Genomic DNA, 72089 nt, shown 5'->3' on the forward strand with positions numbered 1-72089 from the left:
AATAACAGATACAATATTCATCATAAAACATTTAGTTAATGTTTCTTTAGTTAATAACACAAACAAAACTGCATTTATACTTCTAAGTTATTATATAAGCCTATTTATATATATAATTAGTGTGTGTAGTAAACTAAATTTTGCATACAACACTTTACTTGTAAAGTACATAAAGTGTTAATTTTGAAATTAAAAAACACTAAAGAAATTACATTTCCTACAGTATAGAATCTGAAAAGATAATTAAATAACTTTCTGTACAGTTGGTAAAGTTATAATTTGAAAACATTTCACTTATGAAAGCACACTAAGTTCTTAGTTGAAGATATGACACATTAAAGTAAAATCAAATAACTTGCACCAAGCAACAAATGTGATGGAATAAATAAATATTATAATTTTATGTTAAGATAATTTTTGATAATTTTGTATTTTTCACACATACAAGAATAACATTGTTTTGTAAGCATCAACTCTATGCAATAGCATCATTGCTTATACTGTGAATAAAACAACCATCAGTAACTGTCCAAAATCATGCTAATATTACAAATTTTCAACACTACTGTAATGTATTATGGGTAAAAACTATAGCAGTATGAAATACCATATTAGAAATGAATAGAGCAAGCTTTATTTTTCAGTCAATTACAAGTTTAGATATTCTGAGGTATTTATAAGACTTATTTTTAACTGCTTATGGGGCACAAATGTTTTTTATTGTTTTGTTTGTTTGTTTTTTAATTTTGTGCAAAGCTACAGAAGAGCTATCTATGCTAGCCATCCTAATTTAGCAGTGTAAAACTAAAGAAAATACAGCTAGTCATCACCACCAACTCCTAGGCTACTCTTTTACCAATGAATAGTAAGATTGACTGTCACATTATAAATGTCCCCATGGCTGAAAGGGCAAGCATATTTGGCAAATTCTTTTGGTACTTAATATTTCCATATTTGGGATTAAGTAACCAAAGAAATTTTTAATGGAAACCATTAATAAAATCACTACGTATATGTAGCTAAGCCTGCCACACAAGTTTTTTTTTCCCTTTACAGATATTAAAATAAAAAATAATAATCTGGTTTCTAAGTACATTCATTTCTTTCCAAATATTTATTGGATTTTCATTTGAGACTGTTTTCTTGGGTTAGATAAAGTGATTTTTGTAACTGAAGAAAACCCAAAACAAGTATATGAGCAAACTATCTTCCATTATGATACACTTTTGGAACATTAAATTCATATACATTTGACCACCTGCTCAAATGATTTTTAATCGTCCCAACATTTAACTTAATATAGAACTACCAAAAGATTTTAAAAGTATTTTTCTAAATTATTTATACCCCTAAATGATCATGAGTTCAGATCCTGCTAGTTACAGTATCACTAATAACACAAGTCTCAAAAATATTTAAACAATAATACAGTGGATATTACAATTAATTTACAATTTATACTTCATGTATGAAATTAGTGACTTTTATCTAACGCTTTGGGCCAGTACAGTGAGGATTATAACAAGCAAAACCATTAGGTTACGACAACGTGATGCAGTAAGTGAACTGTCATTAGTACTGAACAGTATGGAAAAAGTCAGCAATTTGATGATCAAACTTACCCTTATTCCTGTAATTAATTAATATTCATTTATTGATATTTTATTATTCTTTATTTGAATTTCTTTTTATATGTTTGGACTGAAGAAAGTGTACAAAGTTTTTAAAATTATTTTAAACACCTTGTGGTTGAAAAAAGTTGTTTTGTGTGAGAATTTTGCTTTATATTAATTATATTTAAGATAATTTAAAATCAGTTTATAAACTGTGACACTCAGACCATCAAAAAGAGCTGTAGCTAAAACATCAAGCAGAATAAAAAATATTTATATGAAGTTGTCTGTAGCCCTTCTTGAAAACATCACTGTTAAAAACAGCTATGGTAAATAAACTAATGAACTGGCATGTATATTTTCCAGACATATTAGTTCACCCTTTTCATGGTATATACCCACTTGTTCAATCATTAACACAACTTCACTTATTAGACTCACATAAAAATAATGTGCAACCATCACAAGACAAAGTTTTCATCATTTATTAAAAAGAACATGAAGCTTGGACAAACGAGTTTCTTTTATCACCTTATTTTGAAAATACTGTATAAAACAAAAATATTAATTATCTCATCTAATGCTAAGATATTGCATATTATTAGACAACTCTTGAGCCTACATTTAAAAAACTAGGTTAATGGGGTCTAACACAACACTACTTCCATGAAAAACAATCAGAGAAACTACACCTTGTCATACCATTGTATGTTATATTTCTCTAAGTTTATTCTCATTGGCAATTTCTTTAGAAATTAATTACTACAATTTCATAAACTTTGACAATCCAGAATTACATTTCATATAACATAAATATACTAAAAGATAATACAGAATATACTGTACTAAACGTCTAAACATTTCTGATGCCAATCATTTTCCTTTTTTGAAATAATAAAAGCTTGGCTGTTTGGAAATTCATGAACCATTTTAATTATTATTCCTTCTTCACTTTAAACTGAGGCAGCTTCTGGCAACATATACTGATGATTTGAATTTATTTCAAAACACGTTTTTCCTCACAGTTAACTTTGGATAGTTATAACTTGTATACAAGTTTAGCAATTCATTTGAGAACTGAATTCTCACATTTAAAATCATGTTTTAAACATTAATAATTGGTTTTAATATGTTATAATATTGAAATCATAAATACTCTTTACAATATTAACAAACAAATGATATTCAAATAATACATCTTGTTTCAAAAACTTCAAAACTTGTACTCTCAGTAACTGAAAGTCTGGTACTAAGAATTTAAATGTGGAAAGAATCAAGTACAATAAAATAACACTATACATATTTAAACTGATTCTTAAATGATAAATTGAAAAGACAAAATTACATGCATTACAAAAAATAGATACAAATTACAACCTTGACCATTTAAGACATATTTGTCGGCTTTGTTAACTTGTATACACACGTGGTTAACAACTTTAAATAAAATGAACAATTATGAAAAACACCAAATTTTACCAATCTCAGTATCTAGAATCTGTCAATTTTAGTATAATTATGAATGTTAGTAGTGTTAGTTTAGTGTTAATGTTCACAAAGTACTCCAAAAACATTTTTATTTCTTCTTGTGTGGAATATACACACAAAGTTTTGAAAACAGTATTAAGTAACCTGCAGAATTTATCAAAAATATTCCAACACTTCCACTTCCCAATTAAACTACACATTAACACACTACTACATTTTACCCTTTAACCTACACATAAACATCACAAGTTTCTGTTATTAACATGTCTGGTTTTTAAATAAAAGGAATGCAAAAGTTAAATAGTTGAAAAGAGAAAAGAAACAGTATTTAATGAAATGTCTTCAAACCTTTTGGTGGTGTTTTAGTATTATAATTGCATAGCACCAAACCTTCAATTAAAAGAGACCAACCATTATATAAGAAGTACATTTTTCACAATTACTATGAACTACTATTCCAAAGCTTATGACAATACCTAAGGGAAGACTTTATAAAAGATAAGTGAAGTGAAATGTTAATGCTTAACAAGAATTATTAGTAACAGAATTCAGAACTTGGTGAAAAATATCACATGGATTTCAATTTACTATATAATCTACAAGAATGTGTTGTACATGAAAAATTACAATTTACTGATATGTCTAAATTAATTTTTAATAAACTTTTATCATAGCCACAAATACATTAACTACTATAAATATCAAACAACAGGGTTTGTAAATACCACTTACATTCTTGTTTCTTTTTACAATAAAAATAGGCTCTTGAATAATTTTTGTTTACATTTGGAATAAGAAAGTTACCTAAGTATATTTTTAACAATAAGTCTAATTAGTCATTAAATGTTAAAACATCAAAGTGCACTCAAAATTTGAATTATTTGCTGATGACTACTTTAATAGTTAAAAAAAATATTCTAAAAATAAGCATCCTATCAGAATTATTGTAACTTGAATAACTTGATTTCATTACATGTATCTGAATAAAAGTACCAATGCTCAACATTAACAAGTTAATATTCTATTACTTCAGAACTTTTTTACTAAATCTCAGCAATAACACTTCAAATTAACTTTTAATTACATCTTTAAGAAGTTTTCTCATTTGCTTTAACATTCAGCAGAATAAACAAAACAAAATTCAGTCTCTGATAAAGATTATATTCAGAAAAAAGTAAGCACTTTACAAGAAAATAATTTTATTTTTGATATGTGATTAACAAAGCCACTTTTTCTAAAATATATTTTATGCTATTTTTCAATTACAATTATTTTCCAACTATAGGTTCAGTTTTGAAAAAAAACTTAATTTTTGATTTTTCATTACTTATTAAATTATGCAAAAATGAACTAGAGTTACTCTCACATTTTAGAAACGATGTTAAGTTTTGGGCCCAATGTATCAGATCAAGATCATCATAATGAAATATAGAAAGAGGCAATATTTCAACTGAATGAAAATTCCTAAAACAGTAGCAAGTGTTACACATAATAAAAAGAAAAAAATGATCCAATTTTTTCATAACTTTATTGTGACATCTACACACAAAACTTGAGTAAATGGTTTCATCCCAGTTGAGTCTCATGATAAAAATATATGCTAATTAATATTAAAAAATGGTGTACTTATTGTTAGACCTAATACTTTTCTTGAAGAAAATCTTGGAAAATTCAGCTACCTGAACAAGGTATTGGTAGGATAATGTGGTATGAGCATTTCATTAAGAGAGTTTTATTATACAACTGTGACTACAAATAGTTACAAGAAAACAGAACATTTCTTGCAATTTACTTCAATATTACAATATTCAATATCACTAAAATTACAGATTTCAGGTCAGGCACAACATTCAATAATGAATAAAACATAACTTTGAGATCCAAAGAACATCTACTATGCTCCTTTTAAATTACATGAGAACTTTGCAAAACACAAAGAATTAGGTGTCTATTATGTACACTTTCTATGTGAATCAACCCACAGTTATAAAACTGAGTTTAACTAAGAGGCAACTATAAAATTTTATACAGTTCTGTCACTTTTTTATTCATCAGTCAAAAATATTATTTCAAATGCTTAAATAGTTTATGTATGTACATTTTCTTAAAACTATACAGATGTACAATTTTATAATGTGTGACTGTTGGTAAAGAAGTAAATACAAGAAACATGAAAGATTTAAACTATAGTTACATTTATTAAAAAAATAAAATTAAATGTACTTGGATGCTATCTTGAGTGTCTAAATGTTAGACATTAGAGTGAACCATACATTACCTTAATAATGATTGACTTAAAAATATTATAATAACTACTTTAGAAAAGTTGTAATTACCTTACATGAGATATACAACTTCACTGATGTAAATCAAATAACAGTAAAAAAAATTATAATGGTGGCTTTTAAAGGTTACTTAATACACATATACACTGTATTCCAAAACCAAAGAAACAAGATTTAAAACCAAGAATACTTCCAATTTCAATATTTAGTGACAACTAGGTGCTTGTTCTTCCAAAATATACTTTGAAGTTATCACATCTATTGGAATCCATTATGAACTGTATAAACTATTTTCTTCTCTTCCAAAACTTTATAAGCTACATAAGTACAAATAAAAATAAAAAGTTAAAAGTAAGATTCACAACAATAGTGTGACATTGAATACGAGACAGTTACTTACTGTATACTGCTTCATAAAAGTTTTATTAGCAGTATATCAAAGTCTCAGTAATACAAAAACTATTAATCCAAAAACAATTGCTTTAAAACAGAAAAAAAGTCATTGAGAAAAGTCATTACGAAATCAATCAAACCATCAACAATAATGTGACATATAAAAGTATTCTATTCATGGACTATCAGAAATGATTAAAGGTCTGATTCCTATAAATCAGAATAAGCAGTTTTTAATTTTTATGGTGTGTTTGTTTAGTTTGTAAAGAGTATACCATGTAAATATTTCTTTTTCAGTTATGTCAAATACATTTGTTATATTAACTGCCTAAAATAAAAGAATATTAAGTTTTGCTGTTATTCAATACAAATTTTTTAATTTCCAATTTGTTTAAGAAGCAAAGTACAAAGATTCGGTTGGCAATTTTTTCAACATTTTTGTCCCATGATTAAAAATAAACTTCAGAGTTTACTTCTGTCAAAATACTTTTTTTCAAAAACTAGGACAAAATTGGTACATACAATATACAAAATATTGTAAATTAACAAATAAACAAAACAAAGAATATAAAAGGTTGTGTTTTAACTCAATTTTAACTAGAAATAGCCAAAGCTGTTGTGGAAAGCTACATAAGGGTTATGCACAGATAGCCATCCCTAATTTTTAACTGATAAACAAGAAGTGACAACTTTTGTGTTTCTCTTACCTAACAAAGTAATTGAATTTAATGCATTCTTATAATGCATCTACAATCTTCAAAGTGGAAAGGGTTAAAATGGGTTAAAAACTATGAATCCCTAAAGTTACAATCCATGTACATTAACCACTAGGCTGAGGTTTTACAATTACTTTTTTGTACTTCCCTGTTTTTTAGGTTGTACAATACCTAAAACCAAACCTAACTAAATTTAGTATAGCAGATACTTTAACTACATTAATTTTTAAACAGTTTGAAAATAATATCACAGCACTTGTCTTAACATGTGGTTGGTCAAGTAAAAGGTTGGTTTGAATTCTAATGGAGTTGGCAGTTTTAAAAGTTATTTTTAATATTAGAATACATTTATTAACCATTAAAGAGACAACAAAACTATTTTAATGTTATATGCTTTTAAACAAGTGAGGAAAATTTCCATTCATCTAAAAGAACATACTGCTGTGTTACTATACTCGCTACAGCAATACAGTGAAATAAGTTTCACTCATGATTTGGCAGGTACATTATAGAAGCTGTACATTTAATCCCTTCACAAAAAGTGCAATACTATTTATCTGCACGTGAAAGGGGTTATCTGTATATGAAAAATCTGTATTAATATTTGATCTTTGAATTTGTGTTTGCTATTTAATAAAACAAATTAACTTAAATATGTACAAATAACAAGTGATGCCCAAAGTTCAGTGTGACACATGATGCATTATATTTGTCACATCAAGTTATTTCCAAACTTATGTGGCACGTATATGTTACACTGTATTATGTCCATCTTAGCTGTGTGGCAAACACACACTACACAGAAATATTCCTATGCTTATTTACAGTTAATATTTTTTTATGCAGCTACTAGGTTTTCTTGTGTGGTAAAATGGATATCTTTCTAAAGTCAGGCTTATTATAAATCATTTTCTGTTTGTAGTATTTAATTATAAAACATACTAGGCTAAACAACTGTTCAGCTCCTTAAGTTTATTACATTAAACATACTACTTAAGGCATAGAATAAGATACCAGATTAACAACTGTGCAAGAAAAATTATTTATGTACACTTTTGTAATAGTACGCTTGTGGTTACTTGTACTCGAGTTTTCAAATTCCTAGTTGATGAAAACAGTCAGACATGTAGATATGCCTGCCATATGCAGATGATTTGTGCATATAAAATTAGTTTGAGTGCAAAAATAAGAAAGTCACATGACAACCACAGTAAATATAAAGTTACAATGAAACAGCATGTATAAGAAATACATTTTGATGTTGTTTTATCAAATAGTAGGTAGTGTGATGCTACTAAAAATTAATAGCTTTTAAGAGGAATGTTTAACAGCCTTTTCTACTACAAAACACTAATCTAATCAGATTGAGGCAAGACCAGATGTATCCTACTCAATGGCATTGGAAAAGAAAGTAATATAAATCAACTTGGGATTTCAGGACCATCCAGAAAAATATCTGCAACAAGTCATACACCATCCATGGTAAGCAAAATGCAGTCTTGTATAACATGGCCAAAGCAACTACATGCAACACAGTCAAAAAGAATCTCCATCTGGAAAAGTGACAACTCATGTGCACACAAGCTGCTTTCCTGACTTAATCTGTTTATGTCATTGGAAGAGGAAATGAGTATTCACATTGTTATGTACAAAAACACAAGATCATGTTGCTGATGGTTTTAAGTGAGGCTGGACAGATAAAATAGAAAATGTCTTTCCTTGTATCCATTTTGGATTATGGAAAAAAGTACAGATTTATATCACAGCTGCAGGAGTATTGTCAAGATACATAATTATCAGACAGAATGTAATCAGACATACTATGGTGGTATGTTGAGGCCCTAAAATCATTTTAATATAATATATTCAGCCTCTTTGTGTGTATATATACATTTTTAGCATTTACATCCACACACACACACACACACTTGTAGTTTTTGTGCACAGCTAGCAATGATCCGCAATAGAGAAATTATATATTTAAAAATGGCTGGTATGGGTAGGGTGCTTCCTCTACCCATACCAGCTGTTTATAAATATATAACAGTTAGCAATGATCCAGTTCTCAAATTTAGTTGTTTTTTTTATTATTCTAGCATAAAAGAAAATGTTTGGTTAGCAATGAGAAACAAAATATGTATCACTGGGGAGGCCAGTCCAAGTAGCTGAAACTTTTAAGTAATTGTTCTATGTATTTGAGAACATATAATGTATTAATTTACATGTGGTAATTATTTACGAGTGTATATCAGGAATTATGAGGATTTGATAAACTTTCTAAAAAGTTACATATGCTATATTCCTTGAAAAAGTTCTTAATTCTGAGCTCATATGCTGTCACCTCATTGAGCTGACAAATGAGGCAACCACACAAAGTCCCAACTATGGAAAGGAAATATAAAAAAATATGAAAAGCTATATCTCAAGAGCTGACAGGTCTGAAAGAATAAATAAATTGAGGTATTACTTTTGTCATGCAAATCTAAATATGCTCAGTAAGAAATAAATCAAGTAATTTCTACCATAGATAAAAATCTCAGTGCATCAACATTTACTGTTAAAAAATGTTTTGTTTGTTGAACAATTGTGTGATTGTTACAAGAGTGGTAAATAATTTTGAATGGCTGATAAAATTATGGAAGTTTGTAAATCACAAAGTAAACCAGTCTGTGGAAATTACAATGAATTTTTTTTTTCCAGATTGCTGCACGAGGAACACGAAAAGTAAAAAGAATTTACTTATTAAAATGCACAAAACAAAGATGATGTTAAACACTGTAAAGGAAGGGAACAACAGTTCAAATCAAAAGAATATTAGTTTGTTTATTTTAGATATCCATTCAAAGCTATCTGTGCTATACACCACTAATTTTCGAATTGACAGATTAGCAAGGAAGACAGTTACTGTAGTCAACAGTTTGTTTGTTTCATTTTTTTTTTTAAATTTTGTGCAAAGCTACATGAGGGCCATCTGCACTAACCGTCCCTAATTTAGCAGTGTAAGTCTAGAGGGAAAACAGCTAGTCATCCCCACCCACTATCAACTCTCCGGCTACTCTTTTACCAATGAATAGTGGGATTAACCATCACATTATAACACCTCCATGGTTAAAAGGGCGAGCATGTTTGGTGCAATGGGAATTAAAACTCGTGACTCTCTGATTGAGTCTAGTGCCTTAACCACCTGGCCATGCTGGGTCTGAAGCCAACAGAATTCATTGTCAACTCTTGAATAGTGGGATTTGGCTGTCACTATTTTATGCACTATTTTTTACAATAATTAAATGCAAACCATGGACTCTCAAATTCACAATCCTACATAATAACCACTAGGTCTAGTCTAGCCAAAAGAATAATAGTTAGCATGTTAGACAATGAATCTGAGGATCCATGGTGTGCATCATAAAAATTCACACAAATATACCATTTGAAGGTGTTTTTTTCACACAGATGAGCTATAGTTAGAAAAAATTTTAATAAAAGCTTAAATCATTTATGCATGCTAAAAATATTTAGTATTTAGCACAATAAATAATTTAAAACAAATTGGTATACTTTAGAAACAATTTCAAAACCTGCTTACCTGCAGCTTCTTCGGATTCTAATGTTGGCCAGTGGGGTGGTCTTTCTTTACTTAGTTCAAATAAAGGTATTTTCTCATTGACTATCAAAAACTGTTAGAAAAGGAATTATAAGAACAGTCTTCCTTGGATGGTGTTCAAGTACACTCATACACATTCTTTTGTGAATCATGTTTAAGTAAATTAAGTTTTTTATACATGCATTTGTAATAAGTGTGGCTCATTTACATAAGCAAGTGGAATGCAAAAGAACATGAAAATAAACTAAAGTTATAAAAATTAAAATTAGTTTTTATACTGTTTATGTTAACTATGCTTTAAAAGGTCAACTTAAGTGCTGTGATTATGTTCTATTATTCAACACTATGTCCCTTATATGTTAAGATTTTGTAATAAATGGCAGGGCTAATCATAGCCCAAACATCTTGATTTTCTAATACTGTATGTAAATTTTGGCTACCAAGACCATATTAAAGCAGAACAAAGGCCCAAAGGTTTATTGGAGTTGCATCTTAGGATGTGATAGGCATGTGTTGAAGAATATTACTGTAATTTCAATTTCTTTGACCATCTTTCCCCAAGAAACAGCACTATTTTCAAGGCGTAGCTGGAACATGTTAACTTGTAGCTTATAAGCCTTAATCAGCCTCAAATCCTTAATTATTATCTTGTCAACAGTACTAAGATATGCATGTATCATGATAGCTTTTTTTGTGTGTCAAAGCATTATTCTCTTTTGTAGCAATTGCCTTCATTTCATGTATGAAGACACTGCTGTTAATTATGTGTTTTGGAATATGTTGGTGTCTTAAAGGCTATTAGCAAGTTTTTCCACTTTCAAGGAGATCACTGAAGCTTTAAGCCTTTGAAATATCATGTGCTTTGCCTCTACATTATTTGAAAAGCTCACTGTATGAATTCTTATCTTTATAAAGACCTTATATAATCCTCCAGCAACAAGTCTTATACGTGGCAGCATTTCACTGTCGATTGGTAACAAATTCACCTTGAACACATTATCAACTATATGTTTTGTGAAAGATACATGTTTTATTTCTTGAGTACAACAGTTTCACCTGTAAAGGCATTGTCAGGTACACACAGAGACAGTCTGTAAAATATGTAACCTAAACCATGTGCTGAAAACTGATCAGAAACCAATAATAGATTTCTCTTCACTCAATTCTAAACATTGTCATACTTTATTCTAGTTTGTAAACTAAATTCTATTCATACTGATTTTTGTCACCATGGATAAAATTAATATTATTGTGATTTCCGTGTACGAGTTTAAGCTTGGTTACAATACGAAGACAGCAGTTTGTAATATCATTAAAGCATATGGTGACAGCACAGCATTGGTTTAGAAGATTTCACTCTGGTGTGATAAGTTTTTTAAATGAGCCTTGAGGCCACTCTCAGACAGCTATTAAGAAGGAAGAATTTGAGGTTGTAGTTGAATCAGATATCTACCAAACTGTAAGAGAACTTGCTGACAAATGTAACATTCATTATTAAACAGTTTCCTGACATCTTAAAGCTCAATAAATGGGTACCTCAGGAATTGATTGAAAACCATCAAATAACAAGTTAAAATTGGTTCCTCAATCCTTATTTGCAAAAAAATAACAACACCCGTTTCTCCATAGAATTGTCACCTGTGATGAAAACTGAATTCTTGACAACGATCAACGATAATTCAAACAGTGGCTTGCTATGAAGAAGCACCAAAACCAGCTATTCACCCTAACAAGTTTATGATCAGTGTGTGATGACTGTCAGCAACTGTGATCCATTATTCATTCTTAAACAATGGAGAAACAATCACAGTAGAGACATGTTACTGTGAACTTGGAATTATGCTTCAGAAGTTGTCACGAAAACATCCTGCAATAGTCAACCACAGCGGACCCGTACTGTTTCATGACAATGCTTGACCTCGTCTCACATGTCACTGTCTAAAACCTAGACAAAATTTTGATATGAAACATTAACTCATCCACCATATTTACCAAATATTTCCAACACAGATTATCTCTTTTTCAAAAGATTTGGAAATTTTTTAAAAAGGAAAACGTTTACAAACCAAACATCAACTAAAGTATCTTTGAAGACTATTGTATTAAAGGATGTCCAACTCTTTAAAGATGGCATTTATAAACTTATAACTTGCTGGCAAAGTTGTATTGAATCTAAAGGAGCTTATTTTGATTAAATAATTTAAAAGACAATAAGATGTACTTGCTTCACATTTTCCTTTAAGAATGTGACATTTCATATGCAACAGCAGTTTTTATCAACTGCTAGTTGCATTGTAAATTACATAAAATAATCAAAGTTAATCTCAAATATGACTATCTATTGTATATGTTCTAGTTTAACACAGAGTAGCTGGATTACACATCTAACTTGATTCAATAACCATCCAAAAATGGTCAAGTGAAACACACAAAACACTAAAGGTGTACAATTCTTTTAGAATTTAAACTTTTAATCACATTAGTCCTATTAGAAGATTCTCAACTTTTAAACACATTTTTATTACACAAGTTTTGATTCCAAAAAATATTAACCTTTTGAAATAAAATATTCTTTTCAGAAGGTACTTTAATAATATTTGTACAATTACATATGTGCCACAGAATGAGTAACATCCAATATTAATTTTTCCAAGTCACTCAAATAGCATGTAAATTAGTTTTTGCAGTAGCATTTGTATAGATAAATATTTAAATCTGAAAATGACAGGAAAACAAAAATCAAATTCATAGAAAGTTATGATAAAAAAAAGGCAAAGTTGGAGTCAGTACTTACCTTATAAACATGATTACACCACAAATCAAAATCTGCTTCATTTCGAAAGTAGAAACACTAAATTCAGAACAAAATATATTGCACAATATTATATTGCAAGACTAAACTTATGGGTGATTATTTTTACAGAAAATTATAGTAGAATATCTTTAGATAAATGTAACTAAATACAAAAAATTATTTCATTAAAGAATCAAGAATAGGATACTTTAAGAGAAATAATATGTGTATATATATATATTAGAATTTTTAAATAAGAGAATCAGCAACACAGGATCACACACACCAAAGTTTGAGCACTTTCAGATAGTTCACTATTCTTTTTCATGAGAATAAAACAAAATGGAGAAAACTATTCAAAAACATTCAAGTAGTAAGTCTTTCTTTTTGTAATCTGTATTAGCATCTCAACCATTCTTATACCATATCTATTTATTTAGTTGTTTCTCAACTTAAATAAAAGGAAAAAACTATTTTAATGATTTTGTCCAAGAAAGAATTTACAAACTAAAAAATACAAGCCGTACAACTAAAGTTAACAACTAATGAAATTAACATATTAAAAAAATTAAAGAAAACTAAAAAAGAGTAAATGTTGGGATATCTAATATCAATCCTTCAATGTAAACACAATGATTTTCAAATGATTTCCAAAACACAAGACATTTGATTGGTTCACTATTCTTCTATAGGAGAATAAACAGTTATGTTTAGAGACTGTAATAAAATATATAGACATGAATGTCGATGTTACATAAAATGGATGTCCAATACAAGTTAGCCTTGAGAACTAGCAAATCACAATCTAGAGTCGTTGGTGACAGATTTAGCTTATGCCAAAAAGGTACGTATAGAACAAAGATATAAATGTGATAACAGTTATAAGAAATGTTAACCTCTTAGAGTTGCATGCATTTCCTTGCAATTCCTATTATAAACCACTACAATGGTTCATGATTAAAATAAAATTGGTATGAAAATGTAGTTAATACAAGTTTTAATTTTATAAGGAAATATTTAAAATAATCCTCAGTTTCCCCAAGTAAGAAAATTATGACATTTGGTTCTGTCAGTCTTCTTTTTTGATTTATTTACCAAGAAATGTGGAATTCATACTATAAATATTACTCACGCAAAGCATAATTTTTATAGACTTCAATCTTGTTTGTTTAGAGAGCTATAAACATCCTCTCTTTCATAAATAGCCAAGTTTCTTTTACATTATATGTTATCTTTAACCAATAGAAAACCAAACTTCTGATCTATTAAATAACATATTACACTATGTTGTTTCCTTTACAGAAAATTGTCTATTTCATCATCCAGTTTTAACTTCTTCTCACGGGAATCACCCAAATAAGCTTAGATGGATTTTTAATGGCTCCTATGCACAGTCAGAAAGCCAAATAAATAATATGGCATTGTTTGCTTTTTACAAGTTATTACTGGGCACAGTATTTTATTACATAAATTACGTAATGTAGTAGAACCATTAGTATAAAAAAGTAGGTTTATGTTTCATCAACAGTAAACAGCAAGATAAGACCAACATATAGAGAATTGATGCTTTTAAAAAATGTTTTTCATTTAAGAAGTATGAGATAAAGTATTTGAAAAACAAAACATACCAATGCAATGGAAGGATTCAATTCAGTGAAGTTCATCCTACTAGCATAGCAACAGTGGTAGCTGTCATCGTCAGGAAAATCAGCATTAAGAACAGTTGTTGGTTGGGTCGTGTGGGGGTCAAGAAACACTAATTCATCTCCTATGTAATAAACATCTTCATAAGGAATAAGCAAAATAAACAGTTAAGAACAACACTGATACAGTCAGCTTAAATAGTTGATTAGGTGGTTTATGAAAAGCTACATAAAAGCTATATTGCCCCTACTAGAGGAGAATCAACTAATTGACAGAAATCACCATTATGTCTTGAGTTATTCTGCTTAGAAAATAAGACCAGACTCCTACTTTTATAATTCACACACAATCCCAAAGCACAAAGAATGATTTTACATAGTGTGATGCAAACCATGGACTCTTGATTTATAGTATGGTACACTAATCACTAGGTCAAGCCCAGCAATTGAGATTTAATCCTTTTAAGAATTTATTAATGTGTAGCTTAGATGGAGATAAGAATAAGACAGCTGATGTAACTGAACCTTTCACTAAACAAGAACAATCAGAAAAAATTAAATGTACTTGCAGACACTTGCACACTGATTTGGGATGAGCATAAATATTATAATAAAAATAACTAAGTATTATTATCAGGCGAGATATCTAAGCTGTTTACAAATTACACTAAATCATACAAAACAGAAAAATATCAAGTCTAATATTTCTGGTAAAAAATTGTTGAAACAGAGTTTCAAGTATTACCTTTCTTAATTTGGAAATTTCACATATGCAGCTGTTCAATAGACACTTTAAAAGTGCTCTGATCTTTAAAAAGGGTTAAATTCCTTTTTTCTTTTATTTCTTTCTGATGTTATTTTATTACAATGGCCCATTAGTACTCTATATTCCATACTTTAAAACTACAAGGTTGTAAACTTACCTGCTGATAAAAAACAAAACAACAGTTTCAATGAGTTAACACAAATATAGTACACAGTTCAAATTCTTTGTATAAAACAAATAATTTACTACCTTTAAGTGATATATATATATATATATATATATTTCATACACTATTAACACATTTATTATTGCAGTTTTGGTAACTTCAAATAAAAAATGTTTAGCCAAAGAAGCAGAAGGTCTTTTTGTTCTAAAGTGCAATTAAATGTACATCTATACAACTGTACTTTTTATATGCTGGCAATGAATATTGTGTCAAATAGTCTCTTAGATTAAATTATTTTTCCCTATATGGAGCAGATTCTAATAACAATGTGATAGTAACAGTTTATATATTGTGAGTGGAGACATTTTTAGAAAGAATTCTTTCACTTCTGCCCTAACATGAACATTTCTTTCAAAATCCATTTGTGCTTATGAAGACTTCATATATGCTTTAAAATCTAAAGTAAAAAATCTATTTAGTGCAATGGAAATTTTCATATCTACATGAAAGAAAGAAAGAAAAATCCATTGTTGTTCACTTAGGCTTAAATTTTAAATTATTAGGTGATAACATGATATATATTATTAATTTTACAAGCAATTACCAAAAATATGCTGGTAAAATATTGTAAGGCCATTGACATTCATCTACAGTTACCTTAAAAATACTTGTAAAAATGGAATGATTCCTATTTAACTGATAGTTTAAGATGCAAATCTGTGATATGAAGAATTTTATTAATGCAATCAGTGAAAATATACTAAAGTTTTAAGTTAAAACAACTCTATTTTTGTATATAAATAAAGTAGTCTTACCTGTAAGTACTAAAATCAGCATCACACTAAAGTCATAACAATAGAATAACTATAAGTCTGGATAGTAGAAAATGTTCTGCATCTCACTATAAATGAACATCACTTACCTACAATGCCAATAAAGTAAAGAGCATGGTTGGGACGTCCTCCTATTATTCCTACAGATTGCCTCAGTTTAAACGTAGTCTGTACGGAGATACAAAGTAACATTTCATGTTACCATGGAATTATCTGTAGTTTCTTAATTTACTTCAATAATCATTGTGAAAGACTAACACAAAAAATTCAAAATAATTTTCATCTTTGATCTACTAGTGCAGATAACATAGCATATTAAACTGAAAACAATTAAGATAGATACAATTTTTATACATTAATTATACTATAATAAATTCACATACGAAAATTATCAATCATTATGTGACAAATTATGACACTAACTTTCTCTAATGTAGTAAACTTTAGAATGAACTTCTGGTTCCCCTTTATATAACAAAGTGAATCTTAGCTAAAATATACAATTCACCACAAAGAAATACAAATTAAACAAGTAGAAAATGCTAAATATAACAAATAACATGCATAATTACTTTTAAACCTCTTATGTACATATGGTTGATCTCAGTTAGTCCTAGTCTAAGGGGTATGAATAAAAGTAGAGGTCTCCACAGTGAAGATGAGTTAGCACAAGAAGACTGAACTTGTTCGTTAGATAACCGAGAGCCAAGTGTTGGATGCTGAAAATAAATACCCTTTTCTTGGTTTATCTTACTGTTAATTCCCCCTCTATTTCTCATGGAAGTTGAGCTAAGATTATTGCAGGGTTTGTTCATTTGTTGACTTGAAGTTGGTCTTCTGCACAATTTTCCTAGAAAGAAATGTTGGTAAACATTCATTTTCATTTTTTATAATGCAAAGAATAGTTTTATGGAATCATTTATATCTAATAGACTTCCGCTACTTCTGTTAATCTTGCACTTCATACCAACTTAACATGGCTTAAATGCAACAGAAAGAAATATACACGATTAATGTTGGTTGAATAGAACATCATATTATCATGATCAGAACAAAATAAAAATCAATTTCATGTAGGTAAAGTTAATAATAAAACTTAAAGAAAATATTTGAATTTATTTATTTCATATATTTCTTCACGAACAAATTAATCTTGAAGCATTTTTAGACAGTTACTTTAATTTTTGTATTTAGCTTAAGATGGTAAAAATTTCAAGGCAACCCTTTCACAAAATGACAAGTAATTTTAAGCTTGGTAGGTAATTCTGTTCATGCAAATAGTTACACCTTGTAATTCATAAAAATAAAATTAATGAACTCAAGAGAACTGATTGCACCATCAAAAACTAAACATCACGCTTAGGGTTGTCTCACACAATCAGTATTTTACCATCTCTTCAACACTACAGTGAAACCTAATGGCTGTACGTCATTATCTGGAGCTCTCAGTATGGACATTTTACTTAATGGAGACAAATAATAGTTAATGTATGAATAAATTAATGTTAAAATACCAAATTACAATACCTGAAATAATTATTTACCAGAGTTGCCATATCTAGCTGAACTTTAAGTAGATATATAAAGGTTATAAAATAATAAAACCTATTGATTAGGAGAAGCTATGTTGCTACCAATTATTTATTCAATAAGATATCAAAAAAATATTTTTAAACTCAAATAAGTATCAGATCTTTGTATTTTAACTTAGTTTTCCACAGAAATGTGGTGAAAATGTCATCTGCTTAATTACAAACATAATGTAAATGTGTGAATAATGTAAGTTGTTTAACACTAAAAATGTCATTTTCAGGTTGTTTTTAAGCTGAACATCTATTATGATGGTTGTTAAATGATTTAATATAAAACTAACAACAGTTGGAACACAGCTTCATTTCTCTAAGATTCTTTTAACATAAGTGTGAACATGTAAAGATGTTAGATGTTAATGCAAGTAGTAATTATTTGATCTTCTGATACAAGAACCAATAAATAAGTTAATATTTTCCTATTCTGAAAATGTATTTCACATAGATACTCCTATATACACAAACTAATGCTATCTTTCTTGTAAATTTGCCTATGAGATTTGCATGCTAGGCTTCTGCTAGCCATTAGCCACATTGCCACTGGGGAAAAGAAACAGTCTGTGGCTAAAAAATCTAGTGTTGGTTTTGCCATAGTGCAAAAGATAATTTTTCGGTCTTGGATGGTTTTCCTTTATTTATTCTGCTCATGTTTCAGTCTTGAACAGCTTTCATGGTTTTTATTACCATCCCTGTCATTAATGATGACAAATGACCAGAGATGCCTCCCAGCAAGTTGAAGAAACAAGAAACTTCTTTAAAAGCTGCCATTGACTGTAATCTATATTTTCTTTATATATGTATTTTTATGATTTCAGGGATATGACAACTAGCAAATTAAATTAAAAAAATTATTACTCAGCTGTGCTAATGATTTCTTTTATTTTCATTTCTTATGCTACATGTTTGATTCTGCCCGTGGTACACAAATAGTAATCAGAGAAAACCTGACTTTCGTCAAACCAACATATGGTCTGTATCAAAGTGGAAATCCCAAGTTTCATTTGACATGTGTTTGACAGATCATGACAACTCCTAGATCAAATAAAAAATATGTCTAAACAGTTAGATATAAAGTTTTTTCAAAAGAAAGTCGAAACAACAACATCAACTGATGGTGGGAAATCCACTTCCAAAAGAAAAGACAGCACTGAAGAAACTGAAGCTTCCAGCAGTGATCAGACTGTCCGTGCGAAAAAAAAATTTAAAAGTTGTTAAAGAAACTTTGTTTTCACAGTTTTCTTGGCTGGAACATGTTTCCCAACAAAATACATTTCATTGCAAATTACGCAGGGACAACAAAAAGACAAATATTTATGCTACCACTAGGAAAACTGCTGCTAAGCCTAAAAAAAGATGACTTGGTGAAGCATGCATGGTCAGAAGATCATCACAGTGCAGTAGCATCACAAGCTTTGAAGAAGGACATGTCAATTGCTGCTGTGAATGTGTATGTGGGGTGTAAAGGTGGCATTCAGGTACAGATGGCCATATTACTTGTACAAGCAAAGGAAGCCATCCCAACTGTGAAGTATCATTCCTTCCTTTCACTACAAGTATTCAATGTAAGAATATTCTTCATTCTAGTATTAATAAGATACTTTGTTTTCTACAGTATGTTCTTAAAACAAAAGGCAATTTGACAATTTTCTAAAAGTGAAACATTTTAAAAATATCAAAAATTAAGTAGCTAGCCAACTCTTCCAAATATCTTTGTTTATTACTTTAATTGGTGGTCTTATTTAAAAACACAAATTGTTATATATTTGTTTTAACAGGGAGTTACCTCTCTGAAGAAACTACAGACTCAGTCATAAAGTGTAACAGAGAGCTTCATATACACCTACAGTCAAGTTTCTGGATGAAATGTACAGTGCCCTAAATCATGTAGTTCAGGATAAAATGCAGGCAGACTTTTGGGCTTCAACTTTCCCCTTTTTTGCTCTTGAAGCAGATGAAGCAACTGATGCAGGAAACGCCTCTATACTGATAATTTATATCAGGTATCTTTCATCATTAGGTGAGGTTATAAGTCGGTTCCTTGCCGTGTGTGAGCTGACTAACACTGGGGCTGATTCTATCTACAACACAATGCGCTCAGTCATGGCAGATCTAGGATTGTCTGATATTGACTTGGTTGGATGGTGCAAATGTCATGATGGGAAAATAACAGGTGTTGCTACACAATTTAAGGAGGAATGCCCCTGGATAATAACAAGTCATTGTTCGGCACACAGATTACAGTTGGCAGCTGAAAAGGCAGCAAACCAGGTGCCATACCTTGTGAAGTACATTTTAGTTTTGAACCAGTTTACAAAAAGCCTGAAATATTCTCCAAAGTTTTGTCAGGTTCTGGAAGAGAGCAAAGTATTGCATGGAGAGAAAAGCAACAAAATCAAGCAAGTGTTCTTCACATGATGGCTCTCTTTTAATGATTCTGACCAAGCACTAGTCAACTGTATTGCATCTGTGATAAGCTGCCTTCGGGTCGTAGCAATGGAATATGGTACTCCAGGCCAACCCTTGCTACATGGTCTAGTCCATCAAATGTCATGTTACAGCTTTGTCATGATGACACATTTTTTGGCTGACGCTGTTGGCATTCTTGGACTTTTGTCAAGATCTCTACAGAGAGCTGATTTATCTTATGATCAGGCTAAAGCAATTATTGATGGGTCAATTCTGTCAATTCATTTACTGGTACACGTCCCTGGTCCTTACACACAGACTGCACTGAAGGAACTCCTACAAGCTCCTGATGCCAGTGGTTACACTTCTTACAGAGGCCATGACAGATATTGATAAACAACATGAAAAGTACAGATCAGCTGCTGGGTCATTTGTTGAAGAGATGGTCACAAGACTACAAGTAGCATTCCCAGACACTAACACCATGTCATTTTTTTCAATATTTAGCCCATATCACAGCAGAGCAGTATCTGATGACGATGATCTGAAGAAACTCATCCAGCACTTCTCTCCTTTCGTCAATGAGGATGAGGCACTGACTGAATGGCTGCTACTAAGGAACATAATTGAACAGGATGCTGACAAAAACAGAAACATGAAGAGCTTCTACAAGGAATACATCCACCAGACCCATCAAACTTTTCCAAATCTGTCTCAGCTTGCAGCAATTGAATTAATAATTCCAGTTACATCTGTTGACTGTGAGCAGAGAATTAGCAGGTACAACAGCATCTAAACAGATGCCAGGAGCAGTCTGTCTGTGGCCAAGACAGAAATGTTACTGAACTTATCCATGCAGTCCAAACCTTTAAATCATTTTAACTTTGACTCTGCAATCACATACTGGGTCACTCACAAAGACAGACGTGGGTACCATTCCCTGTTGAAGAAATGTGCTTCGGAACCTCAGGTGTCAACTTCTACCACATCTTCTGTTGAGAATGATTTGGCTGAAGAGCTGCCATTGGATATATCTACTTACTAGTCATGCTACCGTATTCTATTTTAAGTCATTTTTTTTTGTTTCTGTGTTATTTTGTTTGCTTTGTTTTTTTTTGGCAGGGAAAATTGCTGGGGAATAAAAAAAATAATATAAAACTTAATGTCTTGTAGATTTTCACATAATTACAACTATTTTTTACTGGATGAAATTTATGCACATTAAAAGTCATGCACCACAGTTTTTGGTGACCTAAAATTGTGGCTAAACAACTGTCACTATGGCTAAAAGAAAATTACTATGTTTAGCCACAGTGGCTAAGAGAGTTATTTTTCTAGTGGAAGCCCAGGCATACCACTAATTTTGAAGTGACATCCACCTAAATTCATGTTTGATGTGAACAGTGTTAGTGCACAATAATGTTATCATCTGACATGAGTTGTCTGGTTGGCAATTCTTGCCACTAAACAACTAGGCTATCTGTGACAAACAACTGCTTCTTGTTGTTTGTTATTAAGCACAGAGCTACACAAAGGGTTGTGTGTGTGTTCTGGCTACCACAGGTATCAAAACCCAATTTCTAGTGGTACAAGTCTGCAGACTATTCCATTGTGCCACTGGTGAACCCAAACAACTGGTAAAAACAAAAGTAAAATGCTATAAAATGTATAAATAAATTGGGTTAAAAATTCATTACCTAAAAGTCAGATAAAAAGACAAATAAATTAGAAAAATGTTTTTTGTTTTTTAAGTTATAAACACAATTAAGTTGGACAGTGTCACCATCACCAATGACACTGTCCAGCATCAGAAGTAAACCCATAAAGAAGACATGTCTAAAATCATACTGCTGCTCATAATTTTAATGATGGCATGACACTGAAACATTGGATATTGTGACTTGAGTGTCACAAAGGATACACATTGGTAGATCAGACACAAACAAACGAGAACAACAAAAAACTGTGACCAACGTGTAGCCCACACAAGACAACTTCCTCTTTCCAATCCATATGGAAACAAGATGGCCAAAGAGCAACAGAAGGTTCACTCAAAGACAACTGCCAACTGGTACAAAGCCGAGTCTTAAATATTGGACCTCAGTCCATGTATGAAACAGGCTGTGACAGCGCCCAAGCATGTGGACTTAGCTGAGGTGTCAATGAGCTCATTCCTACAAATACAGACAAGGCTAGCTATCCAAAAAAAATTGTATGTTAGTGGTAGATGAAAATAATTGGGCCAGTTGTTGCTGTTTAATATCAACAAGAATAGCATAAAATCTACTGTGATTCCTGAGCCAGAGTCACTGCAAATAGTAAAATCATTGTACAGCATAGCTTCTATGTGATCCAGGGCAAGGTAGATGGCATACACCTTGTCTGATTTTGTACCATTTGTATAAACAGGAATAGAAGAATAGTCCAAAAGATGCTCACAGCAAATAAAATACAGTACCTTCCAATCAGGAATATCTACCATCCTCAGATGACTCAAAGAAAGGTCACAGATGTGGATGGTAATAAACCATGGTGGAATAATGTTGATCAATGGAGATAGCAACATCGTCCAATGACATGCCCAATTCAACCAACTATCCCTGCATACAAAAGTCAAGAGGAAGGATGACAGACTGTCTATTCAGAAAGAGCAAATGATGAATGTTAAGAAGAGGTTTGTAGGACTTGTAGGTGTAGCAACTATAGACTGAAGAAGTGAGGAAAGCCCCAGATGGTGAATGGTGTACAGAATCTTTATAGATGAGGTCCTGACAGAATCATAAACCCACAGTCCATTTTGGATCAAATTAGAGCATAATGGACCTTGAATATAGAACACTGATTCACTCACCAAGAGGTGAAAGAGAGGACATAAAAAGATGTTAAGTGCCCTCATACACTTGATACATAAATGTTTGATGTGAAAGTAAGCTTACGGTCAAAGATAAACCCCAAGAATTTTGCCTTAAGGACCATGGGAAGAACAACATCACCGAGATGGAGCTCAATGTCAGAGCTGCATTTTTATGTAGTCATAAGCCTTCTCAAGATCGAAGAAGACAGAAACAAGATGTTCTCTCATTGTTGAAGGCTTCTGTGATAATTATCGTATCAAGTCAAATCAAATGGTCCATGATGGAATGCTGTCAATGAAACCTACACTGGGTGGCCAAGAGAAGGTTGTTTGATTGAAAGAGCCAAACAAGATGAGAATTAACAATCATATCTAAGATCTTACAGAAACAGATTATCAAAGCTGCTGGATTATAATTAAAAGGAATTTTGAGATACTTCACAGGCTTTGAAAAACATAGGACAATAACTTTGCACCAAACATCAGAAAAAATGTTGTTCCAGAACTGGTAAAAAAAAAACTCAGAAGAAGAGAAAGAGAGAAAGATGGTGTAGAATCTCATAGTAAAAATTGTCAGATCTGATTCATGTACTGCCAACAGAAAAAACAGAGGAATAGATGGAAGTGCTGGAAAAATAAGTTTTTGATGAGAGTATTGGAAATACTTTATACAGTAACTTCCTAATCATACAACTTGAACTTGTGGTAGAAGAGATGCTAGTGGTAAACTTAATCCAAGTTTCCTTTTGGCTTTAACATCTGATTTGCAAACATGGACAGGGGCCTGCTGGAAAGCAATGTGGTTAGAAAGAGTGGGAATATCTGTAAATAAGTATCTTAAGTCCATTTCTAAGCCTTCTATGCCTGCTGGCAGGCTAGAAACCACTATGGATGAGAATACAGAGAGAAATGTGTCAAAGTTTTAGCTACAGAATGAACATTGCTTGAATGATGAATCAGTTTATACAAGGTGGAGTCAGTTGGTCTGGTACAACTTCCACTGCAGCATTTGGGTTGGGTTGCATTGACCATAGCTAAGTTCCCTCAAAACTATAGGAAAATGATCACTGCCTCATGGATTACAATAGCCCTCCAAGAAAAATGATGGAGAACAAATAGATCAATAGCAGTAAGATACTAACTATGTGTCTAAAAATATGTACAAGAACAGCATTGAAGACAGGTCATAATCTGAAAACATGTACTCCACAAAACAATTCCTCCCATCAATATCGGCACACCATCAGAGGGGATTGCATCCTTTAATATATCCCAAGATAAATAATAAAAAGGGATGCAGCAAATGTTTGAGGAGAATATCAAGGTCTGACTAATCACAAGTCTCCCCAGGATAGGGGTAAAGACAATAAACAATGAAGGTATGACCCAAGGAGATACAGATGGTTACAGCCTCTAAGGATGTATCAAATGGAACAGACAAGGTGTGCATGTGTTGGTTGACCAGCAGTGCCACCCCACCATGGACTTATCCAAACAACCTGTCATAATCATATAAAGAAAACTGTTGAAAGGTGGCAGTATCAGTAGACTTCAGGAAAGTTTCCTATAAGAAGAGACAGAGGTAAAAATTAACCAAAGCCTTAATGCCATTTAAATTAGAATGAAAACCTTGACAATCTAACTATATTAAAAGGAGACTTTTTTTTTTTTTTTACTTAGGTGGAGGAGAACTGGTCAAAGAACCTTTCTGTTTAAACCACACCATTTTTCTTTAATAGAAGGTCTTTTGACATACATGGACCCTGCCCTGAGTTGAATGAGCAGATCCCTGTCAGCTGAAATAAGATTCCAGTGTCTGCAAGCATGAACTAATAACCATTCTGCATCTCAGGGTCAAAGAAGATGCACCCAAGCAGGCACCAGAAGGTGGAGCTGAAAGAGATGAACCTTGTCCATCACTAGAAGCAACACTAGGGACAGATATGGCAGAAGTCGACTTGTCAACTCGTTTATCTACAGAGGGTAAAACATTCTTCACATGGTGGGGATAACAAAAGACTGAAGGAGGCACAGAAAGGTCCATCTGCATACCCACTGTAGCAAATGTGCAGGATGTGTGGGATCCATAGTAAAAGGAGGATAGTTCAGTGCCCACTAACCCCATTCACCTTGGAGTCCTATGAGGGAATGTACTACAATGCCAAACAAGGACACTGCAGCAGAACCAGAGCTTCATGAGCACTATACTCAAACACCATGTCCAGAACACCTGTTGAGAATGCCCAAACATGCTACTCAGTTAACCCTAGCACAAAAGGACAGCCAATTAACATTGGGGACCACCCCAAGGCCATCTGACTTCAGGAATTCAGGGTCAAAGTGGCGTTGCAGGTACCCCCAGACAACAATCTTCTACCAGGATCCTCTTGTCTCATTTACAGGTTCACCCACACACAAATTTTACCTAGATGAGCTCCTTTCAGAAAATGCCCAAAGGGAAGTCAATGGAGTGTGACACTCAATGGTAAAGACTCCACAGAGTCTCACACCCATTGGACACCATACCTCATCAACCATATTATATTCCTTGAATGGGAAATGGAAAAGGCATATGAGTCCTAAGTGTTGCAGGAATGGGTATAACAAACAAAATGACTATTTGAGCACTTCTACTCAAGCAGTCTAAGTCCACATGTGTAGTGCAGTTGGGGCATCATTGGACTGTACACAGTGTGCTGACCTCAATTCTACTGAATAGGCTTTGGCTGCAGGAGAAGGGCATATTAAAGTGTGTTATGACTGTAAAGCTTGACCAGTACTACACTGCCCTGTTTCTAACCACATTGCACTAAAAGCCAAATTGGTGAGGATTCTGTATGATCCACCACCCAACAATTAGGAACTGGTAAGTGTGAAGGTTCACTTGTGCTGCAGTGGGTGTGATCTACAGTCTGAATCAGACAACTCAGTAAATATGTATACCATGAGGATACACCAAGTGGTCTCACAGAACACCCAATCTTGCAGCAGACACAGGTCAAACCTGGACAGATGGTTTGAGCCTTTTCTTTTATCTCGGTTTAATGCAGATAAATACACCCTGGGAGGCAACCCAGCCACCTGGTGGGATTCCTTCAATAGAAAGGGAGAGAACAGAAAAAGGAAACATGTATTTATTGCAAGGACAGTGGGTAGTTCGAAGTATGGCAACTGGGGAAAAGTTGAAATCCTGCAGGACATGAAACAGCCAGTGTTAAAAGAAGGTGCAACAGACATGTGAGAAGTTGTCCATATACCTGTTTGGAAGATTTCATCTTGGGGCCAACATAGGAAAGAAACAAGAAAATAAGTTCATCATAGATTCAAATGCAAAGAAATGTGAAATAACCTGTGATCATCCACATACAAAGACAAACAGAGGAGTCAGAGGACCCATCCAGTAAGTGTTCAAAGAGAGGAGTCCCAGAAAAGGCTCAGATGACCCATGACAGGAAGAAGTTTGTGTAAACACCCCAAAGGACACAGCAGCTGATCTGGATTGGAATGATTATATAGGTGACAAACAGATGAGAGATATGAAAGTAATGCAACCTTCCTGGAAAGAAAGATCAGTCTTGGAAGAGGAGTATATAAGTATGGTGTAAGAAGCAAGAAGCATGAACAATACAAACATCTGAACAATGGTAACTGGAATGAAGAGGAAGAAATACATCTAAAGAAAAATACTAACCAGGGTTTTAAATTAATGGGGTCTGGAAGCCAACAGCTCCTAAATGCCAGCAGAATCATCAAAAGTGTCTGCTGGGTTATCCACATGGTCCCTTAAAAAGAAAATAAGCCATTAAAAGTCTGACTCCTCATAAATTGATCTAACTGTTTCTTAACTGAGCAAAACTGATGACAAACTATGAAATGAACCTTTCCAAATTCACAAACCTATGCCATTCATGTACAATCCACAAAAGTAGTTACTATGAATGCCTGTGTGTTCAAAGCAAATGCACTTTCATTAATAAGAATGCTATCACTTTGTCCAATATTCAAAATTTTGTAAGAATATATTGAAATTAATATATGAAACTTCATTCATACTGTTTGAAATATATGGTAATTTCGGCCAGCAATAAAATTAAAACAAAAAACAAAGCATTGCGATGGCCGTCTGATGGTGCTGACGCAATGTGATTTCTGCCTTTTGTAAGAATATATTGAAATTAATATATAAAACCTCATTCATAATGTTTGAAATATATGATGATTATTCGAACTTTTATAAAGATGACAACTGGGTTTAATTATAATGCTGTTTAACTTATTTTTATATAAATGATACCAAACTATCACAGATCACTCATCTGAAATACACACACACACACACACAGGGTGGCCTGTAAGTCCCTACCCATCCATATGTTATGTTATATTCAATCATGCATGTATTATAAATTTATATTTTTTCAGAGAAATATGGCCGATGTAAGCCCATTTACACTTGAAGAGCGTATTGTGACATAATCATAGCATAATATTATGCAGCAAAATGAGAGACAGCACACAGATGCACTGGATACATAAGATATATGGATGGGTAGGGACTTATGGGCTACCATGTATATATATATACACACACACACACAGACACACTCTTAGAAGCTTGCAAGTTCTTTGGAGAATCTACCTTACTACATGTACATTGTTCATACACGTATGCACATCAAGGCAAGCACTTTTGAATCTAACTTCACAGGCTACACTAGCCAAAAGTGAAAAAAAAACCAAAACCAAACAAACATAATATTACTGTTTTACTGATCATGTTACAATTGGAAATCAATTCACAATAATTATAAAAACACACAATCAGCACAATTCCAATTATGTAATATTGGCAGTTTAATCTTTAAAACTAATAACTACAGAGAATTTAGTACTCTGAAGGCTAGTTAAGTTTGAAATGGTTGAAGTTATCAATAAAATGTGCCATGCAAATATATAAGCACATTTTCCATTTTTTACTTAACAAGCGAAAAACAAAAATGTGGCCTGACCTCAACAGTAGTACATGATAAAAAAAACTCATGTGGCCACTGAGCAATAAACAAACTGTTGAGGTTCAGAACCTGAATTCATCATTCACTTCAATCATAAATTAAGATTTTTATACTATCACTGACTCATTTTGAACTAAACCACTTTCCAAATTAAAGTATTCCAGCCAAATGTTAAATAAAGTGACAGTTTTTGTTTGTAAAGATAGACATCTTCAAACTAGTTGTTGAAAGATTTTTTTAAATTGGCCTTCTTAAAAATGCTCCTAACTGTATCTATCATGTATGTAACCAACTTTTGAATCTTAAAAAAATTAAAAAGAAATAACTTTAAAATGTTTTACAATAAAGACTCACATTACATTGGCTGAATTATTTAAAATGTATCACCTCTATGATCAACACATCAAATGTGTTTTAAACCTCAGCACTTAGTGAAATGATAACTTTTACTGTCGATAAATGTATATGCTCCTGTTAGTTACAAGTGCAATTGGCAGCTGATTACAAGTGCCCACTTTTGTGATTTTTGTTTGTAAACCCTTTGCTTTCTATTCAAACAACCCAAAATACTCAGTTTTCTTATTCAGAAGTAACTAAACCAAATCATGTTTGTAGAACTGCAACTACATTTAAGGTAACTTCTTGTATTCATAACAGGACTGTCAAATGATGAAATGGAATGTTTCATAGCTATCCAATAGTTAGTCACTTTGTAAATGCCTGTTTAATGCTTTTAACTTAGCAATATCTCCAACAGTGACAATGTACAATTCAAATAACTGACAAAATCCCCCTATTGGAAAATAATGAAACAATTCAAGTTTCCAAATGCTCTGTTGTTACCCACTCTTTGGAAACCTCCCCAACAATAAGCTAATACACAGTGCAGTAATAATGCAGAGTCATATGGCATGCTGTCCTCAGAAGAGTCTGCATAGGTATTATTGGTAAAATACTGCACAACATACAATAATAACATTAAATGAACACAAAATAATGGTTTGAAAACAGCAATAATAATGCAATTTTCAGGATGGTTTCTCCAATACATTTTCCACATTTACTTTGTTACATACAGTGTTACAGCAGAGAAAATAACAGCTTATATAAAGTTTTATGGAAAAGAACTTTTGATATTAAATAAATAAGGAGGTTCTATAAATCTAATAGGAAAACTATGAAGTAAAGAAATATATTTTTAATTTTAACGTAAAAATAATTTTGCACTCAAAACTACACAGAATCACAGTGTGTGTCCATAATACATTTTCATGCAAATTATTAGTAAAAACACTTAAACAGAAAAAATGACTTATTTTCTGTATAAAAGACTCATTGCATTGACTAAAAGCTCGACAGGTTTTGTGAAGATATACTTAAAGCATTAAGAGTTATAGTGTGGATGCTATCATGGTTATCCAGGGTGGTTGAAAGTTTTGTCTGTGTTTAAATTTTTCTGTACTTGAAAAAAATATTTAAATCAAGAAGACTAAGCCAGGAAAAGATTACTCAAGATAACTTCTCAAAGTGGCAGCATACACCAATACCTAAGCATTTAATCACAAAAAAATATCTAATGATATTTGTCAGTCAAAGTTATCTTTAACTCAGTGTTCACAGTGCACAATAGCATAATAACTTTTCCAAATATGGAAAAAAAAAAAAAAAAAAAAAAAAAATGATGAACAGAAATGACACTGTTCATACATAATTTAAACAGAATATGTATAATACTGAGGTGGGAAAACACTTAAATAGAATTATTATACAAAAATACATTTCACTATTTAATCTGGTATATAAATACTTGTCTAAAGCAGTAAAAATATTATATTTTTATAGTGATAAAGGTAAAAAAATACAAAAACAATTGATAACTCACTAATGTCATCAATTATCACAGCATTGTCCATAGCTACATAAATAACCAACGATGTCCAATCATCATACACAGACAGTTTTCTGATCAAAGAGAAGCAACAACAAGTTATGCCAATAACTATGCTGCCATGAACAATGTTTTGACCTTCTTAGGTCATCTTCAGGTTAACAAAAGGTCGAAACATTATCTACTTTATTTTAATAAATGATTTAATACCCATACCAGCCATTTTAAGATACATTTTTACTTTAAGTGACTTTATTATCATCACAAATTACTGTCAATAACAATCTTACAGACTTTAGTATTAGAGGCAATATACACTTGGAAAACAATTTTAGCACACAGAACATTTTTTCATAAAACAAATATTCCCATTCTTATTTTCCAACCACTTTTAAAACTCACTAACATTTGTCAGATATTTATCACACAAAAATCTATTTCGTTTAGAATATTAATAAATAATGAAGTGATGGTATAAAACAAGAAATTATAATACTAAAATTCACTAGGAAGATACTAATTCCACACTAAGATTTGTAAAACCCAGTAAAATATGAATTTCAGACACATTTTCTGATGAAAATATACTGCTTAATAACCAACTTTCAGTGTTGGAAATATGAATTACACAATACTTAAATCATTAGATTAAAACAGATTTTTCAGTTAATCTAAAGATATGGGATATTAACTGATAAAAGCCCAAATTAATCATGATTCTTTTCATAGTAAAGGAATGGCAATTGAGACAATGAGACACAATTACCTCTCAGAAATTTAATGTCTTTATGTTAAATAAAAGAACAGTTTTTCAAATAAAAAAAGGGGGGAGAAACAGAATCATACATATTTCTTTAATTTTTTAGATGAAAAAATAATCAATTTTCTGTACAACTAGCCACTGAACATTTCATAAAAACTGTACACAAAAGAAGGTTAATTTTTAAATCAACTTACTTCAGCACTTGTGCTATTGTATTGGGTCCAAACCACTGTCCTACAGCCCTTCCTTCCAATATTCCCATTTGTGCTACAAATGTACAGAAGTCATAAAAAGTTAATCAGGAAATAAATGTCCTCAAATAAATTTGTCACTGTTTTGTGACAATTGCTATGAAAGGATGAACAATATATCAAATTAAATGTATGTATTATGTTAAAACCTTAACATATTTTATGTCCATACTTTTTGTTAGTAAAGATACTCTTAAATACTAAAAACTTCCTATATATTTATTATCTTATCAGAACAAAAATTTATTATTCATACATGCCCTAATTTACTGATCCATTATTTTATTAAAAAAAAACAACAACCAGCACCAATATAATTACATCCTCACTTGCTATAGGAAAGTGTAAATACATTGAAAGATGATCATATGGTATGCATGAAAATGAAGATGTTACAATACACAAGTTACACCAAGTACGTATTGTGAAATGAACAGTTATAATTATGTAAAAGGTTTTGTGGTGTTGGTAATTTCCAACTTTTTGTCACTTCAAAACACATACATAAAACCTCCACAAGTTATTATTTTTACATTCTCCGCAGGTGAATTTTGACAAGCATTAGCAAGTACGATATGTAAATAAAAGAAAAACCTTCATTTCATCATAAATAGTAGAGGTCATGATTTACTATATATTTCTTTATTTATTGTTCTATGTTTTAAGTAACTCAATTTTAACAATTTATTTGTAAAGAGTAATTATATATGTATGGCAACTAAAATGTGATATTGTACAGAATATTGATAAACTGGCACTAAGACTAGGAAAATATTTGTACTTTGTAAAGACTGGTTTTAATGTATTCGTCACAGTAATGAGTTGCACGTGTTCCACTTGTATGTCACTATTATTAGCCAGACAGTGTCAAAATGCCAATAAAACAAATACAAATAGATATATCACCTAACAAGATTTAAGATATTTAGAGTGAACTTTATCATTTTCTGTTACAAGTTGCAGATATTCTGGAGTGAAAAAATAAGGGTAATTTAGAATTATATCTGGTTTCTTATGGCAGTTACAAGGTCAGTTGATTCAGCCAATCCCATATATAGAGTTAAGGTAGAGAAAGGAACAGCTAAAATGCAGTTGTTCTAATAAAAATATCTGGTAATTACTTAGAAGGTTATAGAAATTATGCAACTGAAATTTGACAATTTTCAGACAAAGAGGAGTATTTTTAGTCTTAAAATAAAATTCACTTTGTATAATGAACTTTAATAATGAACATTCCTAAAGAAAAATATTTACAAGTAAATCTTAAATTAAAAAATTATAATAATAATAATAATAATAATAATAAAGAACTGATTTTGGATGCAAAATTCTCATAACATTTGCTAATATTCTGTAAAATTTCATGAAAATAAACAAATATTATCAAAAGTTATAGTAAGAATACTCTGTTATTTTGGTGTTTACTTTGTAGTCAAACAGCTATTCAAGAAGAATTATACCCAAGTAATTTGTTCATTTCAGTTCTCATTACATCTAGGTATAAAAGTGTTGAAAAACTCTGGAATAAAAAAAATACCCAGTCAATGGACAAACTATCTGAAGGCATGAAATTAGACACATTTTAAGGAATTCACGTGTTCTCTTCAGTTTCACATTTCATTCCTGCCTGAAAATATGAGACTGAATAGGATGCATGAATGTTTCAAATCCTGTTTCTATTTAGTGGTTAAAAAAACAACCACAATGGAAAAAAACTTAAATTCTTATTTAACTGTCATATAAGCTACCATTAACACAGTTTGTCTCAGGCCCTATCATTAGATGATGAATAGAAACATATGTTTCTAATGTAATACAGTTGAGAACATTTTTCTTTTATTATTACATACTTCAATAGACAATAAGATTTATTTTTACATTAAAAATATCAGAAAATAAACATTTACCTATCTGGTGTATAGAGTAGATACAACTGCTTTTATCTTGAAACATTTGAAGGATCTTAACATATGTTGGGTTTATTACATCTCGCTTCCACGTCCATTCTGTAAGTGAACAGTTTATCTTATCAACTACATAAATATTTCATGTTTACATTTAGAAACACAATTTGCTAGCTGTAGTATGAGATAATAGTTTTATTTACCTTCACTTTAGAAATTTACACACAACGCTATACAAAGGGCTATCAGCTTATTACTTTTGGTTAATTTTGAACTAACGGACGAGAGGAAAGGTACTCAACAACATTAACTGAAACTACTTAGGTTACTTTTGACTAATATATCTGTGATAGGATATGATATCATTTAACATGAACCAAAAGTGCATTTCCAAGGTAATGGGTCACAAACCAAAAACCCTTGGATTTGAAATCTAAACACAACACAGTAACAACTAGGTTATGCCTAGCCCTCACAGCTACATTCTCTACTTCAGAATAAAGAGAACAAACTATTTTTAGATATATTCTAGTTTAGAAGTTAAAAAACAACAAATTTCACACACACACACACCTCACATCTTAAATAACTATGTAGAGCAGAGAAATTCATTGATTAATCAATATAAACAATTATTTACAAGCATCAACTCAATCATTGAATAGCATCATTTAAAAATCAATGTTATAATTAAATCAAATGATGTCACAAAAAGAGAAAAACAGTCAACTAATTTAATGTTTCTGATTATTCCTATTATATGATAAATCAAAATTCTGCTCATATAATTTCTCATATCATATTTGATTAATTCAAGACTGTTCAGCTTAATTAGTGGTATAAGCCAGGAAAATAATCAGCTGAAATTAGTGCTTATAAATTTGCCAATTATTCTAACTATCAAAATTTCATGCAAGGACAATCAATTAGCTGAACAGTGGTGTAGCAAATAAAAATGGTGCTTGGGACAAGATTCAAAAGTGATGTCCCATCAGAACTTACATGCTGAATTAAACAGTTACATTTTTGTTTTCTGCCTTTCTAAATGGTCACTGGCCTACCAGTGTTTTGATACATAGAAATTGTAATACTGAAAGACTTAGTTGTTTTAAATTTTATGCAAAGCTACATGAGGACTGTCTGCATCAGCCATCCCTGATTTAGCAATGTAAGACTAGAGGGAAGGCAGCTAGTCATCACCAACCCACCACCAACTCATTAAGTTCCCTTTTACCAATGAATAGTAAGATTGATTGTTACATTAAAAAGCCTCTATGGCTGAAGGGATGAGCATGTTGGATAGGATAGAGAGATATTAAAAGAAATGTTTGACATTTGTAGCAGAACTGGGATTTTTTTCACCTAAAAGTACTAATTCTACAACTGTATTTTTATGATTATAGTACCAAATTGGGTAAGTAACTAGTCTGCAACAAATTTAATGCCTCCAAAAATATCCCATTTGTTTAGACATTGGGTGGACTTATCAATCAATTTGTGTGTGAAAAAATCATAGTATCTGAGATCAGCAAATTGATCACAAATGAAGAAATGATGCAGCATTACATTCCTTTAAGTTTTAAAAATGTTCAGGGAGGCTGTTAGCTAGATCATAAAAGTTAATTTGTACTGATTGAATTCTAATGCTTTTCTACAAAGTAGTTTTGCTAGTTAAAGTGAAACATATTAACAGCATCTCACTAAACTATAATGATCTCTAATTAATGTGGCAGCACGTACAGCCTTGCGTCATGAAAACAAAAACTCATGTGCAACTGAAGTCACAATTAAAGTTGCTAAATTCTTCATACTATTATGAATTTTGCTAATAATTAAATATCTGACTTTGTAATTTAAACTTTAAAACAATGATTTAATTTCTCATTTATAAATATATCATGTCTGTATACAACAATAAAATTGAATGATGTCACATTACTGCACGTGTAATATCACTAGTCTAAGCTGATTAAAATTAAAGTATCAGAATCATAGTAGCCAACAGGGTCACATGAAGCAATCTGTGAGCACTATATAAACAAACAACAACTAACAGTGCAGACAATGCCATAACAGATAACATCAGGATCCAAATTCAAAAGTATTTACTTCTTGATAAAAGATAAAAAGGACCAAAAGTGGCCCCAAAATAGTGGACATCATAAGAGATTTGGTGAGGGCTCTAACAAGCACTCATAAAACTCATTCTACAAGTGCTTTAGAGCACTGGTATGATGGTGTCCATTAGTTACATACATTAGAAAGATGTAGCTGATAGTATCAAAGAAACATTTCTACGTGTAGAAGAATGTAAAATGTTTAAACTGGCCAACTAAAATACAAGTTGAAAGTAGGATAAAGTCACACCAATGTAGAAGGAAAGAATATACTTAAAATTTTACGACTGGTATAATTGATGTGTATTTCTCTGCACTTTTAAATCTAAAAGCAATCAGACCTTTTGTATAACCTGTTCTGTTTTACTAGAAATTAGCCTGTGAAGATATTTGTCCCAAATAAAATTATTTTGTCCATTTCTTTTCAAGAGAATAATTATTCCTTCTTAAGTTTATATAAATCGTATCCAGGAAGTTAAGATATTCTCCAAAAATTCTTTGCATAGAAAAATGTTATACAGCCAGATGATAAGGCATTGAACTGTTTGGATTGATATTGTATGAATGATGCATTATTTTCAGTCATGTTCATCATAACTTTTACAATAAACATACCTCTTCCAAGATGGTGGTTGATCAGTGCCTGAGCCAAAGCCATTTGTCCACAACGTAACATACAACCCCAACCTGTATCGGTTGTAGGACCAATACCACCTGAGTTAAAGAAACATGTATTGTCATACTAACTAAGGTTTTTCTTCAATAATAAGAGTATAACATATTAGCTTTATCAGTCAGAAAGATAATTTAATTGAAGTAGCTTCAAATCCTCTTTAAATTATTCACAATCAAACAAATTATTTTCAATTTCCAATAAATAAATTTCAATAAAATACTTTATTATTTACTGTTGATGAAAACAAAGTATATAACTACAAACATGCTTCATTCATATTCAAAACATGTGAAAATAATCTCCACTGCTTAATTCTAGGTCGTGATATAATCAAACCAGAAAAAAAAAAGAAAAACGAGTAAATAGAAAAATAGATATCCACATTCACAACATCTAAATTTCAAAACTAGGAAAACTATACTTTACAAGACCTATAATTCCAATCTGAGTACAAAAGAACAAGCAAAGGAACTAAAGAAAAACTAATCATTAAAGGAATGTGTAATAGCAGAGTAGTCATTCTGTTGAATAAATAATTAATACAGTTTAATGGATTAAATTTGGCAAACATAAAATGCCTTTTCATGGGTAAAAAATGTAATAAAAAACAACAATAAAATAGCATCTGAACTGCAGGAAAGTCAGACAAAGACTGAGTATGGTGATATCCAACTATACTGCTAGAGGCACCAACATCAGCAAATTTGATGTCTTGTACATGTTTTTTAGCCTTTCTAAGTTAAGTTCTTTTTAAAATATAATCCAATCTGTTTGTTAATGCATGATTTTTTTTCAAAAATCTTTGTTGTTCAAGGAAAATGATGTTTTTGAGACTTTCAAAAGAGGGAAAAATAAAACCTTGAATTTAAGACAAAACCTAAAGTTTCAGTTCAGAAAAGTGTGAAAAAAAAGGTGCATCTTAAATTCAAAGTAACATGGTAAAAATGTATGTGTATTAATCACAATAGTAACTCTGCAGTTTTTGTTCACCCTATATGGTCCGGTGAGCACCTTTTCAGGTGTCAAGAGGACACCTGTATTCAACATTTCAAAATTTAAGTAAAATAAATTCCAACTAGTTCCAAAACATGTATTCAAATACCTTGTAAACAATATGTTTTGTCTTTTTTTTGTAGCATTCATTTTGTGTAATTCACAAAATACTGCACTTTGTTCACACCCTTTTACAACTTAAAAACAGACCACAGATGTGGAAAGTTATTTAAAAGAATTTCTCTAAAATGTTCTTTCAATTCCTGAAAATGTTTCAGTTTTAAATTATATATATATTTAAAGGAGGTATAGAATATTTCTTGTACTACAACACACCAAGGAAACCTAGTTAAGAATAAAGAGTAATGATAACCATTGGTAAAATATTTCAATAGGTGTGAATCAAATCCATATTTATTGAGCAGGAAAGTTAGGTTGATAAAGACAAATTAACATTAATATAGTTTCCAAGTGGTTTCTAAACTTTGTGTCACAACAATTTCACCAAACACAGAGTAATTAAAAACATTTAAAAAACAAAAACACTGCATGTAGCAGCAGGAGTGTCACACAAATCAAGGTAAGGAATTGGAACATGGTTAGTGAAAAATGTTTGGAAATCACTCCTCTATACACTATAGAGGGAAACTGAATTAATTACTCTCTTCAAAGTTCAATTAACTTGCAGAACTGTTCATACAAACTAGCTAGAAAGACAACTGTGTCAAAAAGTAAACCAAAAAAATAATTTATTAATCACAAAATAAAACAAAGATACAGCAAATCCTTGACATTTATTACCCATACTACAGTTCTAACTTACCAATTGGTGAAAAATGTTTTCTATATGTAAGCCATATTTTTGATTTAACATCATTTCTGAGTTCTTCTAAATCTGTAAAAATCCAAATAGAAGCATCTAAAACCAAGGACAAATTATATGCCATGCATTTATTTATATTGTAAAGAATAACAGAAAACACAAAGACACCATCTAAATTTCAGTTTATAAGCTTGCCAATAATTGCTGAAACAAGAATCTGTATAAAAAGAGTCCCCACTAGCACAGCGGTATGTCTCCGGATTTACAGCACTAAAATCAGGGGTTCGAATCCCCTCAGTGGGCTCAGCATGTAGCCTGATGTGGCTTTGCTATAAGAAAACACACAAACACACATTGTGTAAAAAGGTCTACAAATTGTGGTTTAGAGATGTTTTTCCAAAGATCACTAAAATTTCAATTATTTAAATTTTCAATAATATAAAGAACAATCAAGTGAAGCTAATTTCATACTGTACTTCTTGAATGTTTTCTGGACCTTTTAGGCTCTTTATGAACAAAACTGCTGTTACATAGGAAATTATATGATATAGCTAACATGGATTTACAAACAAAATATTAAGTTTCTGACCAACTCAGGTTCCTAAGCTTAATTTGCCACATTAAAGATTTGGATTTCTCCAGTTATACCATAAATAAGCAATTTTGTTTTTAACATTCAACTCTACCTTGTTTCTAATTAATATTTATGTTTGAAAGAGGGTCACAGGAAATGGTTCATTATATGTTATATAAGAGAGATCTATATCATAGCTTTTTTAATTTACTGCTCTTATAGCAGTAGCATCTTTGTATCTACAATATAACCCTTCTTGTATGCATGTTTTCAAAGTAATTTATTACAATGTTGGAAATGTATGATTTAATTTATTGTTTCACTCAAAAACTTCAGCAGTATATTTTCAGAAGGTAAACACTTCTCACGCTCTCACATGCATGTAGTAAATAACTGCATGTAATATTAAGTGAGAAAAACCTATATCAGAAAAAGTTTCACCAACATGGAGATTTTACATTATAATGAGACTGCAGAAAATGTCTAAAGATGTTGTCTGTTAGTAAGATTAAATTTTCTTAACACAAAACCTTTATTTTATTTAATAAGTTAAAGTATTACTGGTATACAAAGATTTAAATATGTAATTATTGTTTCAAGGATCGATTAGGCCTTTTACGACAGGTCACAGGTCAAAGGCCATGTCATCTCAATTGTTGACTTGAATTCAATATTTTATTGAACTACTATTTTATGAATTTATGTCAATAAGTTTGGAATGAAATTGTAGATTGCAATTCAAACTTTATTATATACGAGTTAATTTCTTACTTTAAAACTATATATTAAAAGAAACCATCTAAATATATATTCTGGTGAGTCACATGGTATGTTTGTTTTTGTATTTTGCACAAAGCTACACGAAGGTTATCTGAACTAGCCATCTCTAACTTAGTAGTGTAAGACTAGAAAGCAGCTAGTCATCACCACCCACCACCAAGTCTTGGGCCACTCTTTTATCAACGAATAGTGGGATTGACAATCAAATTGTAATGCCCCCACAGCTGAAATGGCAAGTATGTTTAGTGTGATGCACTTCAAACCCGCAATCCTCATATTATGAGTCAAGTGCCTTAATCATCTGGTCATGCTTGGCTCATGCAGTATGTTGAATGCAGCACTGTTAAAATTAAATGTTTGTAATGTCAAAATACTGGATCTATAATTTCATAAAAATTAGGAATTAAAATAACTAGCATTATCAAACTAAAATGCCAAATAACAAACTCATCTTTTTATTTTGCTGAGATATGGTCTATGTACTGAATCAAACACAGTGGCCCTCTTCACCTCTTTCCATTTTTTTGAAATGGTCCCTTATATACTTTTACTACAATATGACATGTAATAACCAATCAGCAGATTAGAATGTCTCCAGAGTTGTTTTTTCAGCCATTTTAATCTGTGAAAAGGCTACCACATTCTTTTGATCCAAGTTTCCAAGGAGGTAGAGTTGCAATTTTAATCTGCTCAATGTTTCATATTTTTTTAAATCTAAAATACATCTTAGTTACTGAGCTTAATACATTATAGTGGAATTCTATGGTATAAGTTTAGTTATTTATAATTTTTTGGCTATTCAACTGTATATATAAAATCTAAGAAACATTTTTTTGATATTCTATACAGGCAAAATTTTAAAAGGTTTAGCAACCTATGTCTAGCAATAGTTGAATACAAAGGTTGTAACAAGAGAATTGTTTAGTTTACCCTTTGATTTATCTATATTTTAAGAAAAATAAAGTTTAATAGTTCTAAATAGTAATAATCTATATACATATGTAATGTATAATAATTGAAATGTGACTATTACAAAATACTAGTCCATTAAAACACAACAAAGACAGGGAAGACTAAAGGTCAGTCTTATATTACTGGATAATTAACAAGTGTACATGCACTATGTTATTGCAAGTTATGTAATGTTAGCTAGGTATGACTGAAAGTTCAATATATAAAAAAAAAAAATACATATTCTAGCACAAAAAATACAATTTATTTCCTAATATTTTATGATAACTAAGGTTGGTTAAGTGACAGACCCCACATAGTTAGAGTATAGAAAATAAAGTATATAGTCTTACTGAAAACAAACCTTTGAAATGTATTGAGGTTTTAGAGAATACATAAACAACATGAACTCACTTTGCACTCAGACTAGCAATGAAACACTATTTTCAAACAAATCTTTAGTAAAATATATTTCATTACAAAATATTTTTTGTAAACAAAATACTTGTAATCTTTACCTAAAGGCTACTAAATTTTGTGAAGATGGACATGCTGTATCAAAGGTTATAGTGCAAATACTTAATGTGATTAACAATATGATGGAACAAACTATCCCTTTCTCCCATCTTAAGGAATGCTTTCCCAAGGAGCTTCTTTGACCTTCAGCAATTTATCTTAGTTATAAGGAAACTCAAAAAACTGAATCTTTAACTGAAGTTTGATTTGTTATAACAGTAGTAAAGATGATATATACAGTATTTTTATTTGACCACAGATTTGATAGATGGAAATCTAAATTTAGCGATGTTAGATCTGTTCCACAAGGAGTACAACAACTGTTGTAAAATCCTTCTGGAGTTCTTCCTCAGTGTATCTGCTGTTTTGCAATCACTTCAGTCACTGTCAGTAAGCTAATACATGTGAAAGATCTTTTCTGTCATACGAAGATTTAAAATTTAGCACAGTAGTATGGAAAAAAAAATGTAATGATTTATCCTTACTTCACATGAAATGAAACTGTTGGTGACACCAGTCTAGAAAATGTCTTACGAAGGGTCGAGTCTTTATGCAATTTAAAAAACTTAGCAATTGTTTGATGATTTAGTACTGTTCATTAAAGCACTTTAATACATATAATACATGTAAAACCCTTTTTTCATTGAAGTATTTTAGTATTTGTAATAAAGGTGCTTATGTTTCTTTGTTAAATTTAGTGTCCACAGAAAGAAAGTTAAGGATACTTGAAGGTTGTTCACATACATGTGCATCTAACTAAAGTCTAAATGCACCCACTCTCAAAATTATGTGGATTTGCCCTATATCCCCATCTAAAGAAAGGTGAGGACCTTTCTCTTTTTAGCTATGCTGATCAGAATATTGACACATTTCAGTGGTAAATAGATCCTGTTTATGGCTCTGAAACCTTAGTAATATAATCTTGCACAATAATATGTTAATCACAAATAATGTAACTTGAAAGTTTTGTTTTTTTTAACACAATTAACTTACCATATAGTGTACTGTACTTCTTCCCTAAAATCCAGACTGGTTCTTCAGTTTGGGGAAAATCTTCAAAGTTAAATACTCCAGTTTCATAGGTCATACACGCTAAAAAAACAAAATGTTTTTCACTGAAGTCTCTTATATATGTTTTATTCAGAGTCAAGTGCAAAATACAATTTAATGCTTCACCTAATTTAAATCATAAATATAAAAAGCTGGAACATATTCTCTAATAAAAAAAAGTTTGGTAAAAGTAACATAATCACAAAAGAAAAGATGTATTTTGCAATCTAATTAAACAGACCATTGAAGTTATAATATCATAAAGACCAGTTCTCAACAAATACAATGGAGTTAATATTTTTCCTGCCTGAACATGTAGCTAGATACTTAACTATTTGCATCACCAAGAGCTATTACCTTGTGTGCAACTACCATGAATTATCCTGCACGTGCCACAAGCCTTCGACAATCCCCTATCCCTAGGCACGTCTCTGTGTAGAGTATCAACCAACAACAACCATCATAATGCTGTAGCTCTCTATCAATAATAGAGCAACATGACCTCCAGATGCATTACGTAATCCCCATGAGAACCAGCAAATAATCATGGGCTAATTTTTGACGGGGCAAAGAAAATGCACTGAAAGTAAAACAAAGGGGGGTAGAGGTAGATAAATAATCATCTGAGGTACTTTTAAAATTATTAACATAAGAAATTCAATATACCATTCAGCATCACTGAGAGTTCAAGTCCCACATTCAAAATGGTGGAGAGGATAGTAGTGATCATTTAAAAAGATGAGTTCCTTTCAGAAATAGTAACAAAGGAAAACCCTATAGGGTGTAACTCCCATAAGACTGCAGGATAGGGGCTAGTGAGGCAACATAGCACCTAGTGGGAGACCACATCCTTCTCAACTGGAGAACACTTCTTACAAAACTTGTTTTATTTAATCATAGGTTACATTTACATCAGAGAGATTTACAATGAAGAGCATTGAGTAAATCTATTGTCATTGGTAATGAGTCTTAAAGGTGAGCAAAACATGAGAATGTGCAGTGTTGCTGGGGCATTAGGCCATTCTAACTTGAAGTACTTACATGTGACATATCACAACAAAAGGTGGCAGAAGGGAGCTCTCACCTACATCCTGAAACAAATCCAAGTCTCATCTTCAAGGCCATATTTACACAGATGTTATGTGGTGGATATTATAATGGGTTGCCCTGTACAACATTTCTAGCTTACACTCCAAACCAATCAACTAAACTCTTTCTAGGGGGAGATACAATTTGCAAAGCAATATCTCCATATCCACATTCCTAGAGGTTTGGAACTGGGGAAATTAAGAATTTTACCATGTTCCACCAGAAGAATAAAAAGGGAGGAGAGAACGTGTACACAAGAGAACACCACAGAGTTGGTGTGCACCACTGTTATCAAGCACAATCATCTGGGAGTGGGCCTTCACCAAGATACAGTGCAATGTGTTACTACAACACAGAAAATGTGAGCAAGGTGTAAGGACAAGACTATGGCATTTTGATTTGTAAAAGGTGAATAAACAATGATGTCAATTACAGGGATATAAATGATGACTTTTTTTTTTCAAGGTTTCAAAAAAAAAAAAACATCTCAATGGTGGGCACTGAGCAGGGGTAGACAGGTCTATCTCTCTTTTCCCCTGCTTGATTAAGATTTTATGAAAGTAATCTCTATGAGGCAATTGTAGCCACTTGGTAGATTACAAAGACAACAAGCATATGAAACAAAGCATATATATACACAAACTTCTAAGAATAAATGTTACATGAGAAAGAACACATTGCACTTCCCTCCTTATGCTTGATACCTTGGTATATATCTATATTTGGCATATGTTACTAAAAGTAGCTCAATGTAAAAATATGGTGCCTAGAAAGAAGAAATTGAAGTGAGATGGATAAAAAGAAAGTGCAACAAGAACACAAGCAGTGTAACACCAAATAAGGAAGTGCAAATGATTAAGATGATTTAAAATTCAAAAATGCAGTAAAAAATAATTCAAGCAGTGGCTTGTTTGTTTGTTTTGGAATTTTGCACAAAGCTACTTAAGGGCTATCTGTGCTAGCCATCCCTAATTTAGCAGTGTAAGACTAGAAGGAAGGCAGCTAGTCATCACCACCCACCCCCAACTCTTGGGCTACTCTTTTACCAACGAATAGTGGGATTGACAGTCATATTATAATGCCCCCATAGCTGAAAGGGCGAGCATATTTGGCATGACCGGGATGCAAACCTGCAACCCTCAGATTACAAGTCGCATGCCTTAACACGCTTGGCCATGCATGATCCCAAGCAGTGGCAAGGACAAAATAAGCCTATGATCATGAACTTGGACTCTGAGGGTTTACTGCACATGAAAGTCATGTTGCCATCCTACTGGTGGAGAAGTATAGCATTATCACGATGTTATAAGTTGGCACTATATCCATTAACACATGCAGGAATGGAAATCTGTTCAAAACTTAATATGTGCAAGAAATTCCATGACAGTTGTGCAAAAGATAATAGATCAAGGTGCAGAAAGGTATGCAACATTTCTAAAACAATTTTTAATATTTTGGAACACAAGATAATTAGATGGTTTTTATGTTACTAATGTACTGTTATCAAAACATTCAAATTATAAATTGACTATTTCTAATTCAGTATTTCACACACTGTAAGTGACATTTCATTGACCCCAGTGCAAAGATAAACTTTACTGACAAAAACAAAGTAGATTTGTATGGACAAATGCACGAAGTTCATAGAAAAATTATACAAAATGGACGAAGGTTCAGCCAGGAAACTAAAACTTTAAAATAAACAAATTTGAACAAAATACAAATTTCAGAACCAAAGTAAAACAGAATTACTCTTTGGTAGCTGTATATGTGATATTTAAAGTGACAAATCTTAAATACATAATTTAAAAATAAAATGCAATTAAACATATAATATGATAAACTTGAAATCCAGGAAAAAGAAAATGCACAATGAAAATACAACTGCATGTTCAAGGATGAAAAAATTAAAAAATGCAATAGAAATTAGGCAAATAAATGAAAATTGGGGATAAAAATCAAACTATTTCGACCCAGTTATACCTACCTCACAAGTAGCAGAATAAAGCTTTGAAATAACATATTTAAAGAAAATAAATACACTCAAAAGTGCAACTAAAAACAAAATTCCAGAAACAAAGACAAACCAAAATTACACTTTTGAGTAAGAACTGGTACACACAAAAATCTATAATTCACGAGTGCTATAAAATAGTTTTCCTTTAGGAAAACCTCTTAAGGAAGGATTCTTTAACCTTTAAGCCAGTCCTACAGCTTAGTGTTATCAATCCACAGTCAATAGTTTTCTTTGGCACAATTATGTGTGCTCATTCTTCTACTTTTCCAATGAATTTTATATTTTTTTGCAAGAGCTAGTTGTGGTTCTTGTGTCTTTCAAAAACTGTTTCCTGCTGGACATATAGTAGCACAATCTTTTCTTGATGATGAGAAACCCACTTGAAATAAAAATGTATCTCAGAATGGCTGGTATCGGTAATAATATTTTCATTAATAAGGAAAGAACAATGTTCTGATTTTCCTAGGTCATCTTCAGCTTAAGAAAGAGTGAGTTAGCAACATCAATCAACTAAATAGTGAGAAAGACAAGGAATAAAGGTCCACCAGAGCAATAAACCAGATAAATTAAGGTGCCAACAAACCTCGTAATTAACAGATCCAACTGAAAATTAAGCAACAAAGAAATACATCTACTCAACAAAGGACTCAACTTTGCAGTAACACAGAAATATTTCATCCATTCAAATGAAAGTCTGTCTGGAAGACCTAGCTAAAACACTGGTGATCCACTCTAGACAAACTGAAAACACCAACAAAACATTGGAAAACAATCACCAGAAAGAAGACAACTCTAACAACAATTCCACCGACAACCAATCTTTCCAGGTAGAATTGAAAACATCTATTTCCCCAAAACACCTGAAAACTGTATCTCAAACAACCTTTTGAAAGAATTTTCACACAAAACTATCAATATAATTTCACAGAAAAGAAAACTAAAAAACAACCATGCACCTAAAGATATTAATTTTATAAATAACTTAAAACGAGATAACAACATCAAAATTCTAAAAGTAGATAAAGGCAATGCTATAGTTATAATGAACACAAATGAATACATTCAAAAAATGAATAACATCTTGTGAGATACAAACAAATTTAACAACTACACAAATCCAACAAAAACACATGAAAACCAATTAAACAAAATACTGCTACAAATGAAAGAAAACCAACACAATCTTAGAAAATCTTTATTCTTATCTACAATGCTGATTCATGCACACCACAACTATACAGGCACTCCCAAACCGGATTGTCAACTACGATTCATAATGTTGACTGATGAATCATTTAACAACCTCAGTAAATATATAGCATGGGTATTTTCTAAATATGTAACATCAGCTGGCTCCTTTATCAAAGACTATATTAAATTTACACATATTCTTAATCAACTAAATCATAAAGCCTTAAAAATGGCCAGTTGTGATGTAATCTCTGTCTTCACAGAAATCCCCACAACTGAAGCCTGAAAGATAGCCTTAGAACTTTATATCCAAGACCACAACCCATTGATACACATCCCCAGCCACCAATTAGCAATCCTTATAGAATTCACTACCACCAAAACTAACTTTATGTTCAATAACCAAAACTACCAACAAATAAGTATGGAGAATTCGGTGTCACCAGTTCTAGCCCACATTTTTATGATACAGAATGAATCACAAACAATCAAGTCAGCCTTACCCACACCACTATACTGGTACAGATGTGTTGATAATACAATTGAAGGATTCACATCCACAGAACACACACTTAGTTTTTCAATCACGTTAACTTGATACACCCAAACATTAAGTTCACCTGTGAACAGGAAAAACTAACCAAATAGCATTTATCAACCTCAAGATCACAAGAACTGATACACAATTAAAAATAGAAATTCAGAGAAAAATCACTCATACTGGATTATACATTCCCTGGGACTCAGCACATGAAACCAAATAAACACAGACACAAAACTACTCTCACCTGATAAAATTAACGATGAAACCAACAAAATAACATTTCACCAACATCAACCAATTTCCTCAAAAAACCATGGAAAAAATTATACATACACACCTAGAACAACAAACAAACAAACCCCAAGATACAACAAACTACAAAACTGCATAGCATATGTTCCCTACATCAAAGAAAAAATCAACCAAAATTTGGAAAAAACTTATAACAAAACACAACATTCCAGTAAACACAAAATTTACTCAAAAACCAGGTACAAAACTAAAGTCCATGCTATGTGAAAACTACACTGATAAACATAACACTAACATTATATATGAAATAAAATGCAACAACTGCCACTACTTCTGTATTGGAGAAACAAGCAGAAAAATGGAAACCAGGTTCAAAGAACAAAAAAAAACAAAACACCTTCATGTTTTTGAACACTGCAAATTAAATAAGCACAACCATAGAAAACACCCAGATACCAAGTAGGGAAACAAATATAAACAAACACAAAACCAAAGAAGCCCTACATATACAGCAACTAAATCCAAAATTAAACCAATATAAAGGAACATCTTCATACCTATAGTAATTAATAACCTAACATCCAACTGCAATGCCCCCGACAATCCTGTAACCATTTATACTCTCATCCCTAACAGATATCCAGCAATGATCACTTGTAAACTCCCTCTTTCTTAAGCTGAAGATGACCAAGGAAGGTTGAAACACTGTTCTCTCCTTATCAACATAAATACCATACCAGCCATTCTGAGATACACTAGCACAATCTGTTTTCTTCAATACCTTAATATGTCCCTTTCCATAAAACACAGAATTATCAGGATGGTGGTAGTGGCAATATCTACTAAATTTGCAAGTGTTGGTACTTTATTCACTGTATCTGTAGATATGTGCTATACTTTTATTACATAACTGACAGTTGAACAATAGTTTCAACTACACTGCATTCTGCTTTTCCAAAGAGAAACAGTCATTAGAGCACTGACAAAGTCAACATAGTTTGTGACCTGTAAGAAAACATTGGACAGTTCCTTAGGCACATCTCTTGTCAAAAGTTTCTAGAGCAATAAAAGTAGCCATGATTTATTTTCTTATGGTAACAGCTAGCACTGAAACTACCAAGGCAGTTCATCTTCTGATATTTCAGTGAGTGACATGTGATAAAAATGACATGATTAATCACTTCAGAAGTTTTCTAGTAAATGATTTTAAGAAAATATCTCAAAGGCTGTAACACTATTTAGACTCAATATTCCTACTTGAAATGTATCCCTAACACCAACACATGTGGCAGTCTAACAGACAGGTTTAGCTTTAATAAAGCAAGGATCATAAAACCCTTAGTCTTTTGGCACATGAGAATTCCTAGACATCATCAACAGTTCCACCAGCCATCAATATTTTACTCAATAACAGCAGCTATCATATCATTAGTGACTGAAACTCTACTTAACAGCTTGGAAAGGAAGGGTTGCAACTCCTTTAGACGATCAAATCTTGCAGCCTCAGAGGTAGATGTCTACACTGTGGAAAGTCTTCTGAATGGTTGGATCAACCCTAAAATTGGCTAACTTTTGTCTAACTCATTATGAACAAACAAAAAAGTGACTATAGAATTTTCCTCTTAAGATCAAATAATACAGTTTTCACAATGCTACGGTTCATCAAATCTCTTCAAACTTTAAAATTTTGATTTACCAAATACATTCAAAGAGCATACTCTGTTTCCAAATTCAAACTTTAATTCTGCAACATGTTCACTTATAAATTCATGTGTACAAACTATTACAAATCTCAACTTTTCTGCAAGTTTTAGTGGAACACCTACACTAGAATTAGAGCACATGCCAAATTGATAGAAAGCCAACAGCACCAGCAACTGTAAGTCTGGTGAACAATCAGTCAACCATTCTCTATTTATGACAGCATAAGCTCAGTGTAGAATATTAAAAGTAAATTACAAATTTTCATATCTGAACCTGTCTCGGTAAAATACATTTGTACATTATATACAGCTGTGAAATGGTTAAAATATAACCACACATACACGATACCCAAGTTTTTTATAACCAAACCATAAACAAGAAATGCTGTATTAAAAAACAACAAATGCACATGTTTAAATATGACTGGAAATAGATATCCTTACAATTGTTATTATTAAATTTCATAACAATGACAGGCACCATTGATTCCCCTATTTCAAGATCTATTTCACAGTCTTTATGGAAATTACATAGATTTTCTTTTTAAATATACACACACACACACAAATTCATTCATGTTTCTTCATATTTAACTTCATCCATTCAAAAGTCAGACTCAAAACAACGATTCAGAAGGACAGTTTTGGAACAGGATGTCAAAGTATGTGAACCTGTTACAAACAAGAACAGCTGAAGACTGTTTAAAAATACAATAATACTCAATAAAGAAGCAGTAAGACATAAGCACCTAACAAAATTGTAAGTTACATAGAAAGAAAGGATCATAGCAGATTCAAACAGAGGTACAAGTTAGAGAAAGACTTTCCCTCTGTTGATACAGTCAAATCACATCAGACACTGACATTCTGAAAGAGAGGCAGTACAATATCCTATTACACAAAGACTGGACAAAACAACAAATAAAAGTATTAACCGAGTGTATGGTTACAACGTTTCACCAGGTTAAACTAATATTACTAATAGTAATAAACAAGTTTTTCCCGTTACAATGATAGCATAGTTCTTTAGTATAATTAATTTAATCAATACTTTGACATTATTAACGATATATAACAATAAATTAAATACGCGAGTGCACGTCTCACATAATATTAAAAAGTTAAAAAAATCAAATAACTTCTTTCGCAAGTAGCGACATTTCTCTTTTTATTACAGTTTATCTTTCAACATAAGTTACAGCATACACATCTGGCAGTGCAATTTATACATGGAATCACATGACATACTACGTACATACATAATAACTGATCCAGATAAATATACATGATGACGAAAAGGTGTTCAAAGTAGCATACAACTACAAATCCATCATTGCTATTTACAATGCTTTATGTATTTTGACAAAGAATAACAAGTCACTTAATGAACAAATCATGAACACTATGTGTACATTTTAACAATTTATGCAAAAACAAAAAAACATCAACAACATACCAAACAACACATCCGCCATCATTTTAAAGCCTAACTAGAAGTACTCATTACACTAAACTTTCTTACAAATACAATAAAACGGTCTCGCGATAAAATCAAATACATTAAGACACCTAACGTTTAATAGCTGAAACAGGTGTATTTGTTGCAAGGGTAGAGCTGAATTGCTTCCTATCCTGTGATTAATTTATTCTATTTAATTTTGAAACGATGCATATGTAGAAAATGTGTATTACGCTGTTTGAACAGTTCTAATATAATATAGGAAGTAATCAACTAATTTAAACATTAAAAAAATTCCAAGATCCATGGATCTCCAATATAAATTGCCTTACCCTCATACAGATTATAAAAATAAAGTATCTTCAAAAACAGAATAATTATAAAAACGGATTATAGGGCTTTTGTCACTTTTTTCTTTCAAGACTTCTTGAACTTACGTGTTTTTCTTACATCATTAATTCTTGTAAACGATTCAATATCGTTTACAACAGTAAATCTGGAGGAAAGTTTGGTTTTAAAAGACTGTAGGTAATCTTTCGTACGTCATTTCTCTAATTAGTCTAATATAAAAAGACCGTATTGAACATTCTACTTCATTGTTGGTCACATGGGCACGCGGTGAGGTTTGGTAAATCAATATTCTGAACATAAAGTCAAAACACAATATAAATTTTCAAAAATTATTGAATCAATTATTATCAAGTTAGCTTTGGCTATGCAGAAAATACAACAAATATGTCACAGCTAAACACATTTGTTGCACTTCTCGACAATTCTGAAACTTTGACTTGAGTGTTACGTGGACAGTCTGTAATGGTTTGGATATTAATTTAAATAAGTCAGTTTCCCAACTGTTGCAACACTAGTGAAAAAAACAGAAAGAATGAGAAAAATATGAAAAATAGATAGATATTAAAACTTTTACTTATAAATGTAATCGGCGTAGTTTCAAAGCATTCTTTTCTTCTTAGATAATTTTGGTATAAGTGAACCTCATAACTTTTACTTCCAAACTTCCCGATTGTTTTTATAGCAGAGCCACATTAATCTTTTTGCTCTGTCTACTTCGGGAAAACGAGCCCCGGATTGTAGCGTTTTAAGTCAATAAAGTTACCATCATGATCACTATCTAGAGACAACTTCCTGAAACGAAATTTGAAAACAACACTCTATATAATTCGAATACCTCTTATGACGTAAGTGTTTTTTTGGTTGTTTTTTTACAAAGATATTGGTGACCTGTGGAGTAGAAAAGTTAGGAACAGTGTAACCACGCTTTGGTATTTAAAGCTTGACCTTGGAATCTTGGGAACATTTTACGAAATTTCATTAAATTTTTGAATTTTTGAGATTTTTTTTTACATTAGAAAGATTAGAAAATAAATAAAGTCCAAGGTAAAGTATGAAATATTATTTTAACTATTGAAGAAAGTGTAGTCTAACTGGTGTCAGTGTCACTGTTATGATTACTTGTACCAAGGGTCAACGTCCTACATTCTCTATATGACAAAACTTAGCCTGCCTGGGTTGATAAAGCTAATAATAGGACGTTGAGGTCAAGTTGCTCAATTGCTTCTGTTATATCGCCACGCTACAAATTTAACACCATGTTATTAACCATTGTACACTAGTGGATTGTTATAGTCGTAGGGTGAGCAGACTTATAAACCGAAAAAACCAGGATATCCCAGCCCTTGCCCCTAAATGCATATTGCTTATTACATATTTTGAAATAATTTAACTTTTATTTAAGTTAGGTTCAATTAAACAAGCCGTTACTCAATATTTACAAATATATTAACATTAGCGCTGTATTTGAAATTGGTAATGTCCGCTCTGCAACCGAGTGTTGTCGAAAGCACAGTTTTGCAAATGGTAAACTCAAATCTGTTATCTAGTTCATTGCATTTAAGAAAAGGAAACTTTATTTTCAATGTACGTGTAAAAGCTCACTCTCTTTTGATAATTTTTATACTGCGATAAGTTAAATAATCTCAGTTAATTTCATTAATAGCAGTACCATAGTACTATTAACTTTAAAAATCTGCTCAGACCTGGATTTCTCACCACACACAAACAGAATTTTCGAGAAAGTTCGGCGTTAAAGGATTGTTTGTTTTGGAATTTCGCGCAGAGCTACACGAGGGCTATCTGTGCTAGCCGCTCCTAATTTAGTACTGTAAGATTAGAGGGAAAGCAGCTAGTCATCATCACTCGCCGCCAACTCTTGGGTTACTCTTTTACCAACTAATAGTGGGATTGACCCTCACATTTTAACGCTCCGACTGCTGAAAGGGCGAGCATGTTTGGTGCAACGCTGATTCGAACCCTCGACCCTCAGATTACGAGTCGAACGCCTTAACCCAGCTGGCCACGCTGCGCCTCGGCGGTAAGGGAGTACGCGTTAGGACATTAAACAAGTCATGTAGATCCATTACATTTGTGATTCGATGTGACTGACGGTTTGGTGTCTTTGTCATAAAATCGTGATGTTTTTATGACTGATCACAAAAGTTAATGACAATGTATCAATTAGTTCTGCATATATTGGCAGCTCTAGCACGTTTAGTAGGGTAGGTCTAATGTTGAAGTCATCTTAAAGGCAGAGTTTCAGGAATTATCGTCAGTCACCACTGAAAAATTTATTCAGAAATGAAGTTCGGACGTAACGATTACTAGAAAAATCAAAATTCAAATCCCATTTGCTTAGTCATTCCCAATCTATGCAATTACTTCGACTTCATTTTTGTGGGGCCTAACAAGGCCTAGTGGATAGGGTACTTGACTACTAAACTGTGGATATGAATCCTTGTCACCGACCATACTCGCTCTTTCAGCCATGGAGGCGTTGTAAGTGTGACAGTCAAATCCACCACTTGTCGGTAAAAAAAAACTAGCCTTAGAGTTGGCGGGGGACGGGATTGACTATCTGTCTTCCCTCTAGTCTATCATTGTTAAATTAGGATTGGCTAGTGCAGCTAGGTCTCGAATAGATTTACGCAAAATTCAAAACAAATAACTTTAAATTTGTAGAAACCATTATTGTAGATCACTTTTTCTAGGCTTTGGATTTTTTAATTTGTATAATCTTGATATTTTCTAATTTCCAAAGTGATAACGCTGGTTTGAAACAGAGGTTGATAATCTCTCTTCATTGGTACTACCAAAGAGTGCGAACGGAAAAGAGAAATGTTTTGAAAACTTCCCATGCTCGCGAGCTCAGAAAGAACACAAGATAAAGTCCTAAATAGCTGCATCGTTTGAAATTCTTTCAGGCAGGATTAGAATAAATTAATCTATGACACCTCCCACCCCTTCTTCTTAGCCATATTTTCGTTCGCCAGCATTACCAAGTAAAGGGCGCCTATATACTCGATATAGTTTTATTATTCAACAGAATCTCTCCCAGTCTACCTTCAAATTGAAATTATTTTAGGCAAGATTAGAGTACATTAATCTATGAGACCTTGGGTGTGGTAAAATATATCAATCTAAAGGGTTTGACCTTCTGAGTTCGAAATTAAAATTAAAATTAGATCCCAAATCGATCAAGAAATGACAGAGCTACGAGCTAAGAATTGCAGATTGCGAGTTGAGTATCCTAATTTCCTGTGAATGGGATGGTGATTAGTTTTGCATCACACTTTATAATAGTTAATTTTTGCTACTCCTGTAAACATGATGGACCTTGGCCTGATCGCACTAAAAGCGATTCGTCCAATGAGTTATAGGGTTAGACCATTAACAATTCCTAGTTAGGTATTACCTAACACATTAATCTATCACATAATAACTTGGGTAGCTTAATCTTTTTTTCTAATTCCTGTGTTGTGGTATATGAGTACACTACGTTCTTATACCTTATGATATTTATTCTCAGTTCTGTATATGTGCAAATTTCAACATTAGATGATGTCGAGAAAGCCATTAATTTCGTTTAGGCTGCTTTTGTTCTCTTTTTTTATTTTTGAATTTCGCGCAAATCTACTCGAGGGCTATCTGCGCTAGCCGTCCCTAATTTAGCAATGTAAGACTAGAGGGAAGGCAGCTAATCATCACCACCCACCGCCAACTCTTGGGCTACTCTTTTACCAACGAATAGTGGGATTGACCGTCACATTATAACGCCCCCACGGCTGAAAGGGCGAGCGTGTTTGGTGCGACCAGGATGTGAACCCGCGACCCTCAGATTACGAGTCGCACACCTTAACCTACCTGGCCATGCCAGGCCTTCTTTTTGTTCTCAAGTGGATATTAGTGCAATAGTGCTCATTGGGCAACATCATCGAGAGCAGTATAATTCAGGTGTTGTAGAAACAATATCTAAAGGCTACAGATTCACTCAAATTATAATAATAATTACCAGTCATGTTCATAGTAGTAGTTGCACTAGGTAAATATGACGTTCTTTGTGAACTAAGAAATGTTGGATCTAGTCTTGAAGAAACAGTTGAATGAATTCAGTAAAACTGACAATCTGTTGAACTATAAAGCAAGTACACACATACCGTGTTTGGTGTATAATAAATATTGCTAATTTTGCATATCACTTCATGTCCAGTATTTCTGTTTTACTTAGCATTATCATCAGTTAGCAGAGTTTAACAGTGCGTCACTATCAATATCTTGACTGAACTTTCAGTTAAGTAGACTCACCAGATTGCTCAATGGTTAACTAGTTTAGTATGAAATCTAGAATTACTTCACAGTTGATATCTTGACTAAATCTCCAGTTAAACTGACCTATTTGGTTACTTGACAGTTAACTCTGAAAGTATAATAGCTAACAACAGTTTAATTATAAGAAGTACTGGTTATCTTCCTTTAAATTAAAAGAATAACTAAATGTTAAAAGGTTTAAAGAGTTGCTTTGATTCTCCTGACTATTTCACGTCTTCCCCCAGTGGCTCAGCGGTATGTCTGCGGACTTACAACGCTAAAATCCGGGTTTCGATACCCGTGGGGGACAGAGCACAGATAGCCCATTGTGTAGCTTTGTGCTTAATTCAAAACAACAACAACTATTTCAAGTCACCATATTTTTTTTATTGTTTGTAAGAATGAATCTGACAGAATGACCACTTACCTAGTCATCACCTTGCTTATCAGAACAATAAAGTATTTGAAGAGATATCACATCTACAAGTCTATTTACAATACTACTGCATTAATGCAACTGTTCTGAGCAGTTACAACATCTACAAATGCTTTAACAACACAGTTGCATTAATACAACTGTTCTCAACATTTAACTACAATTTAACTCAATTCATTAACAACCCTTTTGTTTTTAACTGACTAGTTTTATCCAGGATTTTATTTTATTCTAAATGATACAACATGAATATGTACACACATATTCATTAACACAACTAGTTATATTAGAAGATCATAAAAGGAAGGCCCGGCATGGCCAAGCGTGTTAAGGCGTTCGACTCGTAATCCGAGGGTCGCGAGTTCGAATCCCTGGCGCACCAAACATGCTCGCTCTCCCAGCCGTGGGAGCGTTATAATGTGATGGTTAATCCCAGTATTCGTTGGTAAAAGAGTAGCCCAAGAGTTGGCGGTGGGTGGTGATGACTAGCTGCCTTCCCTCTAGTCTTACACTGCTAAATTAGGGACGGCTAGCACAGATAGTCCTCGAATAGCTTTGCGCGAAATTCAAAACATCATAAAAAGATGTGATAGCACAAGACATTTTAAAAATATGAGGTATTTACTACACTTTTTTTCTTTTGATACAGTATTAGCACAGTGTCATGTCAGAAAAATGTTTTAATGGAATGATTGCATAAGAAAACTATGTTTTCATAAATAACAAAAAACAATGTATTCTTAAAATATCTTGTGCTGTGTATTCAGATTTTTTCTTTATTTTGAACATATTTTCTATTTTTCATCCTGAATAACTAAAGATAAAAGCATTTTCAGCTAAACATTGAGTGAAATATTTCAGAGATAAAAACATGTCTTGATATCAAATTTCAAAGTCTCGAAAACTATGACTTATTCAATACACAGTTAACTCTCAAATGCATAAACACATAAAAAAGAAACTGTAGCATGAGATACAGTGGAAAAAGATCTTTCACCAAAGCAATTGATCATGTAAAAATGATTATATAATACCTTCTTCCAAACGATTGCTGAAATTCTACAATAATAATTACAATTAGTAATAAGTAGTCTTAACTATGAGTAACAGGTAAACAACTTTGACTACCCTCTTAATGGTGATTTCAGTCTATAATTCAAGAACACCTAGCACAGACCGGTTAGTGAAATTGTCAAATGCAAAATTGCATGGCATTCTATTACATTTGGCCAATGCAGTTAGTACTGTTTAACAAATTAAACATTATGCATTATATCTAGTTAATAATATAAATAAATAAAATGCATACTGAATTATTTACATTTAATGTAGCGATACTAGCTGAAAACAAGATTATTTTTTTTAAGAAGGCAACTGGTTATTAACATCCAGCTTTACAAACAAGCAAAGTATTTGTTACTTTCAAGATAAAGTTTGAAATTAGTTAACGTGATGAAGAAAACAAAGAACCATAGGCAGTTGCAGCTGCTCTGAAAGTATTGTTTAAAGAATGGTAAAAATCAAATTTCTGTTTGTTCAGATGTTGCATTTCACATACAACTACTCAAGGACTATTTGCACAAGCTGTCCCTAATTTTGAAATACAGGGAAGACATAGAGTCAACACTACTCATCGTCAGCTCTTGTTCTACTTTTAACCAATGAATTTGAGCCTGCATCCGACACAATGTGAGCTTAATGGCCACCAAGCTTGACCACATTTTTAAAACAACTACTTGTGTTTTTTGTACCAACTACAAAGTACCAATAATAACAAGTTATGTCTTAAAAACTAATCCCAGCTATAAACAGCTTTAAGAGCTATTAACTCAAATATTTTGCAAAAAACTTATTAATTCTCAATTTTAAAAGAGGAAAGATTTAGTAACATCTTTCGTGGTTAAAATGAAACAAAATTATCATCTTGTGACTTATACATTTAATTCTCAACATATTCACAAAAGTACTCAAAATTGATAAAGCCTATCATTAGTAATATATGTTTTATAGAGATCTTTCAAGACAGAGGTTCTCAGTAACACTCTATTGTTTTACCATACATTTGTAACAGTTATTTAAGGTAACGGATGGTCAAGAAACTAATTCTGGTACTTGGAACCAAACCATGACTACAAATGACAAAATGAACAGATAGGAGTACTTTAGGTTTTTTTTTTTAACCATGTTTGACATTTAGATAAAGTCTGATAGAATAACTTTTTGATATGAAATAGAGATTAAATTAATATTTAAAAACAAGTGAAACATCAAAAGACGCTGGTCATAACTGCAGCTCTACATGTTATGTATGAAATATATAAAAAACAAAAAAACGTAATTTTGATGGCGTTTTTGTGTGTTCAGCATGTACTGTTTTGTTTATCTTATGATTATAACGTTATTTTATAAATACGTTGTTCATTTTTATATTTAATTAATTATTTCAAATAGTTTGTCTTGGTCAATGTTATATGTATTCTACATAAAGATTTAAGTGGATAGCAATTTTAATTTAATAAAAAACACACATATATATATATATATATAGATATACATACAGGGACATAGTTCATGTATCACCTTGAAAAATCAGTTAATGTAATTCATGAACAGACAACTGTGACATATTATTGAACAGAAAAATATATTTTAGAGCAACTTGTGAAGTTTAAAAATGTCTAGTTCAGCATGGTGTGAAGGTCATAAATACGTTGTCTTTGCTCTTGAGCCTGTCGTTTCTGCTTGTTCTGTTTTTGTCCAACCCTATTAAAATAAAACTGTTGGAGTATATGATCGATGTGGTTTTACTGGAAGGATAGGCTCCTCCTGTGACATAATATATGTTATTTACTAACCACATTGATTAGTTATTTGTTTATATAAATATAGTTTTTTTGTGTGTAGTAATATACTCTTCAAAAAAAGAAACGCAAAAGGCAAAATTTGAGACATATTGTTAACAAGTTCATTCCAAGTAGTTCTGTATGACATGTGTGTAACTTTGCACATTCACTGCTGAACATCCAAAGTCTGCAAAGGCGAAGTCCACGCTCACTAGTTGAAGTTTAACGTCACTCAATGTCAATAACGAGTATGCCCCCCGTGAGCATCAATAACTACTTGGTATCTTCTGTCCATGGAAGCGATGAGATGACGAATCACATCCTGTGGAATGGCTGTCCACTCAGCCTGCAAAGCTGCTGCAAGCTGAGGTAGAGTCTGCGGTTGAGGTTGTCGCCGTCGCAGACGTCGGTCCAACTCGTCCCAAAGATGTTCGATGGGGTTTAAATCTGGTGATCTGAAGGGCCAGGGAAGAACGTTGATGTTGTGGTGTCTCAAGAAGACAGTGATGAGTCGGGCTGTATGAGGACGGCCGTTGTCATGTTGAAAAACGTCGTTGACGTTCACCATGATGGGTTGCACATGGGGCTTAAGGATCTCGTCGACGGTTGCGTAGGTCTGATCGGAAATCCTACGCAGCCCTGGTATGGTTGAGGCAGTAGACGTCGCAGTGGTGGTTCTATCCCGAAGGTGACGTAACCGGATGTAGCGATCTTGTGCGGGCGTGGTCACACGAGGTCTGCCAGATCGTGGACGGTCACAAGTTGATCCATGTTGTTGGTGACGATTCCATAGCCTTGTGATGGTGCTTGGGTGGACATTCACAGCTTTGGCAACATCTGATCGAGATTCGCCTGCTTCCAAGGGACAAATGGCATTGTTGCATTGTGCTTCAGTCAGTCTTGGCGTAACTGTATTGCGTGTCGGTGGCTTAACACTGAGCTATGGAAACCGAGAACCCGTCATTTTTATAGGGATTTTGCACATGTTGCACTTGCAGAACATGCAGATCTCTCAAACAAATTTATTGAACGCAATTTATTGCGTTTTTGCGAAAAATCCGATGTTTTCCTCCGTTTTCAAAGTGCACAACTTTTATTGTCATTTTGGTTTGACAATCAATGCCTTAACACGTGTAACATCACATACTCTGTGCTTGTAACGTTATTACATATATTTATTTTTAAAATAACAAAAATATCCCTTTTGCGTTTCTTTTTTTGAAGAGTATATAACCACTTTTCAAATATTTCTAAAATTTAAAAAATATATCTTTAATAGTGCGAAAATTTAATTTTAAGCCTAAATTCGAGTAGAGTTTACTGGAATATTAATAACAATTACATACTTTCAACATTTTTAAATTATCACATTTTTGGGAAATAAAAATTGCTATGGTACGAAGACGGTTGTACAAAATACACAATATAAGTATATTTATATCGATAGAGATATTGATAAAGTTACCAAGTAGTTAACCTTTAACCTAAATATTTTTTGATGATGGAAACATATGTCAAGTTTTAGTTATCATGAATAAATCACAAAAGGAAAAATATAGTCTACTTCAAGTATTCTCAAAAATGGGTTAACACATATCACATGGTCAACGTGTAGTTTGTGTTTACATTAAGTATTCAAAGCAAATCACTAGTATTTTACTTTAATTTTACTAAACTAAATTTATAAGAAATTAACGTGAAGTCTGAGGTTTTGAAATATTCCAAATTAAATTTGCATTATTAACTATACAACTTCTTCATATAACTTAGTTAAAAGTTAGTGTATTTGGTTGGTTTGGTGCTTTGTGGAGCAAAGCAACTAGATTATCTGCGCCAAACACCCGGTAAAAAGTTAAAATTAAGTAAACTTATTAAAATTTATAAAAAGAAATTAAGGTAAAACAAAACATAGTTTAATTTTTGAATTAAAAACATAAGTAGCATTAAATCCAATTTTTATATCTAGTCTACAACGGTAAAAGAAAACCTACAGTAATACAAGTTGTAAAGGACTTTCTGTAGCATAATTGTAATTATCATAACTCACCAGGAAGACTAACAGGTAAGTTCAAAAACCACTGTTAGTCACCTGAAGTAGGTCTTTCCAGTCCTGGTTCCGAGTTATTTGACGTTACGGCTATTTTCTAATTTCAAATCGAACTAGATGTATTTTGATTCTTAAAAGGGAATCACATTAAAAAGATCTAATGTATAAATTAAAAAAAAACTTTAATAGCATTAAAAGATTAATGGCTTTTAAAAAACTAAAAACTTTTCTCAGGTAGACAGTGTCACCATCACCAATAACACTGTCTAACGTCATGGATAAACCTTGGGACAAAACATATTTAAAATGGTGCTGACGTTGAGAATCGTAACGACGACAAAAAAGTAAAATGTGGCTTATTGTGATCTGAGTGTTACACAAACTACACACTGGACCATCAGTTTCAGATAAAAAAAAACGAAGAGTTCGAAAACTGTGACCAATGCGTAATCTAGTTAGAACAACTTCCTCTTTCCCATCCTTACAGAACCAAGTCGGCCAAATTACAATAGAGGGTTTTATTTGGAAAAGCTTGTTTTCACTTTGCTCACTCCAAGTCGACTGCTAACTGGCAGTGAGTCGAGCCTTGAACATGCCGGGTATATGAGTAGGAATAAAAGGACGGTTCGACAGATGTTCAACAAATAACAGACAGTATTTCCAATCCGTAGCATTTGCCTTTCTCAGATGACTTACAGATAGGTCATATTTGGGGACTGTATTAAGCTATGGCGGGATGGGCTGACTAGTGAATACAGCAATGTTATCCAAGGACAGACCCAATTCATTCAACTGCACCTGGATACAAAGACCAAAACGAGCAATAGCAAGTTGTCTGTTCTGAAAAAATATGGCCCACCGAGGAAGAAAAACACAACCCCAGGTGGGATGCTTTGGTAAGGAACGAAGTTTCGAAGCATACTGTAAAGAGATATGCAAACGGTAGAGGTGGAGAGGATGTTCATGAGACTCTGTGTATAAGCACTGAGCTGGGAAAGTGTGAAAAGTCCCAGTGCAGAGCTAAAATCCCTGATGATGAACGGGGTCAAGCATCTTCAAGGCCAAGGTCCTGGCAGAGCCACAGACCAGTGATTCATAGTCTAGTTTCGATTGAATAAGAGCACAATATATCTTTAGCATAGAACATCGATCCAATCCCCAAGTGGTAGAAGAGAGGATATAGAGGATGTTCAGTGCTCTTGTACATTTGACCTGTAGCTGCTTGATGTGTGGTATAAAGATCAGCTTACGTAAAAAATAAGCCCCAAGAACTTTGTCTCAGGGACCACAGGCAGCACAACTTCACTGATACGGAGTTCAGTATCTGGGTGAATACCCTATTGGTGGCATGCAAACGGTTTTAGAGAGAGAGAGAAGTTAACGCCGTTTGCTGTGGTCCACTTTGATAAATGATTAAGGGCAGTTTGAAGCTGCCACTCAATATATCTCATGTTCAACGACTAACTGAGATGTGAAAGTCATCCACATAAAGACCATTTGCAACAGTAAGAGGGAGTTGCTCAGTGATTTCATTAATCTTTACACTGAAAAGTGTGACACTCAAAACATAGCTCTGAGGGACTCCAAGTTCCTGTAGGAAAAAAATAGGAAAGTGTCAAACTCACACCAACTTGGAATCACCTGTCCATTAACAAATTTTTAATAAAAATAGGCAAATGGCCACGAACCCATATCAATTGAGGTCTTGCAAAATGCCAGACTTCTATCTTGTATCGTAAGCCTTCTCAATGTCAAAGAATATTGATATAACATGTTGTCGTTTAAGAAAGGCTTCTCTGATTGACGTTTCAAGTCTAATCAAGTGGTCCATGGTGAAGCGCTGTCATTGGAACTCACACTGAATGGGTGAGAGGAGGTTGTTTGATTCGAGGAACAAAACAAGACAAGCATTAACTATCCTATCTAAGATCTTACAGATACTAGTATAAAGGGACGATTATAGTCATAGAGACAATCAGCTCAAGAGGAAAGACGTGATTGCTCTGCCCGAGCCTTGATGGTTAAGAAGGTGGAAGAAGAAGCAAAAGTGCTAGATACCTGGAAAAAGCTTTCACCTAGATATCAGTTACTTTCTGGCGATCAGAGAGCAAGATTGAGAGTGGACAGAATCATATTGTCCACTGACCTGTCAAATCTTGTACCATATGAATTTGGAACTGGTGATAGAAAATATACTGGTTGAAACTTAATCTAAGAATTCTTTTAGCTTTGACTTCTTACTCACTGAACATGTGCACAGGCCTGCTGGAAAGCAGTGCGGTGCAAGAGTGTGGGATACCTACGAAAATTATCCCAGGTATGGTTTTCAGTCTTCTGTGGCATGTGGCTGGCAGGATTCCACCACGGACAAAGATATCGTGGAAAATGTGTCAAGGTTTTAGGAATACATTGAGCACCTGCCTATATAATACAGTTAGTTACTGCTGTCACTCAGTCGTCTCGTGATGGTTTACAGATGATGGCAAAATCATGTTCTGCAAGAGCAGTGAACGAGGGCCAGTTTGCTTGATCCAGCTTCCACCGGATACGCAGTTCGTATGGCATCGATCACAGACAGTCTCTCTTAAAATTATAGGAAAATGACCACTGCCTCGTGGGTTATTGTGAATCCTCCATGAAATGTGGGAGAATATAGAAGGGGAGAAAACTGAGAGATCAATAACAGTAAAGGATTGACTAGATGCATGAAAATAAGAAGAAGAACCAGTATTGAAAAGAGAAAGGTTGTGATCAGAGAGCGTATGCTCTATGAAGCAATCCTTCCCATCAATATCAGCACTTCCCCAGAGGGAATGATGCTCATTAAAGTCACTCAGGATTAAAAAGGTAGACGGCAACTGTTCAATGACAACATCAAGGGCTAATTGATCATAGGTCTTTTCAGGCGACAGATAGAAATAACAAACAGTCATGATACGACACAAGGATACACGGATGGCTACTGCCTCCAAGGGTGTTTCGAGTGGTATAGACAGGGTGGGCACATGATGATCAACCAATAGTGTCATTCCTGCATGCTCTCGTCCATTACACAGCTTGTCATTCCTGTACAAAGAAAACTGCTGAAAGGTGACTGTACTGGCAGGTTTCAAAAATGTTTCTTGCAAGAAAAGACATACAGGATGGTAGGAAGCAATCAGTGCTTTGATGTCATCCAGATCAGAACGAAAACTGTGACAGTTCTATTGAATCAAGGTTGCCATTTTTACTTATGTGTAGGTGAATTGGGTGAAGAGCCCTTCTGTTTAAAATCACGTCTTTTTTTTTTATTGTCCTTGTTCGAGGGAGGTCTTTGACCTCCATGGATCCTGCCCTGGGTCGATTAAACAGGTATTTGTTGTTTGAAGAGGATTTCAGCGACTGATGGCGTGAACGAATGATGGTTTTGCATCTTTGGGTGGGAGAAGAATGTGTACCCGAGGAAATGACTGTACCCAGAACTAAAGAAAGTGGATCGTGGGATTTGCTGGAATGTATATTAGGGACAGAGATGGGTGTTTATGTTGATTCATGAACGTTTGTAAAGACGGAGGTCAAAAGACTTTTCATTTTGTTTGAGAAAGATTATTTTGGAGGCAGGGAAAGATTTGTCTACTGTTTAGTAGTAGTGTAGTAAAGTGCAGCAGCATACATCCGAGATAAAATGGTGGACAGTAACTTTCGAGCCTCAGGGTAAGTAATGTTTTGAATCATCTTCAAACACTGCACCTCTTTTTCTTCCAGCCATTTCGGGCAAGAATGAAAATAGGATGGATGAGAGCCACTGCAACTGACGCAATGAGAGTCTGTCTCACACTCATAGGTATCATGGTTCTTTCCACTACAACGAACACACGTCAAGGAACCACGACATAATGTCTTCGAGTGACTGAATCGCAGACACTTAAAACATCTGAGAAAGTTTGGAATGTATGGCCACACCTTACACTTACGATAACCTGCCTTGATGGTGGAAGGTGGACATGGTGATGTAAATATCTGAATGAAGATATTTGTCGACAATATAATTTCATTTTTGCAAGTGGATATACGCCTCACTGCAGAAACTCCTCGGGTGGAGAAACCAGCGGGAATCTCTGACTCACGGATGTTCTTCAAATCCTTCTCAACAATAACTCCTCATGACGAATTCAAAGTAGCATGAGGTGCAACCTTAATAAGTATATCCCCAATCACCTTTGAATACAAGAGGAGTTCACTGTGTTGAGATGTGGATGTTTCCACCAATATGTCACCAGAGCAAAGCTTTTTGACTGACTGTGGAGAGCCAGCAAGTCCCTCTAGTCCATTTTGAATGAAAGAGGGAGATATCTGGTTTAAAGGTTTGTCTGAAAGGGAATGTAATATAAGAAAATGAGGTACAAATGTTATAGATGTTAAAGATTGCTGCTCAGAGCTTTCAAGATGTGATTGTTTACCAAAGAACTGTTTTTCACTACTTTATTTAAGTTTTTATTTGGTTAATGCATATTAAAAAAAAAGAATATTTCGACACCCGCTGACCCCACCCACCACGGAGTCCTATGAGAGGATGTACTACAATACTAAACAAGGACACTGCAGCAACGCCAGGGTTTCATGAGCACTATATCCAAACACCAGCATCAGATACAATGTATACAACATTTATTGAGAACATCCAACACTGATACTTGGTTGACCCAAGCCCAAGTGGACCAGCCGATTGACCCTAGGGGGAACCTCAAGGCCGCCCGTCCACAGGAATTCAAGGCCAAGTATATTAAGGTTGGACTCCTTAACCATCGGAATCCTCTTCTCTCCTTCATGGGTCACCACGCAAGGTAAAGGCGTGGGTGGATGTTTAGATCTCAGGGGAGGTAAACTGAAAAAACAGAACCTTCCGTGGAAGGTCCCCACACCACGTACAAAAAGCCATACTGAGAGATTTGTGTATTTATTAATGGTTCACAAATCTGGTAAGAGCAAAGATCCTGTATTTTGAACTAGCTTTTAAAGAATGTGAATCAGTCATTACATGTAAGGTTGTATTACGTAAATAATATCCCGTAAATGTTTTTATAGTGACTGTTTATAGTTGCAGAATTTGGTTTTGAATTTTCTTTTCTTGCGAGATTTTTTTTTTTCGAAAGGGAATATATTTAGATCATTGACTCTATTCAATCACTAAGCTGTTCTGCAATGATATTGTTGGTTATTTAGCCTTTAGGCCTATCGACTGCCAGGGTCACAAGGACTATGAACATGTTGAGATTCATAATCAATACTGGGGATGTACGTGGCACTTGATTGGTAATTGTGCAGCTTAGATGGAACACTGGTTGAAACCTAGTTCCATGGATAAAAATTCTACATCTGGAAGTTGATGTGTGCAACATGCTGATATTTATTGTATCTTGTTATTACTAACAATAATGTTAAAACCATATTGAATAGTGTTTCTACAGTAGCTTATATATTTTAACAATAACTTATCATCTTGTCCAATCAGTTATAAATATTTAATGAAGATGAGGTCACAATACAAAATTTTGTAAAAACAGAAATAAAAAACAAAAAGCAACGTTAACCAACTTACAATGAAGTTAACTCACTTGAAAGAATAAGGAAAACTAACCAAATGCAACAGACCAAGATTAATTATTATATTTAACTACGATGCTAGAGTTGTAACATTTAACAGATAACTTGTAAATAATTAAACACAAAATCATATTTCAATCTTTCAAATTTGAAATAATTATTTTATAAATGCACTACAACACATCAATAGGTCAATCAAAAGATTATACTACGACTTGTTTACAAAAGGACAAAGAGAGGTAATGGAAAGTACTTGTACTTAGGGTTAATCAATTAAATGACTGTTTATTTACACATGTAATACTAAATGTACGTGAAATTCATATTCCTGGAATTCTCAGACCCACTACTACAAGTTAAAGATAATGCTCTCTTCAATAAATATATTCTGTATGGCAGCACCATTCTTTTGAACCTATAAAAGAAGTTGCATTTAAATCTGGTTGGACAGTTGCTGACAGACCTTCATCTATCATGCATACACTGTTAAATAAGAATAAACATAAGTAGTTATTAAATTAAACTAGAACAGGCATGTGTATTTTATTAACACACATATCTGAAAGATACAAATATGTAAAACTGGATCTGCAGTGATCTGTAGCTTTTGCTCAACCAGATGTGGTGCTGTTAGGGTATCTGTGTACTGCTTGTGGGAAAAGAATTAGAAATTTTTGTTGTTTTTTTTTGCACGATAGAATACATTTAAATGGCCTTATTCGTTTTAAATTTTTTCACACACAGTAAAGATCCATAGGTATCAGAGTTGATGAAAAGACAAAACTTGGTAATGTCAGATTTTTAACATAATTATTTTCTACTTCAACACTCTCATTAATGATTATAGTTAATTAATTGTATGGATATTTTTCTTACGTTTTTTAAACACACCAAGCAGCTTTATTCTTTAAGTAGATAGACTAGTTGTGTGAAACAGTTTTTAGACCAACTGTCTTGAAAGTCTGTACAAGAAAGATATTGCCAGTTGTCTCAAAATGTAAATTGCTTTATAAAACTACAAACAATATAACCACTTAGCTTACAAAGGTTATACAAACAAACTTGTGTTTCAGTTATAACTGTTAAAAGAAATATAATAACAATGTTGCATTTATGAAAATCCCAAAATGTATCAGTGTATATAGAAATAGTTATGGGAATTGAGTAACATGAGCATCAAACATAAATATTATTAATTCATCTTCTCTATTGCCAAGTAAAGTCACATGTTGATAAGTTACTTTATGATTTGCTGTCATCTGACCAATTAATGACACTCCAGGATAATGTCCATAAAATTAATGGTAGTTATACTATTCACTGTAGTGGTGTGGTGATTTTATTCATGATATCCACAAATAAACTGCCACATGATGAATATGTAGAAACAGAATATTTGGTTGATAAAGGCTATTCCATTCAATGGATTTGAGACCAAATCTTATGTTTCAGCAGAGGTTTTGTAGATATTCTGCACAGGGCACGTAACTGTCGTGTGTTGATAAAAGAAGTGGTTAAAACTCTTTAAAAGTGATTTTATGTAGGTCAGGATACATTATAAATGTAACACAAAATAATTTTGCCAATTATTTAGCTGTAATAATGGAAATATACATATTACTATGAAGTAGTTTCAATAACTGTGTATCTGGTCAAAAACGAATACTTAGGAGAGATAGCCAAACAAAAAATAACTGAATTGGGCATCAGACTTCAAAAATGGGATGGGAAAAGTTAAATGAGGATGTTTCAAAAATGAATCAAAATTCACTTTGTTAGGCAATGACTGAGGGTAATTTATCAAATGGATGGCAGAAAAGAGACTGGTATTGGCATACACCATCCAGTGGGGGGGGGATAGAGTGAGACTGACAGTATACTCACAACCAACTCCTAGAATAAACACTTTTAAGGCTGTATGTGTTCATATGGGAAAGTTGGCTGAGCTATAAGAAGTAAAATGGTAATTAAATAATATTTCATAATGCTACATTCATCACCTTATGGTAATATAAAAACAAAGTTTACTACTCTGTTTAAAGTAAATACAAAACATTAATACATTATACAATACTATACACATCGTAGGCTCGGAGTACAAAATACTGAAAGAGTTAGGAATTGTTTACAGTATTAATGTCTTTTTGAATTCATAGTTATAAAAAACAATAGTGCTTATAATACTGACGTCATTAATAAAGTATGCACATCGTGTGGAATACGTTGTTGTTATTTTCAGTTTGAAAGGTACTTTGGGAACACACGAGTTAAGTGACTGTATGAAACTTTGTTTGTTTTGTTGAACTTCGCACAGAGATACTCGTTAGTTATCTGCGATAGCCGTCCCTGATTGAAAAGTGATACACTGGAAGGAAGGCAGATAGTCAACATCATCCACCGCCAACTCTTGGACCGTTCTTTGATCAACGAAAAGCGGATTTGCCCGTAACATTATTACACTTACATTGCTAAAATGGCGAGAATGTTATGATGGGAATTGAACCTGCGATTTGTAGATTGCAATTCAAGCGCTATAACAATAAGGTCATGCCAGGCCCATGTCACAAACCCATAAATGTCAGGTGTAATCCGAGAATTTCACTATTGGTCATAAGGAAGGCAACTAACCAACAGTACCCTCTTCGAAACAAATATTTGGATTAACTGTCACTTTTGCAAAGAACATACAGACGTAATAGTGAGGCGTACCCAACATCATTGCGTCTCGAACCCTGAACCTACCAATCATCGGCTCTAACTGCCATCGTAGGTAGTCATAACAATTTGAAAAATGCCCATTAAACGTTTTACTGTTACAATAAATTCGTAATAGCATAAGATAATGCATATTTGTAATTTACTACAAATCTATTCATAACATACTTGATAGAATCAGCATCGTTTAAATGGTAACCAAACGACGTACGTAGTTACAAATTGATTATGTATACGATAGTTTATTGCAATATTGAATTGTGTGTCAGATTGTTTGTAGATATATTATCTAGAGAAAAAGTGCTGAATACAATAGGAAACCTTGATAAACCGATGTAACCCATAGGATTATAGTTAATTCATCGTTCTGTACCAGAAAACTTTTGAGGGGCCTGCGAAAGTACGTCTAATATGTAGCAATCCGTATGTGTTTCGAGGAAAGTAACTGTATTACATAGAAAAAATATACGGTTTTTTATTTTTTCACTTAGGGTTAATTAGTGTAGAGATGTAGAGATGATCTAGCGAAAGAAAAATGGACGAGTTGAAGTTAAAAAAGGGCAGCGGGAGACAAAGGCTCACATGCATGAATAACATCAGTAGCTGGATGGGAAACAAAAATACCAACACAGGCTTTTAGCAGGCCAACAGAGATCAAAGTGGATGAAGGACTATAGTCATCAAAGTTTATAACAGATAAGACACATAACAAGCAAGAGATAATACTCAAACCAAAAACTGCTTTATGATGCTTCTAAGAAAAAAAAGGCCTAGCGAGTTAGGCCTTAGAAACTCACATGCTATAATAGAAGGAAAACAACTACGGTTGTTAAAAAAAAACTAAATTATATTAATGTGAGCTAAACTCTGTGAAGTGATGGACCCATTACATTTCGGACAACTACTAGAATGGTCACAATTTCTACAGGTGGTTTTATAATCTAATTTACGCATGTATGTGTGAAAAACAGAAATGGCTGTATTTGCGAGAAATATTAAAATTTCATAAGTACTCGAGAACTATTTGCTCGCTCGTATATGGTTACTGTTAGAAAATATCTTGGGAAATAACTTCTGTAATAGTGTAAACAATCGAGAGTACTACAGGGAATCAATATGCATATATATAATCTTCAACTGATGTCTTTTGGCTCATGGGAACTGAATGTTTTAAGAAGGTAATGTAAATGTTCGAAAGGCTTAACGTGAAAATAGCAGTATCTAATTAATGAACTGCCAACTGCAAATGGCATACGTAATATATTAGTTCCTCCCATAAGACAAAAAACGAAAAGAGAGAAACACTCTATCATGTTAGATATTCGTGCTACCACACAAATAAACCAAGAGTAATAAGATAATAAATAAAATGCATATATGTTTTGTTTTGTCATGTGATTTTACTATTGGGATTTGTTATTTTGAAGTATATACCCACAGTCGTATCAAGATCAACTAACGTTCCACATCCACTCGTTGAATGGTTAACCAGGAAAATAATTCATCAACACAAGAACATCAATAATTTAAAATGCAGTATAATACATGTAGAGTTGTTTTTATTAAACCCGTTTTTGAATTTTATTAAGACATTTTTTTATACCGAAGGTGCGCTCCTCACATTGTTGTGCTCTTTAGCTTTAGCCTTGAAAGCCTGTTGTTCAGGGCCTGATTAAAGGCAACTGATGCCCTAAGCACAGCCAAACAATGGTGCTCCCTTAGATTCCTCCAATGTTAAGTGACAAGACATTAAGACTCAATAACTGCTGAAAATGAAATAAAAGACACCACAACTATATTAAATAAAAACTTCTTTATTTTGTTTATTTAAAAGATTGGGCATGGATCAAAATCAAGCAACGACTGAGACCATTTATTTAGAAATGATGAGTGAAATCATTTCTTTGATTAATGATAATTAGAAAGAATTATATTTACTGTATATTTGTTTTCACTCTGAGTTAATAATTCTTATTTTGATGTTAACAAATTTAACCTTTCATGTTAACAAATTCACACTTTGATGTTAACAAAAATGAAAAATTTACACAAAACCTTTTATTAAAAAAATTCTCACTTTGATGTTAACAATTTTTCATTTTGAGCTTAGAACCCGGTAAGCAAATTATTTACTTATACCTTAATATTTACTTAAATTTTAAAAAGTTTTATTTTTTAATTGCAAAATCTTTGATCAAGTCCTCAAAACTAATTTGGCGTAATAAATCTACTTATACAATTAGCAGACACAAGGCATCCAGCCTATCTTGTCGCATAATTGTCCTGTTGCGATTTTTAATATGCTTGAGTTGAGAAAATGAACAATCAACTGTGTAATTTGTGACCCTGAATATTAAAAATATACACAATGCAATGTCTATGTTTAGAAACGCCCACTCAATTTTGTCTTCTGAAATTATTTTAAAAAGTTCAGCATGACTGAATCTGTTTTTTATACTTTTTGTTGCACTGAATTCATGGCACACATATGAATGAAACTGCTGAAACTCGGCAGAGAGATTAGTGTTCAAGTCCTCTGGGTAAGCATCAATTAGCTTTTGGGAACACTGAGAGTACCTTTCAGTTTCAGAAGATGAAGTGACGTCATTTAGTACATCACTTAGGAAATAAAATCTGTTTATTTCTTTGTACACCTCTCCTCTTCTTCTCATCTGGGTTTCTAGTTTGTCAACAATTGTGTAGAAGGTGGTGATACGAAATTTATCTCTGGCATTTATATTTACTTCTTGTGCATCTCCGTCATTGAGTAACTTCTTTCTGACATGTTTGCGAGTTTGAGCTGCATTGTTATCAACATCTGGTAGTATTTTCTTCGCAACTGCTTCAAATCTTAAGTCATCTCTTAAAGTGCGTAGTTGGTCAGCTAATGACCCGTACAGATCTGCACAAGCTCAAGCAGTCCTTAAAACTTCCCATTCTGCAGTAAACCACGTTTTTCATCTGTTCCTCGAAAAGACAGGCCACGTTCAGCTAACGTATGAATAACAGCTATTACACACTCCAAGACATGTTTCCAGTAATTGCACTCTTCTTTAATTTCTTTTTCCAACTCTTGTCGCAAGCCTAAGCCTTGTCTGCGAGTTAAGTATGTTAGTATAGAGTCTCGGTGAGTAGTGCTTCTTTCATGATGATCAATTACAATAGTATTTCGCTAGTCACTGAACCCTTCTCTTTTAACAAAACGCGAGGAAAATTTAGGGCAAAACGTTTACAAAAAAACAACAGTAAACTGATCATGTTGATGGTGAATACAATAACCACTCTTTCTTGTATTGACTTTTACCCCAATGAAAAGTTTTTGCGAACAGTATCTCGTTGGTTTGCCACTATTGAAAGTCTGGCAAGATTTGTCAAATGGCTCATTGTAGTCTTGACAGTTACTGGGTCCAAAAACAATCCAATAAGCCACATCATCAGTAGAGAAATCGAGCCACAATTCTGGATCTTTTATTTTAGTTTTTTCATCTTTTGTAGACTGAAGCATTTTATCATAGTCCCGTAGATTTTCATTTTCAACAATTATTTCAAGTTTAGACTATCTTGTAGAACAACTTGCATCATCATTAATACTAGAGATATCAGAAGAATTTAGAGGCAAAATGAGAAAAGTTGTGAGACTTGTGCCAGTTGAGCCAACCTGTGACACCTCACCGTGATCATGATGTTCTGATCTTGAAGTGGACAAAGTGGTACTTGTAGGTGTGGAGATTGATTCAACTTCAGTCTTGTCAGAGTCAGATGCAGTACAAGTGACTTCTGATGTCAGAGATGAATTTTGATTTGGAAGATAATGTTGTGTAAGTTGAGTGAAAAAATTAGACAGTTTTCCAGCCTTGGCTACTAAATCCAAAGCCTTTTGTTGGTTGTTTTTGTCAGTTTTCTCTTTTGTGCACCACTTAATTGAACACGTTTCATCTTGTAGTCTACAAATACAGAAACAAAAACACACAAAAGAATATGGATCATATATAGTTATAATGATTAGAAAAACACTGAAATTCATAAAGAAAAACGTTGGTAAGCCATTCAAATATACTAAACTCTAGGTCTATATTTAGACAAAGACTATCAGAAAGTTATCCTAG

At 32.8% G+C, this 72089-nt stretch overlaps 1 protein-coding gene across 6 annotated transcripts; it reads right to left on the reverse strand.

The window, feature by feature from the left end:
• Window positions 1–2084: 2084 nt before the first annotated feature.
• LOC143243918 (cysteine protease ATG4B-like) lies at window positions 2085–49834 on the reverse strand. 6 transcript variants are annotated; one of them, XM_076487708.1, is made up of 13 exons: window positions 49698–49834; window positions 41389–41487; window positions 37575–37646; window positions 35698–35796; window positions 32969–33067; window positions 31005–31077; window positions 30042–30121; window positions 16871–17148; window positions 16388–16466; window positions 14519–14658; window positions 12891–12947; window positions 10079–10169; window positions 2085–5703 (listed from the first exon to the last, which is right to left on the reverse strand). In XM_076487708.1, the coding sequence occupies exons 1-13, from the start codon at window positions 49717–49719 to the stop codon at window positions 5645–5647; spliced, it is 1248 nt and encodes a 415-aa protein (XP_076343823.1). In that variant the 5' UTR covers window positions 49720–49834; the 3' UTR covers window positions 2085–5644. The 6 variants fall into 6 exon arrangements, with proteins under 6 accessions (XP_076343823.1, XP_076343825.1, XP_076343824.1 ...); XM_076487710.1 differs by lacking the exon at window positions 49698–49834 and adding an exon at window positions 47991–48493; XM_076487709.1 differs by lacking the exon at window positions 49698–49834 and adding an exon at window positions 44730–45311.
• Window positions 49835–72089: the final 22255 nt, after the last annotated feature.

Source organism: Tachypleus tridentatus, chromosome 2 (assembly GCF_004210375.1).
Source record: "Tachypleus tridentatus isolate NWPU-2018 chromosome 2, ASM421037v1, whole genome shotgun sequence".
Classification (NCBI taxonomy): Eukaryota; Metazoa; Arthropoda; class Merostomata; order Xiphosura; family Limulidae; genus Tachypleus; species Tachypleus tridentatus.

Excerpts from the sequence above, each read along its gene's own strand:
- LOC143243918 (XM_076487708.1), bottom strand. The coding sequence starts at position 49,719 with ATGATGGCGGATGTGTTGTTTG. Across the intron at positions 16,467-16,870 it reads TGTACATAAGAGGTTTAAAA|ACTACGTTTAAACTGAGGCA; the intron begins GTAATTATGCAT and ends ATCTCCGTACAG. Across the intron at positions 14,659-16,387 it reads TTACTTTATTGGCATTGTAG|GAGATGAATTAGTGTTTCTT; the intron begins GTAAGTGATGTT and ends TTTATTACATAG.